The sequence below is a fragment of the Onychostruthus taczanowskii genome, unplaced genomic scaffold, assembly GCF_017590055.1.
Source record: "Onychostruthus taczanowskii isolate IOZ18803 unplaced genomic scaffold, ASM1759005v1 scaffold117, whole genome shotgun sequence".
Lineage (NCBI taxonomy): Eukaryota > Metazoa > Chordata > Aves > Passeriformes > Passeridae > Onychostruthus > Onychostruthus taczanowskii.
In genome coordinates, this window is record NW_024498318.1 from 75,087 (window position 1) to 142,690 (window position 67,604).

Sequence of the window (67,604 nt, forward strand, 5' to 3'; positions counted from 1 at the left end):
GATTTCCATGTCTCCATTTAGGGAATTCGTTTAGGATTTCCAGTTCCCGTTTCGAGGATTTTTTAAGGATTTCCAGTCCCCATTTAGGGGATTTTTTAGGATTTCCAGTCCACATTTAGGGGAATTTTTAGGATTTCCAGGTCATGTTTAGGGAATTTTTTTAGGATTTCCAGTCCCCATTTAGGGGATTTTTTAGGATTTCCAGTCCACATTTAGGGGAATTTTTAGGATTTCCAGGTCATGTTTAGGGAATTTTTTTAGGATTTCCAGTCCCCATTTAGGGGATTTTTTAGGATTTCCATGTCTCCATGTATGGTATTTTTTTAGGATTTCCAGTTCCCTTAAGGGATTTTTTTTAGGTTTTCCAGTCCCCATTTAGGGAATTTGTTTAGGATTCCCGGTCCCCATTTAAAGGATTTTTTTAGGATTTCCAGTTCCCGTTTCGAGGATTTTTTAAGGATTTCCAGTCCCCATTTAGGAGATTTTTAGGATTTCCAGTCCCCATTTAAAGGATTTTTTTTAGGATTTCCAGTCCCCATTTAAAGGATTTTTTTTAGGATTTTTTAGGCCCCACTCACTGTGGACGTCGAAGTCGGCGCTGGCCGTGGCGTTGCCCAGGGCGTTGGTGGCCACGCAGACGTAGCGTCCCCCGGCCCCTGTCCCCACGGCCGCCAGCTCCACGCGCAGGGCGTTGTGCGAGGGGGTGGCCCGGACCCCCGGGGTGGCAGCAGGGGACAGGCTGGTGGCCAGGAGGTGGCCCTGGTGGTGCAGGGCCAGCGAGGCGGGCGGCTGGCTCTGGGCCGTGCACAGCACGATGGCCCCGCGCCCGTGCTGGTTCTCCAGGAAGGTGCTCACCGAGACGGCCCGAGGGGGGTCTGTGAGGGGACAGCGAGGGTGGCAGTGGCACACGGGGTGGGACAGCCCCCAGCCAGGCCTGGCTGGCCACCAGAAGCGGGTTGAAGTGGCCCTGGATCTGTCCCACCCCGCTCATCCCGGCGCTGGGGGATTGTTCAAACCCTCTCCAGTCCTTGGCTGGCCACCCCAAAGCTGGGGAATCTTCCTGACTTGGAGCTCCCGGGCTCCAAATCTGATTTTTGAGGGGGCAATCCTAAAAAAAAACCACCCCAAATCCCTTTCCCAAAAGCTTCCTAATGCATCCCTCCTCCTGGATGATCATCAGACCCTCTCCAGCCCTTTGCTCCCACCTCCTGCTGGAGAACCCCTCAGGTTGGAGCCTTTTGGCTCCAAATCCAACTTCTGAAGGACCAATCCTAAAAAAAAAACCCAAAATCCCCTTCCCAACACCACCAAGAGCTTCTTAACTCATCCCTTCTCCATCCTGGATCATCCCCACCCCATCCATCCCTGCCCTGGTGGCTTCCCGTGTTCCCCAGCCCGTCATTCCACACTCAACCAAAAAATTCCTCACTTCTGCAGCATTTTGGCCCCAAACCTGCCTTTTAAAAAACCCCCAAAATCCCCAAAGGGAGAAGAGCAGGGCAGGAAGAGGAAGAGGAAGAGGAAGAGGAAGAGGAAAGAGGAGGAAACTCCCCTTGCCCTTGCGGTGGTGACACCAGCGACAGGGGCTGGGGACATGCTTTGGAGCGTGCCTGGTGGCGCTGGGGACACTCACAGAGGACACTGAGGCTGAGGGGGACAGAGGTGGCCGTGCCCCATGTCCCGCTGGCCTGGCACTGGTAGGAGCCGGCGTCGGCGCTGGACACGCGGCTGAGGACGAAGGAGCCGGACGGTCCCTCCCAAAGCCACCGCCCGTCGCGGTACCACGTGTAGTTGACACCTTTGTCCCCCCAGGCGGTGGCCGAGCAGCTCATGGTGGCCCTGGTGCCCTCGGGGACTTCCTGCGAGGGCTCCACCGTCAGCGTGACCCCTGGGAGGGGGGGACAATGGGGACACCAGGAATGGCCGGGGAGCTCCCAGAGCGCTGGGACAGCCCCGCACCTTGGGGACTTGGGGACTTGGGGACGCCTCACCTGGCACCTGCAGCCGCAGGGACGCGGTGGCCGAGCCGCGGCTGTTGGTGGCCGAGCACAGGTAGAGCCCCGCGTCCCGGGGCTCCAGCCCCGCCATCCCCACCCGCAGCGACGTGGGGGTGGCCCGGACCTCGAAGCGGGGGTCGGAGGGGCCCTGGCTGGTGGCCAGGGGTGGGTGGCCCTGTCCCCTGCTCACGGCGATGTCCGGCGGGGGGACACCGTCGGCCGAGCAGAGCAGCACCGCCTGCCGCCCCCCGCGGGGCTCCACCAGCGCCGCGAAGCTGGGCTCCTGCGGGGCATCTGCGGCGACAAGGACAGCGGGTGTCCCCCCACACCCCTCCGGGCCGCAAGGGGCGGGGGGGATGTCACCCCCGAGCAGGGGCCGCGCTGTGGCCGCGTGTCGCGGGGTGGCGACACAGACCGGGCAGCCATGTCCCCGCGGGGGTGGCGTGTCCTGCTGTCCCCTCCCGCCCCCCGGGAGATGTCGCCCCCCACTCACAGAGCACGGAGAGGGTCACGGGGGGGGCGCGGGGCCCCCGGCCCGCCCGGCAGCCGTAGAGCCCCGCGTCGGAGCGGTGGCCACGGAGCGCCAGCGAGGGCTCGGGTCCCTCTGTCACCCACCGCCCGTTCTTGAACCACGTGTAGAGTGTCCCCGGCTGCGCGTGAGGGGCCTGGCACGTCAGCGTCACCTCTGTCCCCTCCGCCACCTCGGCCGAGGGACGCACCAGCACCCTGGTGGCTGCGGGGAGCGGAGAGGATTTTGGTCACGCTTTCCCTTTGAAGCCCCAAATTGGCGTCCCCAACCTCCAGCTCCTCCAAAACTGGGTGCCCCCAATCCTGCACCCTTCAACGCCCCCCTGGCAGTGTCCCCAAGGCCTTGTCCCCCCTCCTCACCTTGCACCCGCAGCGTCAGGGACGCGTGGCTGTAGCCGAGGGCGCTCCGTGCCTGGCACTCGTATTCACCATCATCCTCCTCGGAGGCTTCCCGGAATTCCAAGCGCAGCGCGTTGGGAGAGGAGGACACGCGGATGCTCTGCCGGGGGCTGTCGCCTCCCCTGGGGGGGCTGGAGGCCACCGGGTGTCCCCCCCTGAGCAGGGTGAGCTGGGCCGGGGGGTGGCTGTCCACGGAGCACAGCAGGATGGTGGCCGTGCCCTGGCTGCTCTCCACGAAGGATTGCAGCCGCAGGTTCCTGGGGGGGTCTGCGAGGAGGGAAAAACGTGGAGAACGGGATAATCGTGGAATTGGTTGGGTTGGGAAAGACCTCTGAGCTCCTCGAGTCCAAGTGTCCCCCCAGAGCTGCCCCAGGCCACCGATGAGGGCGTCCCCAGGCGCCACATCCCGAGGATGGAACTGCACTGCTGCGCTTTCCAGGAGGGAAAATTCCAAAATTCCCAATATCCAACCAAAACCTCCCCTGGCACAGCTTTGGGCAGTGTCCCTTTGTCCTGTGCCTGTTCCTGACCCCCCCCGGCTGTCCCCTCCTGGCAGGAGCTGTGCAGAGCCACAGGGTCCCCCCTGATCCCCCTTTTCTCCAGGCTGAGCCCCTTCCCAGCTCCCTCAGCTTTTCCTTCTGCTCCAAGCCTTCATGCCAGGGATTCCCCATGCTCCAGAGCCTCTGTTCCACATTCACCAGGAAGATTTATAAATTAACACCATCTTTTTCTCATTAAAAAGGGGGGGGGAAACAATTCTCACGTTCTGACTCGCAACAACATTTTTTTCCTTTTTTTTTTTTTTTTTTTTTTTAAGCAAAATCTGGTTTTAATTTTCCCAGTCAGGGACAAAAAAAAGTCCTTAATCCAGCATTAAAGCCAAGGATTTTCCTGCTGGGCTTGGTGTGGAGCACAAGGAAATTTGGAGAAGGTTTCGGGGTCTTTGCGCAGGTCTGGGGTGTAAAGCTTGGCTTAATTATCCTCTGGAACATATTTTTTGAGCTCCCCTAATTAATTAATCCCTCCAGATTAAACCAGGCCTTACTGCCCCATCCCTCCATCCAGGGGGACCGACCGAGGGGTGACACCAAGTGACACGAAGCTGCCCTTGGGGACTCACAGAGGACGTTGAGGGTGGCAGGGGTGGCACTGTGGTTCCGGGCCGGGGTCCGTACGGAGCACTGGTAGGAGCCGGCGTCGGAGGCGGTGACCCCAGGGAAGGTGAGATTTTGGGAAGAGCCGGTGCCCAGCCACACCTGGTTCCGGTACCAGGTGTAGCTCAGCACGTCCTGGTCCCCTGCTGCCACCGCGCAGGTGAGGGTGGCAGTGTCCCCTTCCCGCACGTCTGGGGACGGCCAGATCCAGACCCGGGCGGCTGCACGGGAAGGGAGGAAAAATGGTGATCCCTCAATTTCCAGGAAAAAGTGGGGATCCCTCGCTTTCCAGGAAAAAGTGGTGGTCCCTCACTTTCCAGGAAAAAGTGGTGTTCCCTCACTTTCCAGGAAAAAGTGGGGATCCCTCACTTTCCAGGAAAAATGGTGATCCCTCACTTTCCAGGAAAAAGTGGTGGTCCCTCACTTTCCAGGAAAAAGTGTGGTCCCTCACTTTCCAGGAAAAAGTGGTGGTCCCTCACTTTCCATGATCCCTCGCTTTCCAGGAAAAATGGTGATCCCTCGCTTTCCAGGTAAAAGTGGTGATCCCTCGCTTTCCAGGAAAAATGGTGATCCCTCACTTTCCAGGAAAAAGTGGTGATCCCTCGCTTTCCAGGAAAAAGTGGTGATCCCTCGCTTTCCAGGAAAAATGGTGATCCCTCGCTTTCCAGGTAAAAGTGGTGATCCCTCACTTTCCAGGAAAAAGTGGTGATCCTTCAATTTCAAGGAAAAAGTGGGGATCCCTCGCTTTCCAGAGTGGGAAAAGTCAGGGATTTGCAGGGCAGTAAAAAGAGGGAACGGCCACCACAACCCACAGGTGACACCATTCCCGTAGTGTTCCCATGGATTTGTTTGGTATGCTCCATCCCTGGCAGTGTCCAAGGTCAGGTTGGATGGGGTTTGGAGCAGCCTGGGATAGTGGAAGGTGTCCCTGCCCCATGGCAGGGGTGGGATGAGAGGGGATTTAAGATCTCTCCCAACCCAAACCATTCCATGATTCCCTGATTCCATGGTTCCTGGGGTGATGCCACCAGGGCAGTGCCATGGATGGACGCCAGCCCTTGGAATCACATCCAAGCAGAGCCCTGTCCCTTTGCCACACTCCCGGGACACCTGCAGCTCTCTGGGAATACCTCCATCCCCATAAACATGGATTCTCCCCATTTTTTTTCCCATTTTCATCCTGTCCATCTTATTCCAGTTGCTTTCCACACTCACTCCTCCATTCCCATCCCTTCACCTCACCACCATAACCCCAATCCCATCACTCTGTCTGCTGCGTGCAGCTCTCCATCCCCTTCCCACCCTATTCCCATTCCCATCCCATCCCGTGGATCCCATCCCATGGATCCCATCCCATCGATCCCATCCCATGGATCCCATCCCCTTCCATCCCCTCTCATGGATCTGATCCCATGGATCCCATAGATCCCATGGATCCCATCCCATCCCATCCCATCCCATCCCATCCCATCCCATCCCATGCCATGCCATGTCCCATTCCATCCCATCCCATCCCATGCCATGGATCCCATGCCATGGATCCCATCCCATCCCATCCCATCCCATCCCATCCCATCCCATCCCATCCCATCCCATCCCATGGATCCTATGGATCCCATGCCATGGATCCCATGCCATGGATCCCATCCCATCCCATTCCATCCCATCCCATCCCATGCCATGGATCCCATGCCATGGATCCCATCCCATCCCATCCCATCCCATCCCATCCCATCCCATCCCATCCCATCCCATCCCATCCCATCCCATCCCATCCCCATGGATCCCATCCCATCCCATCCCATCCCATCCCATCCCATCCCATCCCATCGGATCCCATGGATCCCATCCCCAGTGACTCACCGCCTCCGGAGAAGTTCCCGGCGGCGCTGGTGTTGCCGTGGGCGTTGGTGGCCACGCACCGGTACTCGCCCTCGTCCTGCAGCAGCACGGGGTGCACGCGCACACGCAGCGCGTTGGTGGCCGAGGTGACGCTGAGCCGTGGCTGCGGGACAGGCGGTGACAGCACCGTGGAGGCCACCAGGGCCCCGTCCTTGAAGAGGGCCAGCTGTGCCGGCGGGGAGCTGTCCACGGAGCACTCCAGGATCCCGCGCTGGCCCGACGGAGGCTCCAGGAAGGTGCTGAGCACCGGCATCCGCGGGGGGTCTGCCCGGGAGGGTGGGAGAGACCCAAGGATGCACCCAGAGACCCCCAGGACCCAGAGAGGTGCCAGCGTCCAGGGAGGTGACATCCCATCAGTGCCGTCCCATCAGTGCCATCCCATCAGTGCCATTCCAGCGGCACCATTCCAGTGGCACCATTCCATGGTACCATCCCATCTCAGCATGATTCCAGAGGTGCCATTCCAGTGGCACCATTCCAGTGGTACCATCCCATTGGTGCCATTCCAGTGGCACCATCCCATCTCAGCACCATTCCAGTGGTGCCGTCCTGTTGGCACCATCCCAGTGTCATCGTTCCAGTGGTATAATCCCATCCCAATGGCACCATCCCATTGGTGCCATTCCACTGGTCCCATGCCATCCCCATCTCATTTTCTCTTATCCTGTCTCATCCCAGTTCCATCCCATCCATTCCATCCCATTGCATTTCCTTCTTATCTCATTTTATCCCACCCCATTTCATGCCAATTCCATTTCATCCCAAATCATGCCAATTCTTCTCATCTCAATTCTGTTCCATCCATCCCGTCCCATCCCATCCCATCCCATCCCATCCCATCCCATCCCATCCCATCCCATCCCATCCAATCCCCCCAGTCCCCTGGCGGGTCCCACTCACAGCAGACGTGCAGGGTGACAGCGGGGGACGCGCTGGTCCCCGGGGAGCCCCGGGCCCGGCAGTGATAGAACCCGGTGGCAGCGCTGGTGACACGGGACAGCACGAGGACACTGTCAGGACCCTCCTGGAGCCACTTGCTGTCCTTGTACCAGGAGTAGACGGTGTCACCCTGTGGCTCTCCGGCCACCTGGCACATCAGGGACACGTTGTCACCTTCCAGCACCTCCGAGGACGGTGAGATCAGGACTCGGGTGGCTGGAGCAGGGACAGTGCCAGCTCAGAGGGGACAGGGCAGAGCTCAGCACTGCCGGTGTCCCCTTGTCACTTCCAAAGCTTGTGGGGTGTGATATTCCCACTCTGTCCAAGGATTTGGAACAGCTCTGATGTGATATTGGTGCTCCCTGTCCCTTTAGGGTGTCCCCAGCTCCTCCTGGAGATGCCAAGGGCTGAGGTGTTGGGATATGTGTAGGGCGTGGCACTGGGGGGGATCTGGTGGCACTGGGAGGGATCTGGTGGCATTTGGAGGGTAGACATGAGGTCATTCCCATGGGATGGACCCCTCTGATGCCTGAGTGGGACCTGGTGGCACTGGGAGAGATCTGGTGGCACTGGGAGCACAGACACGTGGTTATTCCCTTGGGATGGGCCGCTCTGATCCCTGGGAAGGATCTGGTGACACTGGGAGGGATCTGGTGGCATTTGGAGGGTAGACATGAGGTCATTCCCATGGGATGGGCCACTCTGATCCCTGGGAAGGATCTGGTGACACTGGGAGCACAGACACGTGGTCATTCCCATGGGATGGGTTGCTCCGACGCCCGAATCCCAGGCTCCCCACCTTGCACACGCAGGTAGAGCCGTCGCTCCGCGGAGCCGTGCGCGTTGGTGGCCGTGCACCGGTAGCTGCCATCATCGGCCGGTGTCACCTCCCGGATCTCCACTCGCAGCGAGTTGGGGACAGCGGAGACGGTGACCCGCGGGCTGCTCCCGCCGGCGCTGGTGGCCACCAGCTCCTGGTCACGGAGCAGGGCCAGCTGGGCCGGGGGGTTGCTGGCCACGGAGCACTGGAAGATGGCCAGGGAGCCCTGCCCGGCCTCCAGGAAAGCCGTCAGGAGAGGGTCCCGAGGGGGGTCTGCGAGGGGGAATGGGATGAGAGGCTGGGAACCCCATGGGGAGAGGGGTCCTGGGGAGGGTCACTGCTCTGGGGAAAGGGGAAAGGGAAAAGGGAAAAGGGAAAGGGGAAAGGGGAAAGGGAAAAGGGAAAAGGGAAAAGGGAAAGGGGAAAAGGGAAAAGGGAAAAGGGAAAAGGGAAAGGAAAAAGAGAAAAGGAAGGAGAAGGGGAAAGGGAAAAGGGGAAAGGGAAAAGGGGAAAGGGAAAAGGAAGGAGAAGGGGAGAGGAAAAAGCGAAAGAAGAAAAAGAAAAAAGGAAAAAGGAAAAAGAAAAAAAGGATAAAGGAAAAAGGAAACAGAAGGGGATGGTGAAGGGAAAGGGAATGGGAAAGGAAACACAAAAGGGAAAGGAAAAGGAAAAAGGGGAAATTGAAAGGAAAAGTGGAAAAGGGGAAGAGAATGGGAAGTGAAAGGGAAACAGAAGGGAAGGGAGAAGGGAAAAGGGGAAATTGAAAGGAAAAGTGAAAAGGGAAGAAGGGGAAGAGAAGGGAAAGGGACGCACACAGCACATCCAGGAGGACGTCGGGAGAGCTCCGGCTGCCACCGGCGGTGCTGGCCCGGCACCGGTAGAGCCCGGTGTCCCTGCTGACCACCGGCTGCAGCACCAGCGAGGTGGCCGAGCCCGTGGAGATCTGCTGCCCGTCGTGGTACCAGGTGATGTTGGGGACAGCCGTGGAGCCGCTGCTCAGGTGGCAGGTGAGGGTGGCATTGTCACCCTCCAGCACGCGGGGGGATGGGGACACTGTGACATTGGCAGCTGTGGGCAGGAGGAAAGATGGTCTGGTGTCAATGGTGGGGTGACAACCCCCCAAAGCCACCCAAAGGACAGCGTGGCTACCCCAGAGGGCAAATTCCTGCTGATCCCACAGTGCCATGGTGGGGACAGCTCTGAGCCTGGCAGTGCCACCAGCCCAGGGACATCCCTTGGTCACATTTACTCGGTGTTCCTGTCACACAGAGCCAGGGAATCCCCTCCAGGGGCTGGAATGTCATGGGGGAGCCACCATGTCTGAATATCATGGACATGTGAAATTTCCACGTGACTTTTCCATGTGGAGTTTCCACGTCTGGATTTCATGGACACGTGGCGTTTCCATGTCTGGATTTCATGGACATGTGACATTTCCATGTGGCGTTTCCATGTCTGGATTTCATGGACATGTGGCATTTCCACGTGGCATTTCCATGTGGCATTTCCATGTCTGGATTTCATGGACATGTGACATTTCCATGTGGCGTTTCCATGTCTGGATTTCATGGACATGTGGCATTTCCACGTGGCATTTCCATGTGGCATTTCCATGTCTGGATTTCATGGACATGTGACATTTCCATGTGGCATTTCCATGTGACATTTCCATGTCTGGTTTTCATAGACACGTGGCATTTCCATGTGACACTTCTGCCCCTCCTGCCACCATCTCCCGAGCTTGCTTCCTTCCCCAGCATTCCCTTCCCACGCTCCCCTCTCTCAGAACATTCCCAGATGCCACAATCCTGTTCCCTGTCCCCTGTCCCCACTCACTGTCAGCCTTGAAATCCACAGTGGCGCTGGCGCTTCCTTGGGAATTCCCAGCCTGGCACATATAAATCCCCTCATCCTCCACCACCACATCCTGGATTTCCACCTTCAGGCTGTTGTAGGACCTGGTGACGTGGACCCTGGGGCTGGTGGCTTGGGGACAGCCCTGGGTGCAGGCGATGGCCTCGTCCCCTCTCCGGAGGGTGAGGCTGGACTCGGGATCGCTCTCTACGGAGCACTGGATGATGCCCAGGCGCCCGCCCTGGCTCTGCAGGAACGAGCTCAGCACCGGCTGCCTCGGGGGGTCTGTGGGGGAAAACTGGATCCATGAGGTCGGGAAAACTCCTGGAATCCAAGGGGTTGATACTTCCAGCACTGCCTGATCATCCAGGTTGGATGGGGTTTGGAATAATCTGGGGCAGTGGGAGGTGTCCCTGCCAAGGGGAGAGGGGTTGGAATGAGAAGGGCTTTGAGGTCCCTCCCAACCCAATCCAGGGACAAAACACCACTGGATGCATTGGGAAAACCCTCAGAATCCAAGGGATTGATGCTCCCAGGGCTGCCTGAGGAACTCTTGGACATCCAGGTTGGGCCTGGTCTAGGAGTGCCCATGGCAGAGGGGTCAGAACGAAATGGGTTTTGAGGACCCCCAAGCCCAAACCATTCGTGGTTCTACGACCATTTACTGTTCTTAAAATTCTTGGGAAGGTAGGAATTCTCCAAATTCCTCCTCCCCAAAACTCCCAGATTTACCCGCCAAAGGGAATTTTTCATCCTCCCCACATTCCCGCCCAAGAGCTCCTTGGCCATGGCTGGTGGGGATGGGGGAAACCTCAGGGTGGGACCACCCCCCGCTCGGCCCCAGGACCCTTTGGAATTCCCACGGGACACTCACAGAGCACTCGGAGTAGGACAGCCTCTGACGTGTCGCTGCCGTTCCTGCTCTGGACCTGGCACTGGAAGGCGCCGGCGTCGTCCCCGCGGATGGACGGGAATTCCAAGGTCGGGAACGAGCTCTCCTGGAGCCTCCGGCCGTTCCTGTACCAGGTGTAGAGCGGCTCCCCCGCCGTGTCCCCTGTCCCCACGCAGGTCAGGGTGACCGCGGTCCCCTCTGTCACCTCCGCCGAGGGCTGGATCAGGAGCCCTGCAGCTGGAGGAGGGGTGGGAGAGGAATTTCAGGGAAGGAGGGAAATCCTTCCCATGGATCCATCCAGCTACAATTCCCTGTTGGGCTTCCCGGAATCCCCTCCCTCATCGTGGGTCTTTGGGGGGTGACATTCTCTGGGGACACCGCACAGGCCAATGGGGCCTTTCCTGACCCTTTCCCTCTTTTTCCAAGTGCCAAGTTCATCCAGGTGACTTTTTCCCAGGACAGACCCTGTCCCCTCTTCCTGCTGGCTGGGCCTTGCCTGACTTCCAGCTCCCCACTGGGACACCCAAATCCGGGTTTGTTTTCTCTGGAATTGGGCCTTGAAGTCTCTTTTGGGCTTTTTTGGGATCCTAAAGGGTATTCCTCTTGGACACGGGTTTGGGGGACTTTTCTCTCCTTCTGCTGCCTCTGTCACCCCAAATTATCCAGACTTGGGGGCCAGGGGACAGTGACTGGTGGGGATAGATGAGGCAGAAAAATGTGGATAAATTTACTAACTTTTGGTATTTTGTGAAACAAAACCCGGGAGCCTCTCCAGCTCCAGAAGCAGCTCTGACCCTGCTGAGGAGGGGGCCCCCAGGACACCGATGTCCCCCAGTGCCACCACAGGGGCTCCCCAGCTCTGTGGGCTGCGTGTCCCCCCAATTTTGGGGGTTCATCCTCACTCCAAGCCCAGGAGCGTCACCCCGGGACTCACCGCGGGTCACCAGGACCTTGGTGGCACTGGCGTTGCCGTGGACGTTTCTGGCGGTGCAGCGGTACTTCCCGCTGTCCCGAGGTCCTGCATCCCGGATTTCCAGCCGCAGGGAATTGTGGGTGGCGGTGACACCGAGCCGCTGGCCCAGGGCCACCTGCGCCCCGCTGGTGGCCAGCACGGTGCCGTCGCGGTCGATGGCCAGGGTGGCTGGAGGGTGGCTGTCCACAGTGCAGCGGACGATGACCAGCCGGCCACCCTGGGTCTCCTGGAAGAGCGTGAGGGTGGGAATTCGGGGTGGATCTGTGGGATGGGAGAGGATGCTGAGGTCGGGATGTCCTTGTGGTGTGGTCACAGGGAAAATCCCGGAGTGGTTTGAGTTGGAGGGGACATTAAATCCCAGCTGGTCCCATGGGCAGGGACACCTTCTACTAGCCCAGGTGGCTCCAAGCTCCATCCAACCTGGCTTTGGGCACTTCCAGGGATGGGAAATATCCCCTACCCAACCTGGATGTCACCATCTGCTTGTCCTGTGTGTCACCGGGTCAGATTTACCCCAAAATTGTCACAACCAACCCATGGCTGAGTTATTTTCCCGCTGAAAACCTCCTGAGCTGTTCTCATCCCGCTGGATTCTCCATGAAAAACCTCCCCAAATCTTACAGAATGGAGGGGATTAGTGGGAGATGCTGCGATGGACATGTCCCAAATGTCACTTAATGTCACCTTCACACCTGCCTCACGGCCAAAATTTGTTGTATTCCCATAAAATCCAGCCCCCTCACCTACCCCCGGGGCGCTCAGGAAGAGGCTTTGCCATGAACCTTTTGGGGGGATTTCCTGGATTTTGTGGGGTTTGCACAGCCCCCTGTGGCAGGAGCTGGTGGCACTCACATGTCACGCTGAGGCTGATGGCCTGGGCCGTGTCACTGCCCTGGCTGTTGGTCACTTGGCAGGAGTAGTAGCCGGCGTCACCGGCGGCCACCGCGGGGAAGAGGAGGGTGTGGGCCGGGCCCTCCTTGAGCCACGCGCTGTTCTTGTACCAGGTGTAGGTCAGCTCGTCGGGATGTCCCTCCCGCCCGGGGACGTCGCAGGACAAGGTGGTGGCCGTCCCCTCGCGCACCTCGGCGGCGGGGCTGGCCGAGATCTCTGCGGCTGAGGGAGAAGGGACACGTTCAGGATGGCCCTGGGGACAGGAGAACTGAATGCCCACCCAAATCCCCCATTCCAGAGCCTGGGAGAAGATGGAAGCCCCAACAACAGAGCTGGGGGACATGTGTCCCCTGCCACCACTTGGGGACAGCTGGCTTTAGAGCAAAGCCCCGGGGGCCAGACTCATAGTGGGTGGGGAAGGGTCTGTCACCTCTCAGGGGGGGTTTTGGGGGAGCACAGGGACCCATCTTGGGGAGATTCTCCCTGTGGGATTCCAGCTCAGGCAGGGAAGGCTGGGATTTGTCTTTGCTGTGGGATCTGGTGGGAAGAGGAACCTCCCCCCTTCCTGTGGGGGTGAGGAGGGGCTGGGCTGGAAATCCTGGAGAAGCTGGGATCCCTGGATCCCTGGAAGTGCCCCAGGCCAGGCTGGACATGGCCTGGATCCACCTGGGATAGCGGGAAGTGCCCTGCACCCACAGGGATGGGAATGACCCCAAAGGTCCCTTTCCACCACAGCTCTGGATCTCCACAAGCTCCCAACCCCTCCCAGCTCTGCTCCCTGTCCTTGGCTGGAAATCTCTCCCTGTTTTCTGGGCTCACCGAGACAAGGGACACAGGTGTGGCACAACGGGGCCACCACCCTCCTCCTGCACAGACACCCCAATTCCCGGACCTCCAGCAGCACGGGCCACCTCCATCCCGGTCCGTGCCACCGCAATGCGGGACACTCAGCCGTGTCCTGCCCCGTGGCACTTACAGAACACGCGGAGGGTGACAGGAGGTGACACCCCGGTGCCGAGGGCGTTCTGGGCCTCGCAGTGGTACCGCCCGTGGTCCTCACGGCGCACTGCCCGCAGAGCCAGCACCCGCTCGGTGCCCACGGCCACCCCGTCCTTGTACCAGTGGTACCCCGAGACCGGGGGGTGGCTGCTGCCAACCTCACAGCTCAGGGTCACCGTGTCACCCACGCCGATGTTCCCCGAGGAAGGGCTCAGCGACACCTGTGCGTCCTTGGGGGAGTCTGTGGGGGACACAGAGGGACGTGGTGGGCACAGGGGGCTGTCACCACCCTGGGGCACGGAAAAGGGGAGGTGCGTGACAGGAGGTGGCACCCAAGGGACAGATGTGGCCAGGGAGCAGGAAAGGGAGGGAGAAGCAGGAGGAAAACGCTGCAGGGAAGGAGAGGATGGCAGGAGGGGGACGTGGCCGTGGTGGCCGCGACAGAGGTGTCCCCTGTCCCCGCCCCACGTACGCCTGACCCGCAGCACCACCTCCGTGCTCGCCCTCTTGGATCCGTCGGAAACCACGCAGAGCAACTTCTTGGAATGGTCCTTCCAGGTGAAGGAGCTGGCCAGGGTCACCTGGTGGCTGACCCCGCTGGTGTCCAGCTGGACGTGGCTGGACACGTTGGACACCCGGGGGTCGTAGCCCTCCCAGCGCAGGACGGTGTCGCCCCCGGGACAAAAGTAGGGCGTGGAGCACTCCAAGGTAGACCTTTGTCCCTCGGTCTGCTCCTCGCTGCCGGTGACACTGGGACGCTCCAGATCCTCTGGGATGGAGAGCAGAGGGCAGGATGACCTCATGGAATGGGCAGGAAGGGAATTTTTTGGCAATGTTGGTGTTTTACCCACCCGAAATGCTCAGGGTCACATCCCGCGACGCCGACCAGCGGTCGCCGTTGATGATCTCGAAGCGGAACCTGTAGAGGCCACTGTCCCCCGGTGTCACCCCCTGCAGCAGCAGGGTGCAATTCTGGGCCTTGGGGTCCCCCAGGAGCTGGGCGCGACTCCCAAAATGGGGATCCACATCCTGGGGGGTGGTGGAGTGGAACACAAGCGTCCTCTGGCCGTCGTAGTCCTTGTACCAGATGGCCACGATGCCGTCGGCGGTTGTCACATCCGCGGGGTAGCTGAAGGTGCAGGGGACAACCAGGCAGGACCCCCCGCTGGCCTTCAGGGACTCGGGGTAGGAGACCCCCCAGGAGCTGAGGGCTGTGCCAGGGAAAATCGGGATCAGGGAGCCAGAAGTGTCCCCACTTCCCCCAGGACACATTGGGGACACGTCACCTGTGCTTGATGGGGAAGGTGGGAGAGGAGATGGGATTTGGGATAAACCCCCGCCAAGAGGAGGTTTTGGGGTGGAGAAGGGAGGAAAAAGCAGGAAAAGCTGGATCTTTTGGGCCTAAATAATGGGGAAAAAGGGGAAAAAGACATCCTGGGGTTCCAAATTTATTTCTTTACCCCAGTGCCTTATCCTTGCTCCCACGGCCTGGTTGTCCCTTTGTCACCCTATCCCTGCCCGTCAGGAGTGTGGGATCATGATAAATCCCCCCAGGAGCAGCCTTGGGATGCCCCAAATTCCTTCCTGGCTCTACTCCCACCCACCGGGGCCAATCCCGGCCTGCAGTCCCGCAGGGGACAATCCCAAGGATGTCACTGTCCCCATACCTGGCGGGACGAGGCTGGCCAGGAGCACGAGGCAGCGGGGCAGGCGCATGGTGGCACTGCCCGGGGACATGGGGGACACGGGGTCACGCCGGCACAGGGGACCCTGGGGACAAGGGGAGGCGGCTGAGGACCTTGGAATGGGTGGGATGGATCCCTGTGGGATAAATCCTGCTGGAATCAGAACAGTCATCAACACGGGGGGAAACAAAAGGGAAGGAAGGAAGGAAGGAAGGAAGGAAGGAAGGAAGGAAGGAAGGAAGGAAGGAAGAAGGGAAAGAAAAAGAAAAATAAAGAAAAAATGAATAAAGGAATAAAACAGGAAGAGGGGAAGAGGGGAAGAGGAAAAGAGGAAAAGAGGAAGAAAAAGAAGAAGAAAAAGAAGAAGAAAAAGAAGAAGAAAAAGAAACCAAGAGGAAAACAAACCCAGAGAATTATTTAAAACATTTTACGGTTTTTTGCAGCTCCAGACAGACTCGTGACATTCCTTTCAGTTTCGCCCCTCATCGTTCCGTGACAAACCAGAATAATTCCACCCTGAACTTTTCCCCAATATCCCGGAAATCAGCGATCAGATTGCCGTGCTCTCCGATCCTCCTCTGAGCACTCCTGGGTCTGTCCCTGAGGAACGAGGCCTCTCCCAGCCCCCCGCTCCAGCCTTTCCCTCTCCACCATTCCCTCCTTCTCCGATACCTCCTCTTCCCACATCTGTATCCAATTTCCTCGCCGCTCCTTGGATTTCGGGCTGGATTTCCCGCTCCGGAGAGCTTTACTTGGGATTTTTTTCCAGACTATGAGCACAGAGAATGGCTGGGGTGGCCCCTGGGTGTCGATGCTTGGAGGGGGGGACGATGTGAGGCCACAAATTGTCACGGGATTCGTGCCGGAAGAGGAAGGAAGAGCCGGGATCCAGCCCCCAGCTCGTGCTGGTGCCAAGTTTCGTTTCTTCTCCGGGTTTTCTCCCAGTTTCGATTCCTGAGGGCCCCTGGGGGATCCCTCGGGATGGGGACCCAGCGGGGACAGTGGCCCGTGGTGGGGCCCTGCTGCTCAGAATTCCAAGGGTTGTAAAGATTTCTAGGAAAACGCTTTTGGTGTGGGGCTGGATGGGGCCTGGGGGGGGACCTGGGGAGGGGAAGGTGTCCCTGGTGTCCCTAAATGGGATTTAAGGAATGGGTTGGGATGGGAGGGGTGGAAATCTCATCTCATTCCCATGGGCAGAGGCATCTCCTGATGTCCCATGGCTCCAAACCCAGTCCAACCTGGCCTTGGACATTTCCAGGAATGGGGCAGCCACAGCAAATCTGGGAATTCCATTCCAGAACCTTCCCACCCTCGGAGGGAGGAATTTTTTCCCAATCTCCCCCCTATCCCTGCAGTTCAAAAGTCACCTTTTGGCACAGGAATGAGAACGGAGAGGGGGCATTCAGCTCCATCACATCCCAAAAAACAGAGAAACAGGGACCACGGCGTGGTGGGACACCATTCCTTGGGATAAGGGTTGGATGTGACCCCCTCCAAGCCTGGATCTGATTCCTGGAGTTCCAAGCACTTCCCTGGCTCCAGGCAGGAGATGGACAAGGCTCATCCCAAAGGGATCCTCCACGAGCCACCCTCACCCCTCATCCCTGTCCCCGGAATTCCCGTCCTTTCCCATCCCTGGAGAACCACGGCGTTACCTGGAAGTGGCGGTGGCTCTGGCAGTGCCACCTCCGGAGCGGTGGCATGGGGAAGCCGCCTGTCCCCGCGCTCAGGGGCGTCCCTTTATGGGCTGGGGGAGGAGGGCGAGGAGCCCCAAACCGCAGCACTTCCCCCTTCAGTGTCCCTGCTCGGATTTTGGGAAGTGGCAACAGCGGCAGCTTTTCCCTAATTCCGTGTTTTTGGGGCCGGGGTGGGTTTGGAGTGCTCCGAGGTCTCTGGGTTTGGGGTCCTGCTGCTGGGGCTGGGGCAGGGTTGGTGTTGCTCCCTGTGGGAACAGTTTGGGATTTGTGCTGATAGTTCGGGAATGTTTTTGTTGTGTCTTGGATGGAATCGAGGGTGGCTCTGCCCTCACCCTGCGGGGAAGGGTTTGGGATTGCGTCGGGAATTGGGGGGACACGGCCGGGAAAACTGATCCCAGCCCACCCCCGGGATATCCTGGATCGTGTGGCTCCAGGATAAACTGGGAAAGAAGGAAAGGGAATGTTGGGAGGGATGGTGTTTTTCCTCCTGGGTCACCAAGATGGATCCTGGCTGTCCTGGGAATGCTGAATGCTCTGAGGGCTGGAGCCCCTCTGCTCTGGGAGAGCTGGGAATGTTCCCCTGGCTAAGGGAATATTCCAGGGAATGCTCAGAGTCCCTGAAGGGGCTCCAGGAGAGCGGCAGAGGGACTGGGGACAAGGCCTGCAGGGACAGGACACAGGGAATGGCTCCCACTGGCAAAGGGCAGATTGGGCTGGGATCTTGGCAAGGAATTCCTGGCTGGGAGGGTGGGCAGGGGCTGGGCTGGAATTCCCAGAGCAGCTGTGGCTGCCCCTGGATCCCTGGCAGTGCCCAAGGCCAGGTTGGACACTGGGGCTCGGATCCACCTGGCATGGTGGGAGGTGCCCCCCAAGGCAGGAGAGGGCTCTGCTGGAGGAAATTCCCAAAGGAATTCTCAGCTGGCACCGTGGCTGTGAGGATGTAGAGGCTGATCCGGATCCAACCTCGGCCACCTGCACCAAAGACACCGGGGGTGGTGGCACTGGTGGCCCGTGGTGACCACTCGGGGTCAACGCCCGACCTTGTGTCCCGGCAGCGTGGGAACGTGCCCCGGCCGTGCCAGCGGGGCGCTGAGTCAGCAGGGAGATGCCCACGGCCCCCGGAGCCACCCCGGCCGTGCCGCCCACCGGGAATGGTGCCAGAGCCCTCTGGGGGTCACTGGGGTGGGGGTGTGCCAGCGGGGATCCTGGATTTGGGAGCTGTGCCAGGCCTGGTGGGCTCCTGGATTTGGGATCTGTGCCAGCCTGGTGGGCTCATGGATTTGGGAGCTGTGCCAATCCCAGTGGGCTCCTGGATTTGGGAGCTGTGCCAGGCCTGGTGGGCTCCTGGATCTGGGATCTGTGCCAGGCCTGGTGGGCTCCTGGATCTGGGAGCTGTGCCAGGCCTGGTGGGCTCCTGGATCTGGGAGCTGTGCCAGGCCTGGTGGGCTGATGGATTTGAGAGCTGTGCCAGGCCTGGGGGGATCCTGGATTTGGGAGCTGCGTCAGGCCTGGGGGATCGTGTATTTGGGAGCTGTGCCTGGTCTGGTGGACTCATGGATTTGGGATCTGTGCCAGGCCTGGGGGGATCATGGATTTGGGAGCTGTGCCAGGTCTGGTGGGCTCCTGGATTTGGGAGCTGTGCCAGGCCTGGTGGGCTCATGGATTTGGGAGCTGTGCCAACCCCAGGGGGCTCCTGGATTTGGGAGCTGTGCCAATCCCAGTGGGCTCCTGGATTTGAGAGCTGTGCCAGGCCTGGTGGGCTCCTGGATTTGGGAGCTGTGCCAATCCCAGTGGGCTCCTGGATTTGAGAGCTGTGCCAGGCCTGGTGGGCTCCTGGATTTGGGAGCTGTGCCAATCCCAGTGGGCTCCTGGATTTGAGAGCTGTGCCAGGCCTGGTGGGCTCCTGGATTTGGGAGCTGTGCCAATCCCAGTGGGCTCCTGGATTTGAGAGCTGTGCCAGGCCTGGTGGGCTCCTGGATTTGGGAGCTGTGCCAATCCCAGTGGGCTCCTGGATTTGAGAGCTGTGCCAGGCCTGGTGGGCTCCTGGATTTGGGAGCTGTGCCAATCCCAGTGGGCTCCTGGATTTGAGAGCTGTGCCAGGCCTGGTGGGCTCCTGGATTTGGGAGCTGTGCCAATCCCAGTGGGCTCCTGGATTTGAGAGCTGTGCCAGGCCTGGTGGGCTCCTGGATTTGGGAGCTGTGCCAATCCCAGTGGGCTCCTGGATTTGAGAGCTGTGCCAGGCCTGGTGGGCTCCTGGATTTGGGAGCTGTGCCAATCCCAGTGGGCTCCTGGATTTGAGAGCTGTGCCAGGCCTGGTGGGCTCCTGGATTTGGGAGCTGTGCCAATCCCAGTGGGCTCCTGGATTTGAGAGCTGTGCCAGGCCTGGTGGGCTCCTGGATTTGGGAGCTGTGCCAATCCCAGTGGGCTCCTGGATTTGAGAGCTGTGCCAGGCCTGGTGGGCTCCTGGATTTGGGAGCTGTGCCAATCCCAGTGGGCTCCTGGATTTGAGAGCTGTGCCAGGCCTGGTGGGCTCCTGGATTTGGGAGCTGTGCCAATCCCAGTGGGCTCCTGGATTTGGGATCGGTGCCAGGCCTGGTGGGCTCCCAGAGCTGGGAGCTGCGCCAGCCCTGTGCCAGGAGCACCACACCCTGTCCTGGCACGGGAGAGCTCCGTGTGACCCGTGCCAGGGCCGTGCCCAGCGCCGGCCAGGAAAGGCTGGGGCAGCCTGACCCAGCTCCAGCCACGCTCTGCTCCTGCTTCCGGAGCCTCCGCTTCCCCTCCCCTTGCCCCGGCAGCGCCGTGCCTGCGGTGCCCTGGCACAGCCGGGGGCTGGGGCTGCCCTCCCTCGAGCTCTGGGTGCTGCCAGCTCCGGATGGGATCCTGGATCTCCTGGCATTCCCGTGGTGGGCAGCGGTGGGATCCAGAAGGAGAAAGGCTCATCCTAGTCCCTTTCCTGGGATACCTGCAGCCTTTTCCAGGACATCCAGGAGCCTCTGGAGCCTCATCCCATGCCAGGGTTGCCAGCCCACGTTGTCCCAGCTCCACAGAAGCTTGGGAGCTTCCGGAGCTCTCCAGCCCCGGGCCGTGCACGGCCCAGTCCAGTTCCTCTTTCCAGGCCCAGGGTGGGACCAGCAGGAAAAGGGGAGAGAAAATTCATGGAATATCAGGGGAATCAGGGAAAAGTTGCAAAGGGATGGAAAACCCTCTGGGTGTGTCCTGGGGAGGGAGGGATGGCTGTGCCAAAGCCTGGGAGTGGGAATCCTCCTGGGAATGAGCATCCTCCTGGGGGCCAACATTGTCCTGGGGACCAGGATCCTCCTGGGAATGTGAACTTTCCAGGGATCTGGATCCTCCTGGGAATGAGTAAATTCCTGGGGACGAACATCCTTCTGGGATGAGAACCATCCTGGGGACCAGCATCCTCCTGGGAATAAGAACCTTCCTGGTGAGGAAGGTTTTCCTGGGAATGAGAACCTTCCTGGGGACCAGCATCCATCTGGGAATGAGAACCTTCCTGAGGACCAACAGCCTCCTGGTTCCAGCTTTTCCTGGGAATGAGAACCTTCCTGGGAACGAGAACTTTCCTGGAAACCACCATTCTCCTGGGACCAGCATCCACCTGGGAATGAGAACCTTGCTGGGAATGAGAACTTGCCTGAGGACCAACATCTTCCTGGGACCAGCATTTTCCTGGGAATGAGAACCTTCCCGGGAAGGACCACCTTCCTGGGGACCAACATCCTCATGGGGCCAGCATTTTCCTGGGACCAGCATTTTCCTGGGAGTGAGAACTTTCCTGGAGACCAGCATCCTCATGGGGCCAGCATTTTCCTGGGACCAGCATTTTCCTGGGAGTGAGAACTTTCCTGGAGACCAGCATCCTCATGGGGCCAGCATTTTCCTGGGACCAGCACCTTCCAGGGACAAAGCCCCCTGCCCCGGGCCCAGGGGTCCCCGCCGTGGCTCGGGGCACCCCCCGCGTGTCCCGCGGTGGTTCCCAGGGCGGGCGGAGCGAGGTCCGCGGGGGCTGCGGCTCATTCCATGCCCGCCAGGAATGTGGGATGGGCGGCGCGCCGGAGAGATAACCGGGAATTCGGGTGTGGGAGAGGAAAACAGTGATGGGAAGAGTGGGAATAAATCACTCGTCCTGTGGGGCGGGTGAGGGCCGTGCCAGGGACCCCAAATCCAGGGCAAAATTCCCTATTCCCAAGAAAAGCCTTCCTTTCCGTTTCCCAGCAGGGAGCAGCGGCCGTGCAGGGAGCGGGAGGAAGAGGAGGCAGCGCTGTGGGACGGGGCCGATTTCCCTCCAGCCCCTCCCGCATTCCTCCCTTCCCTTTCCTGGCGTGAAAAGTTGAAGGAAAACGACAAACCAAATAAATCTGGGCTGGGCGGGGACACCGCGGTGACACCCGCGTCACCGTCCCGGCGCTGACACCTGAGTCAACACAGGCTGGTTTTCTTTGGCTGGGGGGACTGGGAAGCGCCCTGGGCTTCCAAACCGAGGGGGAAAACTTGGGAATCCCGGCTGCTGGGACGCTCCGGGAGCAGCGCGACATTCCCGAGGTCCCCACTGCCGCTTCTCAGCCCCGCACAGGTGCTGGGGACGCCCTACCCCGAGCACATCTGGATTCCCTCCGGCTGGAATGCGCCGGGGGTTCCAAGGCGGGGTGGCAGGTATGGAATTGTCCCGTCGCCGCCCTGCCGGTCCCCGCGGCCAAGGGTCACCCAGGCCTGGGAACGCGGCTCCAGGCAGCGCCAGGGAAATGTTTGCTTTGGCACGGGGCTGGCAACCAGGCCCCCGCTGAGGCTGGGAGGCTCCCGGCTCCCCTCGGCTCCTCCCGGATCCCTCCAGCTCCTCCCGGCTCCCCCGGCTGCCCCAAACCCCCCCAATCCCCTCCCAGCTCACCCATCGCCCCCCGGCTCTCCCAGCTCCGCCCAGTTCCCCCCTCCCAGTGCTCCCAGTTCACCCTGGTTGTGCCGGTCGTGCTCTCCCCCCCCCCAGCTCGCCCTGACCCCAATCCCTCCCAGTTCTCCCAGTTTCCCCGTCTCCTCCTGCTCTCTCTGGTTCCCACCGCTCACCTCAATCCCACTCCAGTACTCCCAGTTAACCCCGGCTCCCCCGGTTCCTCCCCCAGTCCCCACCAGTTATCCCAGTTTGCCCTGGTCCTGATGCCTCCCCCGGCTCTCCCCGGCTCTCCCAGTTCCTCCCAGTCCCTCCCAGTGCTCCCAGTTCCCTGTGGTTGCTGCTCTCCCTGTCTCTCCCCAGTCCTGCTCAGCTCCCCCGCAGTTCCCCCCAAATTTCCCCCAAATTTCCCAAATTTCCCAAACCCCCCGACCCACCCACAGCTCCCCTCAATCCTCCCAGTCTTCCCAGTTTCCCCTGGCCCTGCTGCCTCCTCCTGCTCTTCCTGGCTCCCCCAGCTCCCCCTGCTTTTTCCCAGATCGCCCCAATTCCCTCCAGCTCCCCCCAATCCCTCCCAGTTCTCCTCAGCTTCCCCCAGCTCCCATCTCCCCCTGGATCCCCCAATCCCTCCCAGTTCCCCCCAGTTTGGGCCCCGCAGATCCAGAGGGGGATCCCGTGGGAGGGGGTGGGAGCCCGCGGTGTGACCCCTCCCCATCCCAGGGCTGTCCCAGCCCCCCCGGTGTCACCCCGTGTCCCCAAATCTGGCCGGGGGGGGGGGGCACTCTCAGCCCCACAGTGTGGGAAGAGAGGAGGGAACGTGGAGGGGGGGAGCCCCAGCCAGGGGGGTTTTGGGGTCCCTGGGATGGGATCCATGGGATGGGAAGGGGGAAGGAGCTCCCTCAAGTCTGGGAGAGCACAAGTCCAACCCAGTGTCCTGGGGGTGTTTGGGACCTCCAAAATCTGGGGTTTCACAACTTCCAGCTCGTATTTCCACCCTGGGAGTGTTCAGAACCTTTCAAATTTGGGGGTTCACAGCCCCCAGCTCCATATTCCACCCTGGGAGTGTTTGGGATTTTTCAAGTCCGAGGATTCACAATGTCCCAGTTACCATTTTCACCCTGGAGATGTTTGGGACCCCCAAAATTTGGGGGTTTACCACCTCCAGCTCTAATTTCCACCCTAGGAGTGCTTGGGATCTTTCAAGTCCAGGGATTCACAACCCCCAGCTCCATATTCCACCCTGGGAGTGTTTGGAATCTTTCAAATCCAAGGATTCACAATGTCCCAGCTCCAATTTCCACCCTGGGGATGTTTGGGACCCCCAAAATCCAGGGATTCACAACCCCCCCGCCCCAATTTCCACCCCAGTTCCTGGGCTTATTCCAGCAGGAATTTCAGGCTGAGATGGTGCCTGACTCCAAGGAAACATTTTGGGTCGGATTCCTCTCATCCCGGAGCCTTGTCCATTCCCACGTGTGCAAGCTTCCAAGTGGAAAATCAATTCCTAATGCACAAACCTGACTTTTACATTTCGGGAATGCCAGGATGGAGCGGTCTCGAGCCACTGATCCCAAACGCCTCATTAGCTCCGGAGCGAGCCGGGCTCCCCGAGGAGGAGCGGGATGTGAATTATTCCTGTGACATCAGGAGCAATAATGGTCCGAGGTAATGGGATATGACACGGCCCCGCTCCTGCCGCACTAATTCCCGATTCCCTAAATCTGCCGCAGTGCCCAGGCCAGGCAGGGACACTCTGGGGACTGCAAGGGACTGGTGGCATCACTCCCAATCCAGAATCCCAGGGTTTGCTTTTCCTGATCAGTGTCTACCTGGACGGAGGTCCCTGTCCAAGAGGGGATCCCAAATCCAGCTGTCACAGCCCCATCCTGGCTTGGGATGGTGTTCCATCATCCCAGAACCATGACAGCTCCATCCTGGCTTGGGATGGTGTTCCAGCTTCCCAGGCCTGGATCCATGACAACTCCATCCTCCTTTAGGGTGAATCTCCATCCTCTCAGAACTGGAATTATGGCAGCCCTTTCCTGATGCTCCATCCTCCTGGAGTCACAACATTCCCATCCTTCCTCAGGAGAATTCTCCATCTTCCCACACCCAGAGACACAATGTCCCCATCCTGACTTAGGATGACATTCCAATGTCCCAGATCCAGAGCCATGACAGCTCCATCCTGGCATAGGATGGTGTTCCAGCTTCCCAGGCCTGGATCCAAGACAGCTCCATTCTCCCTCAGGGTGAATCTCCGTCCTCCCAGAACTGGAATTATGGCAGCCCTTTCCTGGCTTGGAGTGATGCTCCATCCTCCTGGAGCCACGACATTCCCATCCTTCCTCAGGAGGATTCTCCATCCTCCCACACCCAGATACACAATATCCCTATTCTGGCTTGGGATGATGTTCCAACTTCCCAGACCTGGATCCAGGACAACTCCATGCTGGCTTGGGATGATGTTCCATTGTGCCAGACCTGGAACCATGACATTCCCATCCTCCCTTAGCATGATGATCCATCCTCCCACCCCTGGAGCTACGACATTCCCATTTTCCTCAGAATGATGCTCCAATCTCCCTAACCTGGAGCCAGAATGTCCCTGTACTTCCTTGGGATGACATTCCAACTTCCCAGACCTGGATCCAGGACAGCCCCATCCTCCCTCAGGGTGATGCTCCATCCTCCCACTCCTGGAGCTGTGACATTCCCATCTCCCTTGGAATGATGCTCCAATCTCCCAAACCTGGAGCCAGGATGTCCTATTCTTCCTTGGGATGATTCTCCATCTTCCCATACCCAGAGCCACAATGTCCCCATCCTGACTTGGGACGATGTTCCATCTTCCCAGATCCAGAACCATGACAGCTCCTTCCTGGCTTGGGATCATGTTCCATCATCCCAGGCCTGGATCCAGGACAGCTCCATCCTTCCTCAGGGTGATGTTCCATCTTCCTGCCCCTGCAGCCACAAAATTCCCACCTCCCTCAGGATGATCCAGCCTCCCAAACCTGGAACCAGGATGTGCCTGTACTTCCTTGGGATGTTGTTCCAACTTCCCAGACCCAGAGCCATGGCATTCCCAACCTCCCTTGGGATGATGCTCCATCCTTCCACACCCAGAGCTGCAACATTCCCATCCTGGTTTGGAACGATGCTTCATCATCCCAGCCCTGCAGCCATGAAATTCCCTCGGGATAATGCTCCATCCTTCCCGGTGTGGCTCCATCAGGGACCACCCCACGGCAGCGGAGCTGTTCCAAGAGCATCCCGAGGAGCATTCCAGGAGCTCCAAACACCCTCCAAGTTCCGTGCGGGGTCACAAAGGCACTTGGGAATGTTTTGCTCCGAGGCCTGGCGTCGGATGTGGCCTCTCTCCATCCTCACAGGCAGGATCCGGCTTTTCCCAGCTCCAGGATGGGACCTGGGTCTGGAATGTGGAGATCCCAACCACTCCAGCATCCCCCCAGTGCCGGTTTTCGGCTTCTTTTTTCTACCTCTGTTGAGATTGGGACTGAGAACACTTGTGAGACGATCCTTCACGCTCAGGCTCAGAAGTTTATTATTTATTGTTTTTATCAATTTACGGCCCCACAGCAGTGAGTTCTGCAGCACTTCACCAGCCAGGCACAAAGCGGATAATTATCTCTTGCCTGGTAGGGCTAAACTCTCCAGTTCAGAAGTGGCACCTAAATTATTTTCACTTTTAACCCAATAACTAAGCACTTGAAGTCCGCAGTGAGGACTTTTTTATCCAGTTACGAAATGCCACCAAACCCATGGAGAAGAAGGAGCCTCCCCCCAAAACCTCCATCTTGCTTTACAAATATATCACTATATTCTAAAATATTAAACTCTGAGTTTCACACCCTGTGATATCACACACTTCTAATCAAACTCCACACCCACAATCCCAGCTCTATCATTCCATTTTGGAAGCCTTCTCCATGGCCCCAGGTCAGTGCAGTGTTCTCCTGGGGGTCAGGGCCTGGCAGCACAGAAAGTCTGGAATTCTCAGCATCCAGGACTCCAACACCGCAGCCCATGGAATGCTGGAGCACAGGGATGCAGAGCTGCCCCAATCCTCAGGGATCAAACCCTCCGCTCCCAGCTCAGCTCCACGGGGCCATTCCCAGCCTCTGGAGCTGCCTGGCACCGCCAAAATCCCCCCTCACTCCCACCCGTGGTGCTGCTGGGATGGGATTTTCCCAGTGGAAAATCATCCCACAGACCCAAGGACTCATTTCCCCCCCCAGGCTTGTGGCTGTGTCCCTTTTTCCCACCCACCGGACCCCCGGGATCCGCCTGGGATCTTTGGGATGAGCCTCTTGGTGCTGGGAGATCCCATTGCGGCGATTCCAGAGGCCAAGGGATGGAGTGTGGGATGAGAAACGGCTTTTCCCATCCGCGGGAGGTTTGGTGAGGAACAACAACGGCAGCTTTGGGTTGGAAACGTCCCCGTTTGGCAGGAAAAGGCCATTCCTGCCAAAACTCCTGGCAGGAAAACCGCGGCTTGGAGCTCGCGGGGGCGTTCAGGGAAAGCAGCTTGGCTGGGAATGTTTGAGGCATCCTCCCCCATCCCGGTGATCCCTGAGGGATTCCCAGCTCCAGGGGGACACCCCAGGGCTGTCACCAAGTGGGACACGGAGACATTTTTCCCTCCCAAACCCCTCTCCAGCACTCGGAGTCAAAATTTTGGGAATCATTGGCTGCTGGGGGAGTCCAGGATGCTCCTGACCGCTCCTGCCCCCTCCCGAACATTCCCGGGGTAGGGATGAGGATCCCAAAGTGCAGGATGTGTTTAACATCGCTCAGGGATGGCTGCTGTCACATCAATGTCCCCAACACCGCTCTCACTTCCAGCACTGCCGGGAACTCGGGAATTGCGGCGGCTGATCCGCGCCGGATCCGTGTTCCCAATCCGTGTTCCCGCTTTGTGACAACGTTTTGCATTTTGCTCCTCATTTTTGCACTTTTCACGCTTTTCAAGACCTGAACCATCAGTCCTGGCAGCTGGAGGCGGCGGGAGCCCCCCTTTTCCTGCCGCAGGGATGCGGGGGAATGGAAGAGCTCTTTTCTTCCCAAATCCTCAGTTTTCCTCCCCAAGGAGTGGCTGGGGCCGGGGGCTGAGGGGGGCTGAGAGATCCTGGGGAATTCCCGGCTCCCCAAATCCCTCTGGCCACATCCAGCTGGAGGGATCCCAGAGTTTGGAGTGCTCCAGAGGGTGGGAGAAGCAGGGGGACAGGGAACGCTTGGGATAGTGGGATATGTGGGGAACGGGAACGCTGCCGTGGGGTGGCAATGCCACAGTGGGACAATGGGGACAGATCCCAGACAGGGTGGGAGTCGCTTTTCCCTCCCTCATCTCCAGGACGGGAATTTCTGGATTTAACCCCTCACAAGAAGTCACAAAAATCCCTGTGGAAAATAATTTCCAGGACGCAGCCCCCGTTCCGAGCTGTCCTGGCTCCTCCGTTCCCAAATCCCAGCTCCTGGTGGAGGGAAGGGTCCCAGGGGTGGCTTTGGTGACTCAGGGCCAGCGGGGTGGTGACTGTCACCGTGGAGACACACCTGGGCACAGCTGGGCACGGCGAGGGGGCCCTGGGGACCCCAATTCCCCCCGCTGGGGACCCCACCGAGGCAGCGCCGCTGCAGCCCCCCCGTTCCGTGCCCCTCGCGGTTTGTTTTCCTTTCCCGGAGAACTCCGGCTGACCCGGGGCTGGGAAGGGCCTCTGGAGCGGGGGGAGCCCGGCGGGACCCCCGGAGCAGCCCCCGGAGCAGCCCCCGCCGCTCGGTAATGGTTCGCAGCTGCCTCCTCCTCACCCTCACCCTCCTCTTCCTCAGGAGGGGAATGGCATGGTCAGGGACACCCGAGGGGGGACACGGGGACAGGGGGAACCATGGCATTGCTAGGGACAGCCGGGAGGGGACAGGGGGACAGGGGGACACCATGGCACAGCCAGGGACACCCGGGAGGGGACACGGGGACAGAGGGACACCATGGCACAGCCAGGGACAGCCGGGAGGGGACACGGGGACAGGGGGACACCATGGCATGGCTAGGGACAGCCGGGAGGGGGCAGGGGGACAGGGGGTGCTGGGGGACACCATGGCATGGCTAGGGACAGCCGGGAGGGGGCAGGGGGACAGAGGGACACCATGGCACAGCCAGGGACACCCCGAGAGGGGACATGGGATGGAGGGACACCATGGCACAGCCAGGGACACCCGGGAGGGGACACGGGGACAGGGGGACACCATGGCACAGCCAGGGACACCCCGAGAGGGGACACGGGGACAGGGGGACACCATGGCACAGCCAGCGACATGCCGGAGGGGACGGGGGGGCACCATGAGGGGAAGGGTGGAGGTGTGTGTGCACGTGGGTGTGAACGTGGTGGGTGTGCTCATGGGTGCACACGTGTGTGTGTGTGATGCGTGCGATGCGTGTCTGTGGGTGTGTGCACATGTGTGTGTGTGTGTGTGATGCATGTCTGTGGGTGTATGTACATGTGTGTGTGTGTGTGTGTGTGTGTGCATGTGTGTTTGCTCATGGCGTTCATGTGAACACATGTGTGCACATGTGTGTGTGCATATGGCTGGGGTGTCCATGTGTGTGTGTGCGCACTGTGTGTGCACACGGGGTGTATGTACACGTGTGTGCATGTGTGTGTGTGTGCACATGGCTGTGGTGTCCGTGTGTGTGCGTGCACTGTGTGCACATGGGGTGTATGTACACCTGTGTGCACACGTGTGTGTGTGTGTGAGCTCACGGTGTTCATGTGAACACATACGTGTGCACAGTGTGTGTGTGCACAAACGGGGGGGGTGTGCACATGATGGATTGTGTGAGTGGGTGTGCACACGGGGGTGTGTGTGTGCATGTGTGTGTGAATAGGTGTGTGTGTATTTGTATGTGTGTGTGTGAACGAGTGTGCATGTGTGTGTATTTGTGTGCGTGGGAATGGGTGTGCACATGTGTGTGTGTATTTGTGTGTGTGTGAATGGGTGTGCACATGTGTGTTTTTATTTGTGTGTGTGTGCACATGGAGTGTGTGAGTGAGTGTGCACATTGGGGTGTGTGTGTGCATGTGTGTGTGAATAGGTGTGTGTATATTTGTGTGTGTGTGTGTGAACGGGTGTGCATGTGTGTGTGTGTATTTGTGTGCGTGTGAATGGGTGTGCACATGTGTGTGTGTATTTGTGTGTGTGTGCACATGGAGTTTGTGAGTGGGTGTGCACACGGGTGTGTGTGTGCATGTGTGTGTGAATAGGTGTGTGTGTATTTGTGTGCGTGTGAATGGGTGTGCACATGTGTGTGTGTATTTGTGTGTGTGTGTGTGAACGGGTGTGCACATGTGTGTGTGTATTTGTGTGTGTGTGCACATGGAGTGTGTGAGTGAGTGTGCACATTGGGGTGTGTGTGTGCATGTGTGTGTGAATAGGTGTGTGTATATTTGTGTGTGTGTGTGTGAACGGGTGTGCATGTGTGTGTGTGTATTTGTGTGCGTGTGAATGGGTGTGCACATGTGTGTGTATTTGTGTGTGTGTGCACAAGGAGTGTGTGAGTGGGTGTGCACACGGGTGTGTGTGTGCACGTGTGTGTATTTGTGTGTGTGTATTTGTGTGTGTGTGTGCACGTGTTTGTATTTGTGTGTGTGTGCACACAGAGTGTGAGTGGGTGTGCACACGTGGGTGTGTGTGTGCATGCATGTGTGCACACACGAAATGTGTGAACGGGAGTGTGTGCGCACGGAGTGTGTGTGAAAGGCTGTGTGTGCATGTGTGCAGGCGTGTGTGTGCACATGGAGTGTGTGCACACATGTGTGTGTGTGCGAGGTCATGGGCTGTTTCTGCAGGAGCACGCGTGTGCAAGAGCTCCCTGGGCTGTTCTGAGCGTGCAGGTCCTCACGCGTGTGCAGGAACACGCGTGTGCTCTCCAGAGCTGGTGCGCCCTGAAGGGAAACTGAGGCACGGTGCCCGCGGGTGCCCCCGAGCTCGGGGCTTTCCGGGGGCTCCCGGGGCTTTCCGACCCCAAAATCCCCCAAATCCCCCTGCGAGGTGTGGAGGGGACAGCGGAGGGACCCCGGGGGTGTGGCAGTCGCAGCTTTGGGATGGGATGGCCGCCGGGAATTTGGGAATTCGGGTGGCACCGCTTCGTCCCCCACCCCCGGCTGGCACCGCGTCCCCGCGGGCGCCGTGCCCTTGGCGGGGCGGGGGAAGGAAGCGATCCAGCCCTTCCCAGGCTGGGTGGGATCCAGCCCTGATCCCGCAGCTCCGGGAGAGGGGAGGGGCGGGGGGCTGCGCCCCCTCCCCGCGGGGTCCCCTCGGCCTTGGGGTCACCTCGGTGTGGTGGGGACAATGTCCCTCATCCCGGTTTATCCGTGCGGGACACCCGGGATGGGGGTGAAGCTGACGGTGGGGGGATGATGATGATGACGATGATGATGATGATGAAGATTCCCCTCAACCCGCTGCAGGTCCCTGCCCAGGAAGGCCCAGTTTGTCCCCAGAAAAGCCGGGAAGGAGCAAGCTGGGAGCACTGGGCAGGAGGAGAGGGGCTGTCCTCATCCTGTCCCCAGCTCCCCGCTTGGGGACGTGATGCCACCGCCATGCCCTGCTGGGGGACATCGCTGTCCCCACCGGCTGTGGCTCCGGGCTGGGCTCCGGCCTCGCTTCCAGCCCCGGTTCTCCGTCCTCATCCCGGGTTTCCTGTCCCCGCGGCATTTCCATGGGCCGGGCCTCAATTCCCGGAAAGCGCTACCTCATCCCTGTCGGGGCGCCAGGGACGCAAACACGGGCGGAGCCCCCGCTCTTGTCCCTGTCCCCCCCCACTCCAGAACCTTCCCCGGCTCCGGGGCAGCGGTGCCAGGCAGGGCTGGGGGGGCTGGACCCCCAGAAATTCCCGTACGGCCCCAGGATAATCCCAAATGCCGCTCCGACATCCCCCGCCTGTCCCCTTCGGGGTTTGGAGGTCCCCTGGCTCAGGAGGTGACCCTTTGTCCCCTCCCCAGTGTCCCCCACCGGTGTCACCCCCGTGGTCACAGCTGGCACATCCCGCTCCAGGCCACTGCATTCCCAGCCAGGGCCTTCCTGACCTTGATCCCAATGATCCCGGTGATCCCAACAAACAAAATGATCCCAGCCCCGAATGATCCCAAACCCCCAATGATCTCAATGAGCCAAATGATCCCAACAATCTCAGTGACCCAAATTATCCCAATTTTCCCAACGTTCCCAAAGGTCTCACGGATCCCAGTGTCGGTCAGTGACCCCAATTATCTCAGTCATCCTAATAATTTAAACAATCCAAATTATCTCAGCGATCCCAACAATCTCAGTGACCCTAATGATCCAAATGATCCCAATTATCTCAACCATCCCAATTATCTCAGCGTTCCCGACTACCTCAACTCCGTGATCCCAGATATCTCCATTATGGGAACAATCCCAATGTTGTGCCCGTGCTTTTGAGGCTCCCACGGGGGGATTCTTCCCATTGTGGAAGTTTTTGGGAACGACAGGACACACCCTTTGTGTGCGTCCTTCCCTTGGGATCTCACAGATCTGATCCCAAATCTGGATCCCAAATCTGGGATCTCCCAGCTCTGATCCCAAATCTGGGATTCCCGGATCAGATCCCACACCTGGGACACCCCGAATCTGCTTCCCGGACCCAGGATCCCCCTTTGGGAATGGGAACGACCCCGGGGAGGAGAATCCCGGGATAACCCCGCGCTCTGGAGCCGGGATGGGGCTGGATGTGGGGACAGAGCCGATGTGACCCGGGACACGCGCAGTGACAAACCCGGCAGGGCGATTTACACAAATTCAGGGGACACTGGGGGGGTCTGGGGGTGGCGTGTCCTCTTTGGGACCCTTGTCCCCCCTCGGTGGCCGTGGCCGGGCGGGGAGCGGAGGTTCCGCTGCCGGCGGGACTGGGGCTGGCCCTGCCTCCTCCTCCTCCTCCTCCTCCTCCTCCCGCCGCTCCCGCTCCCACATCTGCAGCTGGAATTGCAATTTGAGGCGCTGCCTGGGCCGGGACAGGGAGTGGGAGGAAGCCGGAGCGCGGGGGGCTGCGCGGGGCCCCGACGGGGACAGAGCCGCGGGGACAGAGCCGCGGGCAGGACGGGGACAGAGCCGCGGGCACCGCGGGGGCGGCCGGAGCCACCAGCCCGGGGGACACAGCCCGGGTGACAAAGCGGGGGCTGCACCGAGGGGTCCCCAGCCCGTGTCCCCCCCCACAGCGGTGAGTGGCCGGCGGGGGTGGCGGGAGAGGGGCGACATCAAGGCGTGGCGACGTGGGGGACAGCCCTGTCCCCTGGCCGAGGTGAGGGTGGCACTGCCCCTGGGGTCCCTGCCCGGTTTGGGGACACCGGGGGGTGCCAGGACTCCACGACCTCGTCCCAGTGGGAATGGGGGGGCTGTGGGCACGGGGGGAGGGGGGATGGACGCTCGGACACTGTCCCCGTGTGCCCTGTCCTGGGGGACACCGCTGGGACCACTGGGGACATCACAGGGACAGTGCCACAAAGTGTCAGCACCGTGCAGGGGACAACCCTGGGTGGCTCCTGTGTCCCAACCATGGCCGAGGGGACAGGGAAAGGCTCCAGGGAACCCCAACAGCTCCTCGGGAGGATTTTTGGGGTGTCCCCAACGCCACAGCCACGCTCAGCCCTGGCACAGTGGGGATGTGGGGACAAACAGCTGCTTCTGTCCCAGCACATCTGGATCAGAGCCCCACAGCTGCCCTGAGCCTCCCAGGTGTCCCTGGGGTCACCCCGAGTTGTGGGGCCACCCCGAGTTGTGGGGACACCATGCCCGGCCAAGGCGGTGTCCCCGTGTCACTCTTGGCCGTGCCACAGCCCCGGTGTCGCTCCTGGCTGCTCCACCCTGATCCCGTCCCAAACTTTGTTTCCTTTCCCCGTTTCCGTGAGCCCCCGCAGAGACGGAAATGGTGGAAAATCCTCAAAATCGCTGCTCCGGCCGGAGGGAGCCCGGGAGCCACCGGGATCCTGCCCCGGGAGGGACCCCCAGGGTCGGGGGCTTTGTCCCTGTGCCCTAGGTGACAACGGCGTGGTCACTGCCCGGGGCTGGGGGACACTCGGGGGCTTGAGGCCGCCCACCCTCCTCGCCTGGGAGGGGAATGGCACCTTGGGGACAAAGGTGGCTGTCGGCCACCCCCTGCCAGCCCTGGAGAAGGAGGATTTTGGAGCCTGAGGGTCAGCACAGACCCCAGAGTGACCCCCTGGACCCCGCATGGCCAAGGAGGGACAGGGAACGAAGGCACGGAGCCACCAAGGGCTGGCGTGTCCCTCTGGTTCCTCAGGCCGTGGGGTTGGGGACACTGGGGACATCCCTGCACATCCAAAGCCATGAGCTGAGCCCCAGGCAGCTGGAAAAGGACACAAATCCCAGAGCTGGGGACTGATTTCCTGCAGGAAAATCTCCTGGAAAGCCCCATTTTGGTGGAAAAGCCCCATTTTGGTAGAAAAACCCCAGGACCACCCACAGGACCCCCCCGTGTGACACCCCAGGGCCACCAGCATGGCCTTCCCTGCCCACAGCTCCGGGGTGGCCAGAGCAGGACCCCCCATTCCAGGGAAAGCCTCCCCACCTGCCGCTGGAATCCCGAGGGGATTTTTTTGGGAAGAGGGGAGGCTGCGGGGCCGGCAGCTCGTGGGTGGGTTTGGCTGGCGGTGAGGCCTCTCCCGATGAGCTCAGCCCTATCCCGAGCCTCTGGATTTGTGGGATGAGAGCGGCCGGGGCGGGCTGGGGGGCTCGGGGGTGGCGGGAGGCTGTGGCCTCGGGAAGGGAGCCAGGAGCTGGGGTGTTATCCCGGGAAGCAGATTTGGAGCTGGTCCAGGCCGGGTTGTAATCCCTGGGAAGAGCCAGGATCCCTTTGGCCACCACACTTTGATCAGAAAATAAATTGGGATTTTTCCCAAACGAGCCCCCCCAAAAAAGGGCTTTGGTTGAGGGTAAAAATGTGCAGGAACAGCGAATTCCACCCTGCACATCTGTGTCCTGCGCATCTGTCCGGCCTGCTCGGTGACAGGAACTCGGGTCCCTGTCCCCGCAGTGGCTGTGACAGCAGGTGACACCGTGGATGGTGACAATCACGTGTGCCCCAAACTGGGACGGCCACACCCCATTGTGAGCTGGGATTTGGGGTCCCCTCCTGCCAACCCTACAAATCCCAGCCTCATCCCTGGTGTGGTTTTTGGGGGGGTCAAGGCTGGGGTGACACCGAGGGGACACAGGGATGGATTTTGTCCCTTCCTTTTCCAGGCGGGCAGCGAGGCCATGGCGATGCTGCTGGAGCCCGGGATGCAGAGCCTGCGGATGGGTAAGGATGTCCCCAGGGGGTGGCACTGGCTGCGATGTCCCCTGACCCTCCAGACGATCATTCTGTGTCCGGGTCCCTTGCTGTTCCCCCTGTGTCCCCTCCACAGCTCCTGCGCCAGGGGAACCAGAACCAGCTGTGGGAGGAAACCTGATCCCGCCATCCCAAACCTGATCCCGCCATCCCAAACCCAATCCTGCCATCCCAAACCTGATCCCGCCATCCCAAACCCAATCCTGCCATCCCAAACCTGATCCCGCCATCCCAAACCCAATCCTGCCATCCCAAACCTGATCCCGCCATCCCAAACCCAATTCTGCCATCCCAAACCTGATCCCGCCATCCCAAACCTGATCCCGCCATCCCAAACCCAATCCTGCCATCCCAAACCTGATCCTGCCATCCCAAACCCAATCCTGCCATCCCAAACCTGATCCTGCCATCCCAAACTCAATCCTGCTATCCCAAACCCAATCCTGCCATCCCAAACTCAATCCCGCCATCCCAAACCTGATCCTGCCATCCCAAACCTGATCCTCCCATCCCAAACCCGATCCCGCCATCCCAAACCCAATCCTGCCATCCCAAACCTGATCCCGCCATCCCAAACTCCATCCTGCCATCCCAAACCTGATCCTGCCATCCCAAACCCGATCCTGCCACCTCAAACCTGAGCCTGCCATCCCAAACCTCATCCTACTATCCCAAACCCGCTTCTTCAATCCCACACCTCATCCTTCCATCCCAAACCTGATCCCACCATCCCATCCTTCCATCCCAAACCTGATCCCGCCATCCCAAACTCCATCCTGCCATCCCAAACCTGATCCCACCATCCCACACCTGATCCTGCCATCCCAAACACAGGAATGCGGAGGCCACGGCAGGAATTCCCCCCCCCAACCCCGATCCTTCTCCGCAGGAATGAGGTTTCATGTCCAAGGCTCTCCAGAGCCCCCGGGGGGGTCACCGTTCCCCCCGGCTCTGTCGCACGCGGAGGCGGCGCAGAGACCATTCCCATTTGTCTGGGATCAAATATTTATGGGACAGACACGGATACAGGGAAAGGCACTTAGGGAGCGGGTGGAGGGGACAGCAGACGTGTCACCAGCACAGCCCCGGGGTGGGGGGACACGGCAATCGCTGTCCCCAACTCTGTGATGTGGCTCTTGCCCAGACACAAAGTTGGGATCAAACCAATCCCAATCCCAATCCCAATCCCATGGCTGCCGCTGTTGGGGGATCCCAGAGCATTCCTTAGGGCTCCTGAGCTTCCCAAGGGTGTCCCAGTGGCTGTTCCAGGGCAAACTGGTGGCACTGGGAGCCAGGGTGGGTTTGTCCGGACACCAGCGAAGGGGAGAAGGAGTTTTGTTCTTCCCGGAGGTTCCTTTGCTGCTCCCAAATCTCTCCAATCATGGAGCCTCCTCTGTTCCCGAATCTCTCCAACCACGGAGCCTCCTCTGTTCCCGAATCTCTCCAACCACGGAGCCTCCTCCGTTCCCAAATCTCTCCAGAGCCCGGCTGGGGATGGGCACTGCTCATCCCTGCTCCCACGGCTCTGATTCCGGCAGGAACGGCCCCGATCCCAGCAGGATCTCAGCTGGATCCCAGCAGGATCCCGGCAGGATCGGCAATCCCAAAGCACAGGTTTTAGGGCCGACAGTCCCTTCACCTCGCCTGTGTCACTGCCCGGACCTCACACCCCATTCCCAACACTTTATCCCGTCCCAATCCCTTGGGAAAGCCGCTCTGTCAGCTCCCCTTCCAGCTGGAGCTGCTCCAGCGGCTCTTTCGTGGGCGGTGATTAATTAATACCGGCTGCTAATTGGAGCCAGGCGCCCGGGGCAGCGTGGGCGGGACAGCCCCGTGTCCCCGGTGTGGGGCTCACCACATCCCGGTTCTGGGATCATCGGGGGTCCCCGGGGCTGGAATTCTGCTGCTGGAGGGGATAGAGATGGGTGGTGGCTCAAGGAGGAGGAAGAGGAGGAGGGAAAATCTGCTGTGCTCATGATCCCCACCCCCAGATTTTGGGATTATGGGCTCGTGCAGGAGCTTCCAGGGTCTCCAGAAAACCGGGATGTTCTGGAGCGTGGCTGAGGGTCTGAGCTGGACCCACCCTCCCTCACTGGTTCTCCATGGATTTGAACCACAGACACTTCCTTTCCTTCTTTCCAAGTTTTCCCCCATTCCTACTGAATCCAAACCTTCCAGCTGCTGGCTGGAGCAGCTTCTCCTGGAAGTGTCCTCTTGGATACATCCCTGGAATTGTCCAAGGCCGTGTTGGATCCACCTGGGATAACGGAAGGTGTCTCTGCCCATGGGTGGAGTGGCACTGGATGGGATTTAGGGACCTTCCCAATTCCAACCATCCCACAATTCCATGATTTTATGAACTCCACTTCTGGAGACCTCACAGTGACTCTGTCCCCTCCAACATCACATCCACCCCAGATCCATCTCCATCGGGATGTCCCAGGTGGTCTCTCCTTGGGGAAGAATTTGGGGAGGTCTGGGATCCTTTCCTACCCAGATCCATCTCCATCTGGGTGTCTTGGGTGGTCTTTCCTTGAGGGAAGGATTTGGAAAGGCCTGGGATCCCTTCCCACGTGGATCTGTCTCCATCGGGATGTCCCGGGTGGTCTCCCCTTTGGGGAAGGATTTGGGAAGGGCTGGGATCCCTTCCCACGTGGATCCGTCTCCATCGGGATGTCCCGGGTGGTCTCTCCTTGGGGAGGGGACGTTGGGGTCCCCCAGACTCTCCTGTCCGTGTCCCCAGGTGCCAACGGCGAGCGGTGCCCGACACCGTCCCCGCCCGGCTCCCCGGGGACACCCCACGACAGCTGCAGCATCGCCCCCCTGACGCCGTCCCAGTCACCGGTGAGTGCGGGACCAGTGGGATCATGGCGGGACCAGTAAGGCAGTTTGGGGGCCCAGTAAGGCCATTCTGGGGTTCCCAGTAAGGCCATTATGGGGTCCCAGTAAGGCCATTCTGGGGTTCCCAGTAAGGCCATTATGGGGTCCCAGTAAGGCCATTCTGGGGTTCCCAGTAAGGCCATTATGGGGTTCCCAGTAAGGCAGTTTGGGGTCCCGGGAAGGCCATTATGGGCCCCAGTGTGTGGTCCCAGTAAGGCCGTTCTGGGGTTCCCAGTAAGGCAGTTTTGGGGTTCCCAGTGTGGCCAATATGGGGTTCCCAGTAAGGCAGTTTTGGGGTTCCCAGTATGGTCAATATGGAGTTCCCACTAAGACCATTATGGGGTTCCCAGTAAGGCAGATTTGGTGTCCCAGTAAGGCCATTATGGAGTCCCCAGTAAGGCAGTTTAGGGTCCTAGTAAGGCCATTATGGGGTTCCCAGTAAGGCGATTTGGGGTCTCCCAGTAAGGCCATTATGGGGTCCCAGTAAGGTCATAATAGGGTTCCCAGTAAGGCAGATTTGGGGCCTCCCAGTAAGGCCATTATGGGGTCCCAGTAAGGCCATTATGGCATTCCCAGTAAGGCAGTTTGGTGTCCCAGTAAGGCCATTATGGGGTTCCCAGTGAGGCCATTATGGGGCCCCAGTAAGGCCATTATGGGGTTCCCAGTGAGGCCATTATGGGGCCCCAGTAAGGCCATTATGGGGTTCCCAGAAAGGCCATTATGGGGTCCCAGTAAGGCCATTACGGGGTTCCCAGTAAGGCAGATATGGGGTCCCAGTAAGGCCATTCTGGGGTTCCCAGTAAGGCCATTATGGGGTTCCCAGTAAGGCCATTATGGGGTTCCCAGTAAGGTAATTATGGGTTCCCAGTAAGGCCATTATGGGGTTCCCAGTAAGGTCATTATGGGGTCCCAGTAAGGTCATTATGGGGTCCCAGTAAGGCCATTACGGGGTTCCCAGTAAGGCAGATATGGGGTCCCAGTAAGGCCATTCTGGGGTTCCCAGTAAGGCAGATTTGGGGTCTCCCAGTAAGGCCATTATGGGGTTCCCAGTAAGGCCATTGTGGGCTTCCCAGTAAGGCAATTTGGGGACTCAGTAAGGTGATTATGGGGCTCCCAGTAAGGCCATTATGGGGTTCCCAGTAGGGTTGTTATGAAATCGCTGTATGGCCATTGTAGGGTTCCCAGTAAGGTCATTGTGGGGTCCCAGCAAGGCCACAGTGGGGTTCCCAGTAAGGCAGTTTGGGGTCTCAGTAAGGCCACAGTGGGGTCCCCAGTAAGACCATTATGAAGTTCCCAGTAAGGCCATAGTGGGGTCACAGTAAGACCAGTGAGTGGTCCCAGTAAGGCAGTTTTGGGGTCCCGGTAACACCACTATGAGGTCCCAGTAAGGCAGTTTTGGGATCACCAGTGAGGCCCTTTTGGGCTCCCCAATAAGACCACGGTGGGGTCCTGGTAAGACAATTTTGGGGTCCCCAGTAAGGCCAATGTGAGATCCCAGTAAGGGAACTTTGGGATCCCCAGTAAAGCCTTTGTGGGGTCCTCAGTGAGGCAGTTTTGGGGTCTCAGTAAGGTAGTTTTGGGATCCCCAGTCAGGTAGTTCTGCGGTTTCAATAAGGCAGTTTTGGGGTTCCCACTGAGGCTGTTGTGGGGTCTCCAACAAGGTCATTGAGGGTTTCACAGCAGGGCCAGTGTGGGGTCCACACTAAAGCAGTTTTGGGGTCCCAAATAAAGCCTTTGTGGGATTTTCAGTAAGGCCTTTATGGGGTTCCCAGTGAGGTCACTATGGGGTCTGCAGCAAAGCAGTTGTGGGGTCTCCAGTAAGGCAATTGTGGTTTTCCCAGTTAGGCCATTATGGCATTCCCAGTAAGGCAGTTGTGGAGTCCCGTATGGCCATTGTGCCATTTCCAGTAAGGCTGTTGGGAGATCCCAGTAAGGCTGTTATGGAGTTCCCAGTAAGACCACTGTGGGGTCTCAGTAAGACCACTGGGATCTGTCCCCCTATCCTTTCCTCTGATCCTTCCCCAGCTCCCCCTCCCCTCCCAGTCCAGCCTCCACCCCCCAGTCCCACAGGATGGGTCAGTCTATCCCCAGGACCTCTACCCATGGGATTTTTGGGATGGAGGGGTTTTCCAGCTCTGGAATGACCCACCAGGAAGAGTTTAACCCCACAAAACTCCTGCCCTCACCCGGGCCCACCGGGTGTGGGAGGCCGCGTTCCAGAGCCAGATCCTCCCTGGAGTTCCTTGTCCCTGCACATTCCTGCGCCAGCTGCCTCTTCCCTGCTGATCCCGGCATTTTTCCCGGCCAGTTCGTGTCCTCACTTATCAAATCTGGGCACATTACAAGTTAACGAGGCTTTCAGCTTCCCGTGGTGACATGGGGACAGGGCCTTGTCACATCCTTACGGCTTCTTTGGCTCGGGGACAGCCCTGGAGGGAAGGGACACGGAGTGGGGACAGGAAAAGTGTGGGAGCAGCAGTGGGAACGTCCCAAAATGCGTGGGCCAGGGGGATTTTCAGCTGGATGACACCTGGGGACACCTGGGACAATGTGAGATTGGACACAGGGAAGGTTTTCAGCTGGGTGACCCTGGGGTCACCTGGGATGATGTCACCTCATCCAAGATGGAAAGCAGGGAATGGTTTGGGTTTAGTGACCCTTGGGGACACCGGGGACAAGGTCCCTTGGACTGAGCCCAGACACAGGGAAAGTTTTTGGGAATCTTGGCTCCTGTGGGCCAGGGGGATTTTCAGCTGGGTGACACCTGGGGACACCTGGGATGATGTCACCTCATCCAAGATGGAAAGCAGGGAATGGTTTGGGTTTAGTGACCCTTGGGGACACCGGGGACAAGGTCCCTTGGACTGAGCCCAGACACAGGGAAAGTTTTTGGGAATCTTGGCTCCAATTTCAGGGTCCAGGTGAGCGGGGCTCAGCACAATAAAAACAGGAGCCCCCAACAACCCTGGCTGCTCCCATGGGCATCCATCCCTCTCCAGGGCTGCCCAAATCCCTGTGTCCCATGGGAACTGCCTTTGGGAATGACCTCAGCCACCCCATGGAATATGGGAGACACTTTTCCCAATGAGTGAATATGTGTAAGAAGAAGAATCACCCATCAGGAAATCACCAAATTGGGTGAAAATCCAGGAAAAATCCTGGGAAAATGAACGAGTTCCTGGGTTTTTTACTGCTTTTCTGGAATCCCCCAGTCCCAACTGAGTGCCTGATCGCATTCCTTGCCTTCCAGCGGAGCGAGGCGCGTTCCCAGCAGGCCCCGTCCTTCTCCGTGGTGGTGGCCATCGACTTCGGCACCACGTCCAGCGGTTACGCCTTCAGCTTCACCAGCGATCCCGAGGCCATCCACATGATGAGGTGAGGAGCTGCCAGAGCCTCCGGAGCTGGGAAAGGACTTTTATGGCCCCAAAATGCTCAGAAGTTGGGTTGGTGAGAGATGGTTCCTGGCAGCAGTGTTTGGAAGGTGTGGGGTGAGGATACTCCAAGGGCTGGAGAACCTTTGCTCTGGAGTCAGGCTGGGAGAGCTGGGAATGTTCCCCTGGAGAAGGGAAAATTCCAGGGAATGCTCAGAGTCCCTGAAGGGGCTCCAGGAGAGCTGCAGAGGGACTGGGGACAAGGGATGGGGGATCAGGACACAGGGAATGGCTCCCACTGGCAAAGGGGCTGGGATCTTGGCAAGGAATTCCTGGCTGGGCTGGAATTCCCAGATTTGCTGTGGCTGCCCCTGGATCCCTGGTAGTGTCCAAGGCCAGGCTGGATGGACTTGGAGCCGCCTGGAATAGTGGAACGATCCCTGCCATGGCAGGGGGTGGCACTCAGTGGTCTTCCAGGTCCCTCCCAACCCAAACTAGTCTGGAACTCCACTAAATTCCTTGGAGGATGGAGCGGGATCACCCCTCCTCCTTTGTCCCCCTTTAAGGTCCTTCAGACCACGCCCACAGAAACAAACCAGACCTGGCAGGACCCATTCCCTGGAAGTTCATCTACTCCGGCTCCTCTTTGCAGGAAATGGGAGGGGGGGGACCCGGGCGTGGCCAACCAGAAGACCCCCACCAGCCTCCTGCTGACCCCGGAGGGGATATTCCACAGCTTCGGCTACACCGCCCGCGATTACTACCACGACCTGGACCCCGAGGAGGCCCGCGAGTGGTTTTACTTCGAGAAGTTTAAGATGAAGATCCACAGCACCAGCGTGAGTCCCTGCTCTCATCCTGGTGTTCCTGGTGTTCTCAGGGGGATCCTGGGCAGACTGGGAATTGAAATGTTGGGGAAAAACCCATTTTAGCCCATGTTAGGGGGTGAATTTGAGGTTCTCCCATCTGAGCTGCTCCAGGGTGGGTGGATGTGGCTGCACAAAGCTTCAGGTGCCTGAGCAAATTTCTGAGGTTTGGTGATGGATCTGGCCACCTCCCAGTCCCCAGTGTGATCCATTTGCTGTTCCTGGCAGGATCTGACCATGAAAACCGAGCTGGAAGCTGTCAATGGGAAGAAGATGCCGGCGCTGGAGGTGTTCGCCCACTCGCTGCGCTTCTTCAAGCAGCACGCGGTGCAGGTGGGGCCACCTCCACCCTCCTCCTCCTTCCCAAATGGAATCCTCTGTGTCCTCTCCGTGCATTCCGTGTGAGGGTGGGGAGGCCCTGGAATGGAATTCCCAGATTTGCTGTGGCTGCCCTATCCCTTGAAGTGTCAAAACCCGGGTTGGACATTGGTGTTTGGAGTGACCTGGGATAGTGGGAGGTGTCCCTGGGTGGGACAGGATGGGATTTAAGGTCCCTCCCAACCCAAACCATTCCATGATTCACTGGGAGCCCCCAAGTGTCACCTCCTGCTTGTCCCCTGGCAGGAGCTGAAGGACCAGTGCCCATCACTGCCCGAGAACGATGCCATCCGCTGGGTCCTCACCGTGCCGGCCATCTGGAAGCAGCCGGCCAAGCAGTTCATGCGGGAAGCAGCCTACAAGGTGTGGGAGACTCTGGAGGGTGACCATGTGGTGACCCTCACAGGGGTTGTGGTCTATGGGGTATCCCCTTCCTCCCTCAAACTGAATTCCCACTGCCAGAGGGTAGCGTTAGGTGGGATATTTGGAGGGAATTCCTGGCTGGGAGGGTGTGGAGGGGCTGGGCTGGAATTCCCAGAGCAGCTGTGGCTGCCCCTGGATTCCTGGCAGTGTCCAAGGCCAGGTTATTGGGGTTAGATCCACCTGGGATAATGGGAGGTGTCCTTGCCATGGATGGGGTGGGAGTGGGATCAGATTTAAGGTCCTTCTAACCAAAACCAACCAAAAGCTGTTGGGTGAGCGGGTGGATAATTTGCCAGGTAGGTGTTTAAGTGGATGGCTGGGTGGTTGGTTGAATTGTTCAGTGGTTGGGTGGTTGGTTTGGTGCTCAGGTCATTGGTTGAGCAGTTGTCTGGTTGAGTGGTTGGGTTGTTGGTCAGTGTGTTGGTTGAGCAGTTGCTTGGTTGAATGAGTGGGTCATTGGTTGGGAGGTTGGTTGGGTGGCTGGCTGAGCAGTTTGACCATTGGTTGCGTGACTGGTTTGGTGATTGGGTCATTGGTTGAGCTGTTGGTTGGTCGGTTGAGTGCTTGGTTTGGTGTTCAGGACATTGGTTGTTTCATTGGTTTCTGGGTCATTGATTGAGTGGTTGGAGGATTGAGCAGTTGATTGGTTGGGTGGTTGCTTGGGTGATTGGTTGGGTGGTCAGGTCATTGGTTGGGTGATCAGGTGGTTGGATGGTTGGTTGTGCGGTTGGTTTGGTGGTCAGGCTGTTGGTTCTGTGGTTGGTTGGTTGGTTGGTTGGTTGGTTGGTTGGTTGGTGAGTGGTTGGGTTTGGTGGTCAGGTCATTGGTTGGGTGGTAGGTTAGGTGGTGAGGTTGTTGGTTGGTTGGGTGGTTGGTTGGATGGCTGGTTTGGTGGTCAAGTCATTGGTTGGGTGGTTGGCTGAATGGTTGGTTTGATGGTCAGGTAGTTGGTTTGGTGGCTGGTTTGGTAGCGAGGTCATTGGTTGTGTGGTTGGTTGGATGATTATTTGGGCAGAGAGGTCATTGGTTGGTTGGGTGAGTGGTTGGATGGTTGGTTGGTTAGTGTGGTCGTTGTTTGGTTGGTTGGATGGTTGGCTGGGTTGTGAGGTCATTGGTTGGTTGGGTGAGTGGTTGGATGGTTGGTTGGTTAGTGTGGTCGTTGTTTGGTTGGTTGGATGGTTGGCTGGGTGGTGAGGTCATTGGTTGGTTGGTTGGATGGTTGGTTGGGTGGTGAGGTCATTGGTTGGTCAGGTGGTTGGTTACATGGTTGGTTTGGTGGTCAGGTCATTGGCTGGGCGGTTGGTTGGAGGGTTGGTTGGGTGGTGAGGTCATTGGCTGGGCGGTTGGTTGGAGGGTTGGTTGGGTGGTGAGGTCATTGGCTGGGCGGTTGGTTGGAGGGTTGGTTGGGTGGTGAGGTCATTGGCTGGGCGGTTGGTTGGAGGGTTGGTTGGGTGGTGAGGTCATTGGCTGGGCGGTTGGTTGGAGGGTTGGTTGGGTGGTGAGGTCATTGGCTGGGCGGTTGGTTGGAGGGTTGGTTGGGTGGTGAGGTCATTGGCTGGGCGGTTGGTTGGAGGGTTGGTTGGGTGGTGAGGTCATTGGTTGGTCGGGTGGTTGGTTGGATGGTTGGTTGGGCGGTTGGGTGGATTTATGGCAGGTTGAGTGCTCGGGTGGTCAGCTGCGTGCTTGGGCCGTTGGTTGAGCTGTTGGGTCACAGGCTGGGCGGTTGATTGGTCAGTTGAGTTTTTGGGTGAATATTCAGATACTGGCAAGTGTTGGGTCCTCCCGCATTCCACAATTCCAGATCCGTGTGAGCACCAAGGGGCTGGGGACACACCCGGGAACCCGCAGTCCCGTGTCCCCTCCCCGCCCTGTCACATTCCAGATCCGTGTGAGCACCAAGGGGCTGGGGACACACCCGGGAACCCGCAGTCCCGTCCCCTCCCCGCCCTGTCACCGCGTGTCCCCGCAGGCCGGGCTGGTGTCCCCGGAGACGCCGGAGCAGCTGCTGATCGCGCTGGAGCCCGAGGCCGCCTCCATTTACTGCCGGAAGCTGCGGCTGCACCAACTGATCGAGCTGAGCTGCCGGCCCCCGGCCAACGGGGCCGAGCCCCCCCACCCCATCGACTCCAGCTTCCGGCAGGGTGAGGGGCGCAGGGAAGGGGGTCGGGATAGGGCCGGGGGCTGGAGGAGCAGGGAATGGGGTCGGGATAGGGCCGGGGGCTGGAGGAGCAGGGAATGGGGTCGGGATAGGGCCGGGGGCTGGAGGAGCAGGGAATGGGATCCAGCCCTGCATGCCAGGTCTGGAATGTCCATCAGCTGCCATGGCTGGGGATGTCCCTGGAGACCCCATTCGCAGAGAGTTCCCTGTCCCCAGAGACACCCTGTCCCCATATGGGGTGTCCCCTGCCCCACTGGGGGATGTCCTGCTGCCCCGCAAGCTGAGGTTCACAGCAGAGAGTTCCCTGTCCCCAGAGATCCCCTCCATTGCCAGAAACCCCCTTCCCAGAGACCCTCCCATTCCCAGAAACTTCCCATTCCCAGAGATCCCCATCCCCAGAGACCACTCATTCCCAGACCCACTCACTCCCAGAGACCTCCCATTCCCAGAGACCCCATTCCCAGAAACCCCATTCCCAGATCCCCTCATTCCCAGAGACCTCCCATTCCCAGAAACCCCATTCCCAGATCCCCCCTGTCCCCAGAAATCCCATTCCCTGAGACCCCATTCCCCCCTCCCCAAACCCAGGGCATTTTTTCCTGCTTTCCTATAAGCCTCCAAGCTGTGTCCCCCTCCGGCCGCCTTGGCCACCACCCCATGTCCCTGGGCCACCTCCAGGGACAGTCCCCCCATGGGTGGGATCCTGGGCTTTACTGGGACAGCCCCAGTTTGCCCAGCAGGGACCAAACCCCGGAACTGGGAGGCGCTAGTGGCAATCCCAGATGGAGATTTGGGGTCCCATGGGGGATTTATAGGGTTGCTCAAGCTGACCCCAAGGAAGAGGAATTATCCCTGTGCCAAAAATATCCCGGGACAACCCCACCTTTCCCAACTCATCCCGGCCCTTCCGGGCAGCTTTGATGTCCCTGGGACGGGGGGAGCAGAGGAAACCCCACCCGGGCTGTGGGGTGCGGGCCGGAGGTGGCATCGCCCAGGGTGGGCACAGGGTGATCCCATGGGAGCTGGTGGGATCCTTTGGGATCGCAGCAGGGAGAGCTGGATCAGCCCATCCATGCTGGAGCTGGGCACATTGGGGTCCTGGCTGGAGGGGAGAGGTCACCAGTGCTCCCAGTACGGACCCCACCACGGGAATGTGGTGGATCCTGGGTAATGGGGTGGATCCCATTGAGGTGGGGTGGATCCCATGGATATGGGGGGGATCCTGACCCCGCTGCCGACCCCCGGCTCTGTCCCCCAGCCCGGGAGCAGCTCCGGCGATCCCGGCACAGCCGCACCTTCCTGGTGGAGTCGGGAGTGGGCGAGCTCTGGTCGGAGATGCAGGCAGGTACGAGGTGGGGGACACGGGTGGGGGTCCCCACTGGAGATTCCCAGATCCCGGGGTCCCTCTGGATGTCCCCTTCGTGGCAGAGCCACCCCCAAGAACCCAAGGGTGCTCCTGCCATGGGGGTGACACTCTTGGGGTCTGTCCCTTGACCGCACGGAAGGGGCGGGGTCTCCCTGCCACCACCCCATCCCTTCCTCTCTCCACCCACCCCAATTCCCAATATTTTGGTTAAAATTTCCTTTTCCCCGGGAAAACGCAGCGCTGTGTCCCCGCGGCTGCTGCGACCCCGCGCGTGGGTGTGGCGGGGGGGTCACACAGGACCGCCACCCTGTCGCTGTCCCCCCCGCAGGTGACAGGTACATCGTGGCCGATTGCGGCGGGGGCACGGTGGATTTGACCGTGCACCAGATCGAGAAGCCGCAGGGGACGCTGAAGGAGCTCTACAAAGCCTCGGGTGGGATGAAAATCCCTGTTCATCCTTTCTTCCCGCGCTCCGGGATCCTCCCGGGACCCCAAAACTAGGCTGTGACCCCAAACCCGGACTGGGACCCCAAATCCCACGACCAAAGGGTCGTGGGTGAGGCTGTGGCGCCACCTGGTGGCGGCGGGGGGAAGTGCAGGGGGACCGCGGGGGGACAGAGGGAAGGGATGGACTGGGGGGACAAGGAGGGACAGGGGTGGATTAGGGGGGCAAGGTGGGGCAGGGAGGATGGCGAGGGTGGGTGAGGGGGGACAGAGGGACAAGGGGCTGGGATGGAGGGACAGGGGTGTGTGGGGGACATGGGGACATGGATGTCACCAGGACACTGGGATAGGGCACATGGGGACATGGTGATAGGGGTGCCACAGGGATGTGTGGGGACCTCGGGATATGGGGAATGGGACATGGAGATGTGGGTGATACAGGGACGTGGGGATGAAGGACATGGAGGATATGGAGGACATGGGGACATGGAGGATATGGGGGACATGGTGAAGGGGGACATGAGGACATGAGGATGGGGGACATAGGAGACACGGAGACATGGGGATGGGGGATGTGGGGGTGTGTGTGCCACAGGGACATGGGGATGGCGGACATGGGGACATGGGAGTCTACGGGACATACGGACACGGAGATGTGGGAGAACATGGTGATGGGGGGCATGGCTGCCGTGGGGACACGGCAACCACGGGGCCACGTCCTGATCCCACCCTTGTCCCTCAGGAGGTCCCTATGGGGCTGTGGGCGTGGACCTGGCCTTTGAGAAGCTTCTGTGCCACATCTTCGGGGACGATTTCATTGCCACCTTCAAGGCCAAGCGTCCGGCGGCCTGGGTGGACCTGACCATCGCCTTCGAGGCGCGGAAGCGCGCGGCCGCCCCGAGCCGCTCCAGCCCCCTCAACATCTCCCTGCCCTTCTCCTTCATCGACTTCTACCGCAAACACCGCGGCCACAACGTGGAGACCGCGCTCCGCAAGAGCAAGTGAGGGGTGACGCGGGTTGGGGACGTCTCGGGATCATGGGGACGTGGTGGGAGTGACACTGTGGTGGGAGAGGGCACAAGAGGGAGGAAAGGCAGGAGAGGGTGGGAGGGGAGAGGACAGGGAAGGACCAGGTGGGAGTTCCCAGTCACCCCCGGGTCCCCTGTCTGTCCCCAGTGTCAACCTGGTGAAGTGGTCATCCCAAGGGATGCTGCGGATGTCCCCCGAGGCCATGAACGAGCTGTTCCAGCCAACCATCACCCACATCATCCAGCACATCGGTGGGTACTGGGGACATGCCCATCCATGGGGAACCTGGATGGTTCCTGTCCCTGTCCCTGTCCCACCCCCTCTCCCTGGGATCACTCCCCATCCCTGGGATCTTCCCTGTTACTGGGAGCTCCCCATTCCTGGGATTATTCCCATCCCTGGGGGATGCCCCCCATTCCTGGGAGCCCCTTCATGCCTGGAATCATTCCTGTCCCTGGGACCATCCCTGTCCCTATGAGTCTCCCACCCTTGGGACCATCCCGTGCCTGAGAAATTCCCCCATCCTTGGGACAATCCCACACCCTGGGATCCCCTTTGTCCCTGTGACCCTGCTCCTGTCCCTGGGACCCTCCTGTGCCTGGGACCCCCCTTCATCCCTGGCACCTTCCCTGTCCCTGGAACCCCTTTTGTCCCTGGGACCACCTCTGTCTCTGGAAGCCCCTCCATCCCTGGAACCCACCTTGTCCCTAGGATCCCCCATTCCTGGTCCCTGGAATCCCCATTGTCCCTAGGACCAGCCCTTGTCCCTGAAACCCCCATTGTGCCTGGAAACCTTTTGTCCCTGTAACTCCCATTGTCCCTGGAAACCTCTTATCCCTAAAACCCTTCCTGTCCCTGGAACCCTCCTTGTCCCTGGGACCCTCCCTGTCCCTCAGCCCCATTCCATCCCTGGAACTGCTCCCATTCCTGGATTCCCCTCATCCCCGGCACCCCATCACCCCCACCCCTTCCCCACACCCCTTCTCCACCATCCCAACCCCAAACCTCCCCTTTTATCCCCGCTCCAGACACCCTCCTGAAGAAACCCGAGGTCCACGGCATCAAATTCCTGTTCCTGGTGGGCGGCTTCGCCGAGTCGGCCATGCTGCAGCGGGCGGTGCAGGCCGCCTTCGGCCACTGCTGCCGGGTCATCGTCCCGCAGGACGTGGGGCTGACCATCCTCAAAGGGGCCGTGCTCTTCGGCCTGGACCCCGGCGTGGTGCGGGTGCGCCGCTCCCCGCTCACCTACGGCGTGGGCGTCCTCAACAAGTTCGTGGAGGGCAAGCACCCGCGGGAGAAGCTGCTGGTCAAGGAGGGCAAGAACTGGTGCACCGACATCTTCGAGAAGTTCGTGACCGTGGACCAGTCGGTGGCGTTGGGCGAGGTGGTCCAGCGGAGCTACTGCCCGGCCCGGCCCGGCCAGCGCCGGACCATCATCAACATCTACTGCTGTGACACCGATGACGTGGTGTACATCACCGACCCCGGCGTCAGGAAGTGCGGCACCATCAGCCTGGAGCTGGGGGACACGGGGGACGCGGGCCCGGCGCGGGGCCGGCGTGAGATCCGCACCAGCATGCAGTTCGGGGACACCGAGATCAAGGTGACGGCGCTGGACACGCGCACGGCGCGCAGCGTGAGGGCCACCATCGACTTCCTGTCCAACTGAGGGGCCCCGGGATGTGCCACCATTGACTTCCTGTCCAACGGGGCTTACCCAGGATCTGCCACCATCGACTTCCTGTCCAACTGAGGGGCCCCGCGATGTGCCACCATTGACTTCCTGTCCAACGGGGCTTACCCAGGATCTGCCACCATCGACTTCCTGTCCAACTGAGGGGCCCCGCGATGTGCCACCATTGACTTCCTGTCCAACGGGGCTTACCCAGGATCTGCCACCATCGACTTCCTGTCCAACTGAGGGGCCCCGCGATGTGCCACCATTGACTTCCTGTCCAACTGGGATTACCCAGGATGTGCCACCATCGACTTCCCATCCAACTGAGAGGCCCCTGTGATGTGGCACCATCAACTTCCTGTCCAATGGAGGGGACCCTGGGACATGCCACCATTGTCTTCCTGTGCAACTGAGACTACCCAGGTCTGACTAACTGAGACCTTCCTGGTGACTCCATTATTGAATTAATCTCCAACTGAGACCCTCTGTCATCATGGGGACACCCCAGGACCTGCTACCATCAACTTCCTGTCCAACTCAGGGGCCCTGGAAATGCCACCTTGGACTTCCTGTCCAACTGAGACACAATGCCTTTGTTATTGTGGGGACACCCCCAGGACCTGCCACCCTGGCCGGGCTCTCTAACATTGGGACTGCCATTGTGGGGACCACTGGGAGATGCCACCACTGACTTCATCTTCAGCTGAGGCCATCCTGGGATCTGCCACCACTGAATCCTGTCCCACTGAGAGTCTCTGTCATTGTGGGGACACACCTGCCACCATCAACTTCCTGTCCAACTGAGGGGCCTTGGGAGATGCCACCATCAACTTCATCTCCAGCTGAGACCACACCAACATCATGGGGACCTCTGGGACCTGCCACCATAGACTTCCTGACCAACTGAGACCTTCCTGGAGATGCCACCATGGATTTCCACCCCAGCTGAGACCTCCTGTCACTGTGGGGACCATGCCAGGACCTGGCACCATCGATTCCCTCCCAGACTGAGACCCCCCCTTATCCTGGGCACCCCAGTCCTGTCCCCACCCTGTCCCAGCCCCGCTTTAACTGGAATTGGCCTCATGACCCCTCCCCATCCCCCATCCAGGACTCTTGGGGATTCTCCACCCAGGGGTGTCCATTGTCCCTCTGGGCAGGTTCATGGAGAGGATCTGGGCTCCCAGCCCATTCCCAGTGGGATTTTCATCCTTCCCAAGGTGGGATTTTGTACTTTAACCCCCCCACAGGCATGTAAGATATCTTTGTATTTATATATATATATATATATATATATTTGTAGGCACATAAAACCTCCTGAAACTGCTCCTGGTCCTTGTACCATGAGGGGGAAAAAAAAAAAAAGGAAAAGAGAGATAAAAACCAGGAAAAAATCTGATAAAAACAGAAAAAAAAAAAACCCCAAAAAGAGGTGCTGGCAGCAACACAAGGACACGGCCAGGGGACATGGCCCCAACCCTGAAGCCATGGGGGACCCCCAGTCCTGCCCCACATTCCACAGGCAAAATTCCTCCCCCACCCCAGAAAAGAGGAAAATTCCCACCCCAAGAGGCACAATTCCCCCAAAACCCCCCCGGGGCTGCGGGGTGAGGGCGAAGCAGCGGCAGCAGCAACAAGCGGGGTCCCCCCTGCCCTCTTTGGGGACCGTGCTGTGCTTTGGGGACTTTGGGGTCCCCCGGGGTGGGGTTTGGGGTCAGTCGAAGCCGTGCCACTCGCTCTGCTCCGAGTCGTATTCCAGCTCGGCTCCCACGCAGCGCACCCCGTCCAGGAGCATCGGAGTCCCGTGGTGACGGTCTGGGGACATCAGAGGACACGGCTCGGGGACAGCTCGCTGTCCCTTTGTGGGGGGTGGGAACGCCCCTTTTTAAGGGGTTTGGGGGGGTTTTAGGCCCAATGCTGGGGCTGGGTGGGTGGGGGATGTGTTGTCCTTTGTGTCACCGCTGTGGTCACTGCCCAGGGGTGGTGACAACCTCAGGGGGCTGGGGGTGGCTGGGATGTGGGGTGGGGGACACGGGGAGCAAGGGGGTGTTGAGGTTTATAGGGAGGGTCCCAGGGATTGGGGGGTCCCGATGACAAAGGGGTGCCAGGGACAGGGGGACATCCCAGGGACAAGAGGAGGGTCCCAGGGACAAAGGGGGGACGCAGCCAGGCACAAGGGCCCCGGGGACATTGGTGTCACCCCCCACCCCCTCCCCTCATCCCTACCCAGGGCTCTCTTCAACCCCCAGGCTGGAGAATTTTTGGGATGAAATCTCCCATTTTGGGCAATCCCTTAGCAGTGCCCCGGAGCTGGGACAGCGCCATGCCTGAACTGGGACAACTGGGAAGAGTGTGGCCTGGGGGGGTGGGGACGGGACAGGAAGGGACCCCAGAACCCCCCCAGAGCCGAGCCCCTTACCCATGACCCGGGCCTGGACGGTGACCTTGACTTGGCCACGGCTGTGTCCGGCCAGGAGCAGCTCCTCCTTCAGCACGCCCTCCTTGTGCGCCATGTACTCGCAGCGCACGCTGTGCCCTGGCAGCGGGACACCGAGAGCTGCCGAGAGCTGCCTGAGCCCTCCTCACCTTGCCTGAGCCCTCCTCACCTTGCCTGAGCCCTCCTCACCTTGCCTGAGCCCTCCTCACCTTGCCTGAGCCCTCCTCACCTTGCCTGAGCCCTCCTCACCTTGCCTGAGCCCTCCTCACCTTGCCTGAGCCCTCCTCACCTTGCCTGAGCCCTCCTCACCTTGCCTGAGCCCTCCTCACCTTGCCTGAGCCCTCCTCACCTTGCCTGAGCCCTCCTCACCTTGCCTGAGCCCTCCTCACCTTGCCTGAGCCCTCCTCACCTTGCCTGAGCCCTCCTCACCCTGCCTGTGCCTGCCTGTGCCCTCCTCACCCTGTCCGTGCCAGCCTGTGCCCTCCTCATCCTGCCTGTGCCCTCCTCACCCTGCCTGTGCCAGCCTGTGCCCTTCTCACCCTGCCCGTGACAATCTGTGCCCTCCTCACCCTGCCTGTGCCCTCCTCACCCTGCCTGTGCCAGCCTGAGCCCTCCTCACCCTGCCTGTGCCAGCCTGAGCCCTCCTCATCCTGCCTGTAACTTCCTCACCCTGCCTGTGCCCTTGTCACCCTGTCTGCACCTTCCTCACGCTGCCTGTGCCCTCCTTACCCCCTGTGCCCCTCCCTGCACCTTCCTGAACTCTCCCTGCCCTGCCTGTCCCTGTCCCCTCCCTGCCCTGCCTGTCCCTGTCCCCTCCCTGCCCTGCCTGTCCCCCTGCCACTCACGGGTTCCCCACGGCTCCTTTCCCTGCTCTGGAGAGGCCCTGGCCCTGATCCCAGCTCCTCCTCACCCTGCCTGTGCCAGCCTGTGCCCTTCTCACCCTGCCTGTGCCAGCCTGAGCCCTTCTCACCCTGCCTGTGCCAGCCTGTGCCCTCCTCATCCTGCCTGTGCCCTCCTCATCCTGCCTGCACCTTCCTCACCCTGCCTGCGCCCTCGTCACCCTGCCTGCACCTTCCAGAATTTTGCCTGCCCTCCCTAAACCCTTCCTGTCCTGCCTGTGCCCTCCTCACCCTGCCTGCACCTTCCAGAACTTTCCCTGCCCTCCCTAAACCCTTCCTGTCCTGCCTGTGCCCTCCTCACCCTGCCTGCACCTTCCTCACACTGCCTGTGCCCTCCTTACCCTCTGTGCCCCTCCCTGCACCTTCCGGTACCCTCCCTGCCCTGCCTGTCCCTGTCCCCTCCCTGCCCTGCCTGTCCCTGTCCCCTCCCTGCCCTGCCTGTCCCCCTGCCACTCACGAGTTCCCCACGGCTCCTTTCCCTGCTCCGGAGAGGCCCTGGCCCTGATCCCAGCTCCAATCCCAATCCTGGCTCCAATACCAATCCTGGCTCCAATCTCAATCCCAGCTCCAATCCCGATCCCAGCTCCAATCCCGATCCCAGCTCCAATCCCAATCCTGGCTCCAATACCAATCCTGGCTCCAATCTCAATCCCAATTCCAATCCTAGTCCCATTCCCGATCCTGGTCCTTGTCCCACTCCTGATTCCGGCCTTAATCCTGGTCCCAATCCCAGCTCCTGCCTCCAATCCCGGTCCTGATTCTGGCCTTGATCTCAGCCCCAATTGTCCCCAAAGTGGTGGGTGGCACCTCCTGGAGCAATCCTTGTCCCTGTCCCTTGTGTCTGGAGCCCCCTGACCCACAGACACCCCCGGGACAGGAAAATCCCAACAAACAAACAATCCCAACAAATCCCAACAACAACAAAATAACGGAGTTTGGGGACATCGGGGACGTCCCTGAGGACAAGGAATTGTCACCTCCCCGAGACACTGAGGGGACACCTGGGTGTGCCCCCTTTGGAAAAGGGCCGGGTACAGGATGGGGACGCTGGGGACAAGGAGGGGACACGGTACCTTCTGGCAGGGAGGTGACACTGATGATGCGCAGGTTGGGGTTGGGGACAGGGAGGGGACAAATGTCCTTCCCCAGGCTCGGCACGGGGGGCAGCAGGAAGGTGATCTCGTACTTGTGTAGGATCTTCAGGAATCCCACCTGGAAAAGCGGGATATGGGGTGACACCACGGCTGGGGTTGCCATTGTCACCCCCCTCCCTTGGGGACAAGGGACACTGGAGAGTCCCCAGGAAGGTGGGGACAGCACCTGGAGAGGGGGAATTGTAAAATCCTAAACATTCCCTCTGTAAAATCCCTGTGGGGGGAAGGGATTTGTGCCCTAAAAAATGCAGGAAATAACAAACAGGAGATAATTTAGGAACTAATAGGAACAATTCCAGAAATAAATCAGGAAAAGGTAACAAACAGGATGATTTTGCCCCCAAAAAAAAGGCAGGAAAAATATGGAATTTTGGGACAAAATGCTGGCAATAAGGACCCGTGTATGTCACAGGAGCAGGGAGAGGTTTTCCAGCTGTCCCTGGAAAAGGCAGGAGCGCCTCTTCCCATGGAATTTTTCCGCTGTCATGACAAAAAGCAGAGCCCTTCAGAGCCTTGGAAAAATCCATTTTGGGAAGGGAGCGAGCTGGGAACGATCCCTGAGGGAAAAAACATCCGGGGCCAGGATCCCAAAATCCCCCCAGGGGCTGGGATCATCCCAAAGAGCTGCAAAAGGATCCAGGGAGAACCTTCCAGAGCCTGAAGGGGCTCGAGGAGAGCTGGAGAGGGACTGGGGACAAGGACACACGGAATGGGGACATTTGAGGTGGGATTTTGGGAAGGAATTCCCGGCTGGGCTGAAATCCCCAAATTTTCTGTGGAGTGCCCAAGGAATCAGGATGAGCCCCAAGCTCTTTTTTTTCCCCCCCATTCTGGGATTTATCCCTTGAAAAACCCCGGAAAAACAACGAGGATCTTCTTTTCCCAGGCACATCCCAACCCCAGCGGGGACCCGTCCCCGTGTCCCCGTGGGTGGCACTGCCACCCCCTCATCATGTGGTGGGAAAACAGCAAGGGCCGCCCCCGGAGCCAGCGCCGCATTTGGGATGGAATTCCGGCCACGAGGCTCTGACTCAGCGCTGGTGGCAGCTGCAGGTGCCACACGTTGGTGGCACCGCGGGTGGCTCCTTGTCCCCACCCGGGAGCGGTGCCACCCACGGGAATGCAGCCGGGATCACCGGGAAAAGCTGGGAATGGCCCTGCTGGGATCCAGAATGGACCCAGCGGCCCCAAAACGGGGCAGAGGGGACAGTGCCACGTGTCCCCCGTGTCCCCAAAGCCACCTGAATGTGGCGCTGGATCTGAGGGATGATCCGGAGTTGGGAGCAGCCCTAGGGAATGACACGGAATTCTGGGGTGGCAATGCCTCAGAATCCGGGAATTTTTGGGAGTTGGGAGCCCCGGAGTCCCCAGGGGAGGGTGACATCCCCCCGCTGTCCCCCGTGTCCCCACCTTGACCAGGAAGTGGCCGTCCTTGTCCTGTGTCACCATCACGGCCGAGTCGTGCAGCTGCTCCTGGAAGTGGACGTGGCCCTGTGTCCCCTCCTGGTGGTGGCCCTGGGTCCCCTCGGGGGTGAAGCGCACTCCTGTGCCCTTCCCCTTGCTGCCTGCAGGTGACAAAGGCCCCGGTCACAGCCGTGTCCCCAGGGGAGGTGGCCTTGAGTTGGGGACACGGGGCGGAGCGTGGTGGCACCGGGAGAGGCTTCCCTGTCACCCCCTCCCTGTGTCACCTGGGACACAGGGGACCTGTGGGGACAGCCAGCTCCTCTCCGAGCAGGGACCTGCCAATGGACCATGCCAAGAGGGTCCCCAAGTGTCCCCAGGTGTCCCCAAGTGTCCCCAGGCTGTCCCCAGGCTCGGCAGACTCCGCTCCCTCCTGTGATGTCCTTAGGACAAGTGACACAGGCTGGGGACATGGGGACGCAGGTGACTGCTGGCAGGGGACAGGTCAGAAGGGAGGAAAGCGTGGAAGTGCCACCAGCCCATGCCCAGAGGGTCTCCAGGGGTCCCCAAGTGTCCCCAGGCTGTCCCCAGGCTCGGCAGACTCTGCTCCCTGATGTGATGTCCTCAGGACAAGTGACACAGGGACAGAGGGACACAGGTGACCGGTGAGCACAGCCAACTCCCCTCCGAGCAGGAAGCGGCCACCAGCTGGTGTCCAGAAGGTCCCTAAGTGTCCCCAAATGTCTCCAAGCATTCCCAAGTGTCCCCAAGCTCGGCAGACCCCGCTCCCTCCTGTGATGTCCTTAGGACAAGTGACACAGGCTGGGGACATGGGGACATGGGGCAGGGGACAGGTGAGAAGGGGGGAAAGCGTGGAAGTGCCACCAGCCCATGCCCAGAGGGTCTCCAGGTGTCCCCAAGTGTCCCCAGGCTGTCCCCAGGCTCGGCAGACTCTGCTCCCTGATGTGATGTCCTCAGGACAAGTGACACAGGGACAGAGGGACACAGGTGACCGGTGAGCACAGCCAACTCCCCTCCGAGCAGGAAGCGGCCACCAGCTGATGTCCAGAAGGTCCCTAAGTGTCCCCAAATGTCCCCAAGCATTCCCAAGTGTCCCCAAGCTCGGCAGACTCCGCTCCCTCCTGTGATGTCCTTAGGACAAGTGACACAGGCTGGGGACATGGGGACATGGGGCAGGGGACAGGTGAGAAGGGGGGAAAGCGTGGAAGTGCCACCAGCCGATGTCCAGAGGGTCCCTAAGTGTCCCCAAGCGTCCCCAGGTGTCCCCAAGTGTCCCCAGGTGTCCCCAAGTGTCCCCAGGTGTCCCCAGGCTCGGCACTCCCTCCTCGGGCCGAGCGGTGCCATGGCAAGGTGACACAGGCTCGGTGACACGGCTGTGACAAGGCCAGCAGGACAGGCCACCAGCTTGGGGACAGCGCTGTCCCCAGGGAGGCTCAAATCCCGTGGGATTTTCCACGTGCGCCGCTTCCATGCAAAATCCGCCCCTTCCTCCTCCTCCTCCTCCTCCTCCTCCTCCTCCTCCCGCCGAGCCCGCTCCCAGCTGGCAGCAGATTGTCACCGCCGCCAGCAGCAGATTGTCGCCTCCCTTGTCGCCTGAAGAAAAGGCTCTTTGTGCTGGCAGCGCCGGGAATCCCGGGATTTAATGAGCCGGGGTTTAATGAGCCGGGGTTTAATGAGCCGGGGTTTAACGAGCCCGGGTTTCAGGCCCCGCCATTGTTCGGTCCCAAAGTCCCTCCCGCGCTCCTGGGGGACAGCGAGGGACACGGTGACAGCGTGGGGACACACGTGGGGACACGCGGGGGACACTCCGGGGTGGCGCCGTGGCCATCCCGAGGGCGGATCCCAAATCCCAAATCCCGAGCCCAGCCCGGGAACCCCGATCCCAGCCCTGGACAATCCCAAATTTGTCACCCTGGTGGCACCTGGGGACATTGGGCCGCCCCCTCCCGGGCACGGGGCCTCTGGGAAGAGTGGGATTGGAGCGGGGGGAATTGGGGTGTGCCGGGATTTGGGGACTTGGGGTGGCCTCGGCAGGGGACAGCAGGGACCGGCAGGGGTGGCAGCCAGGGATCCGCTGGATCGGGGATTTGTGGGATCTGGGATGTGTGGGATCTGGGATTCCCTTGGATCTGGGATTGATGGGATCTGGGATTCCCTTGGATCTGGGATTTATGGGATCTGGGATGTGTGGGATCTGGGATTCCCTTGGATTTGGGATTGATGGGATCTGGGATTTGTGGGATCTGGGATTGATGGGATCTGGGATGTGTGGGATCGGGGATTCCCTTGGATTTGGGATTTATGGGATCTGGGATGTGTGGGATCTGGGATTCCCTTGGATTTGGGATTGATGGGATCTGGGATTTCTGAGATCACAGAATCACTTGGATCTGGGATTTATGGGATCTGGGATTCCCTTGGATTTAGGATTTCTGGGAGCAGGGAATCCCCTGGATCAGGGATTTGTGGGATCTGGAGTTTGTGGGATCTGGGATTTGTGGGATCAGGGAATCTGCTGGATCCAAGACTTTGGGGATCAGGGAATCTGCTGGATCTGGGATTTATGGGATCAGGGAATTCCCTGGATCTGGGATTTATGGAATTTGGGATTTGATGGATCTGGGATTTGTGGGATCAGAGAATCCCTTGGATCTGGGACTTATAGGATCTGGGATTTCTGGGATGAGGGAATTCCTTGGATCTGGGATTTCTGGAATCTGGGATTTGTGGGATCAGGGATATCTGGGAGTAGGGAATTCCTTGGATCTGGGATTTACAGGATCTGGGATTTCAGGAATCTGGGATTTCTGGGATCTGGGATTTGTGGGATATGGGAATCCCCTGGATCTGGGATTTCTGGGATCAGAACCTGCAGGACCCTCGGGGTCACCGCATCCCCCCAGGGGTCTCAGGGTCCCCTCCAAGATGTCCCCAACTCCTTTTTTTTTTTCCTGGGAATCTCCTGGGGCTCTCCCAGCCTCATTCCACAGGGAAATTCCCGGAGCAGAATCCCACAAAGATTCCCCAAAAGTGCTTTGGGGATTTGTCTCACCCCAGAGCGCTTTTGGGATCCCTCAAATCCCTGGAGAGAGACAGCGACAGAAGGGACCCCAAAATCTCCGGGAAAGCCCCAGATCCCGGGATCCGGGGACAGGGAGGGCACAGGGGACTCACCCTTGCCGGCTGTCGCCATCTGTCCCCGGCGCCGCGCGGCGATGTCGCTGTCCCCACTTTCAGCGGCCGGGGGGCATCGTCCGGGAATTCTGCGGGAATGGGGCGGGAATGGGAAGGCTCCAGTTCAGTCCCATATTCCCATCCCATTGCGGGGACCGTGGTGGCCCCTTGGTGGCCCCGTGGTGGCCCCGAGGTGGCCCCGAGGTGGCCCCTTGGTGGCCCCGAGGTGGCCGCGACACTGGCGGGGAGGAGCCAGCGGCAGCGCCAGGGCCTGGAACGGGCATTCCCTCATCCCAAATCTCCGGGAAAAGCGGGGATTAGGGAATTCCCTCCGCCGCGCGTGCCTCAGTTTCCCCCTTTTTCCCCATCCCCAAAAAAAAACCCCCCCCGAGGTTTGGGATTTTTTTTTTTTTTTCCAGATTCCCGGCGCTGGAGCCTTTCCCAAATTGCTTTTCTTTTCCCGGGATAAACGGGAGATCAGATTCCAAACTTGGAGCCTTTCCCAAATCGTTTTTCCCGGGATGAACGGCGCGCGGAGACGCCACCGCCAGCCGGGAATTCGGGATGTGACATCCCAAAAAAACCCAAAAAACAAAAAAATCCCCGGGATGGAATTGGAGGGTCAAACCTCCTCCTCCTCCTCCTTCTTGGGATCGCCCCATGGGAGCGGGAATGCCGGCGGGGATTGGGAAGTGCAGACCCCAAAACGCCGGGAAAAACCCCAAAATTTCGGGAAAAAAAAAAAAAAAAAAAAAAAAAGATCCGGGGACAGGGAGGGCACAGGGGACTCACCCTTGCCGGCTGTCGCCATCTGTCCCCGGCGCCGCGCGGCGATGTCGCTGTCCCCACTTTCAGCGGCCGGGGGGCATCGTCCGGGAATTCTGCGGGAATGGGGCGGGAATGGGAAGGCTCCAGTTCAGTCCCATATTCCCATCCCATTGCGGGGACCGTGGTGGCCCCTTGGTGGCCCCGTGGTGGCCCCGAGGTGGCCCCGAGGTGGCCCCTTGGTGGCCCCGAGGTGGCCGCGACACTGGCGGGGAGGAGCCAGCGGCAGCTCCAGGGCCTGGAACGGGCATTCCCTCATCCCAAATCTCCGGGAAAAGCGGGGATTAGGGAATTCCCTCCGCCGCGCGTGCCTCAGTTTCCCCCTTTTTCCCCATCCCCAAAAAAAAACCGCCCCCGAGGTTTGGGATTTTTTTTTTTTTTTCCAGATTCCCGGCGCTGGAGCCTTTCCCAAATTGCTTTTCTTTTCCCGGGATAAACGGGAGATCAGATTCCAAACTTGGAGCCTTTCCCAAATCGTTTTTCCCGGGATGAACGGCGCGCGGAGACGCCACCGCCAGCCGGGAATTCGGGATGTGACATCCCAAAAAAACCCAAAAAACAAAAAAATCCCCGGGATGGAATTGGAGGGTCAAACCTCCTCCTCCTCCTCCTTCTTGGGATCGCCCCATGGGAGCGGGAATGCCGGCGGGGATTGGGAAGTGCAAACCCCAAAACGCCAAAACCCCAAAAATTTCGGGGGAAAAAAACCCCAAAAAAACAAAAAAAAACCGGGATAAAAGAAAACCGAGAGGGAATGGAAGGGGGGAACCTCTCCCGGAGGGGGGGAAAAAATCCAGGGGTTTGGGATGGGGGTGACAGGTGACACCGCGAGGGGACAGCGCGGCCGCGATTGTCCCCACCCCCCCTTTCCCGAGCCCGCTTCACCTCCGCCATCGCCCGCGGCCCGCCCGCCGCTCCGCGGGGCTGCCCCGGCCCCTCTGCCACCCCCCGGCTGTCCCCCGGTGTCCCCCCGGTGTCCCCCGTGTCCCCCCGGTGTCGCCGTGCCCCGCTCACCCCGCCGCTCCCGCTGCGCGCTTCCCCGCTGTGGGGACACGCCCCCTCGCTCCCATTGGCTGGCGCGCCCCCACCTCGCTCTCCCATTGGTGAGCGCGCACGCCGGTCACGCCTCCAGGCCACGCCCAGGGTGGTGCTTAACGGGAGTTGCTAAGGGGCGGGATTGTTGCTAAGGGGCGGGGTTTGTGGGCGGGGCTAAGGGGCGGGCAGCCAATGAAGAAGGACGCGCGCGCCACGGGGCGCCCCCTTGTGGGCCGTGGGGAGGTGCGGGGGGCGTTGCCATGGAAACGGGGAGGGGGGGGGGAGGGGCCTTTCCTTTCCTTTCCTTTCCTTTCCTTTTCCCTTTCCCTTTCCCTTTCCCTTTCCCTTTCCCTTCCCTTTCATCTCATCCCAATTCCATCAGATCCACCCAATCCCGAATTATCCCAGTTCCTTCCCGTCCCATCCCACTGCACCCCAATTCCTTCCCATCCCATTTCAGTTCTCTCCTATCACAATTTCCTCCCTATTTAATTTCTTCTCATCCCGTCTGATCCCAGATCCTCCCATCCCATCTGATCCCATCTCATCTCAGCTCCATCCCATCCCAATTCCAGCCATCCATCCCATCGCAAATCATCCCAATTCCTTCCCATCCCAATCCTGTTCCATCCATCTCTCTCATCCTATTTTATCCCAATCTGATCCCATCTCAGCTCCATCCCATCCATCTCATCCCAAACAATCCCAATTCCTTCCCATCCAATCTCATCCTATCCCCATCTCATTTTCTGTCATCCTGTCTCATCCCAATCCCAATCCCATCCCAATCCCAATCCCAATCCCAATCCCAATCCCAATCCCAATCCCAATCCCAATCCAATCCCAATCCTAATCCCAATCCCAATCCCAATCCCAATCCCAATCCCAATCCAATCCCAATCCTTATCCCATCCCAATCCCAATCCCAATCCCATCCCCATCCCAATCCCATTCCAATCCCAATCCCAATCCCAATCCCAATCCAATCCCACTCCCACCCCATTCCCTGCTCCCGCCCATCCTGGGAACACCCACCCCTGTCCCTCCTGTCCCCATCCCGAGCTCCATGTCCCTTCCCACGGGGACAGGGGACAGGGAATGGCGCCAGTTCCCATCCGGAGCGTGCCGGGATTGTCCCCCGGGAATGCCGGGGGGACAGCGGGGTCAGGGGACACGTGAGGGACAGAGGGGACAATGTCACCCCCGGGGGCTGCTCCAGCTGCTGGAACGCTTAAAAACCCGGGATCCACATTCCCAGAAACTCGGGATCCACATTCCCAGCGGTCCCCGGAGCCCCGGCTGTGTCCTTGTCACCGGCACGGTGACATCACACCCGGCTTGTCCCCAAGGGAGGGGACACCAGGGCCCGGATTGTCCCCCCATTCCCACATGGGCCGGAAATTCCAGGTTTTCCTTAAAAAGCCACTCTGGCACAGGGACGGTCCCCAGAGCCACGCCTGGGCGTGTCCCCGTGGCTGGGGATGTCACCTGGGGGGGGGACACGGGGGATGTCGCTGTCACCTCCCAGCGCCGGGCGCGGATTTGCTCCGGGATTACAAAAACAACGGGATTTGGGAAGGGATTAAATCCCGGCGGCCACCGGGCGGGAGGAGCGGCCACCGAGTCCCCAGGGTGTCCCCACGGCGTCCCCACAGTGTCCCCACAGTGTCCCCACAGTGTCCCCACGGTGTCCCCACTCTGCTGTCCTCCCCGATGTCCCCTCCCCCCCATTCTGATGTCCCCCCGATGTCCCCACAGTGTCCCCACCCTGATGTCCCCACAATGTTTTCCCCACGGTGTCCCCTCCTTGCTGTCCCCAGTGTTGTCCCCAAAGTGTCCCCATGGTGTCCCTACACTGCCATGCCCACCCTGCTGTCCCCTCTCTGCTGTCCTCACCCTGATGTCCCCATGCAATGTCCCCCCTCCCACACTGCTGTCCCCACAGTGTCCCCATGGTGTCCCCATGGTGTCCCCACAATGTCCCCACGCTGCTGTCCCTTCCTTGATGTCCCCACTGTGTCCCCACCCTGATGTCCCTGCCCTGATGTCCTTGCTCTAATGTCCCCCACACTGTCCCCATTGTGTCCCCACACTGCCACCTCCACGCTGCTGTCCCCACAACCATGTCCCCGTAGTGCCACCTCCACGATAATGTCCCCATATGCCACCTCTACCCTGCTGTCCCCACAATGATGTCCCCATAGTTCCACCCCTTCCCTGCTGTCCCCACAGTGCCCCCCCAGTGTCCCCAGTGCTGTCCCCATGGTGTTCCCATTGTCCCCACAGTGTCCCCCACAGTGACCCCACCACTGTCCCCACAGTGTCCCCAGTGTCCCCTCGGTGTTCCCCCTGCTGTCCCCACAGTGTCCCAGCAGTGTCCCCAGTGCTGTCCCCTCCCTTCTACCCCCACTGCTGTCCCCACAGTGTCCCTGCTGTCCCCACTGTCCCCACAGTGTCCCCATGGTGTCCCCATGGTGTCCCCACAATGTTCCCACTCTGCTGTCCTTCCTTGATGTCCCCACTGTGTCCCCACCCTGATGTCCCTGCCCTGATGTCCCTGCTCTAATGTCCCCCACACTGTCCCCATTGCGTCCCCACACTGCCACCTCCACGCTGATGTCCACACGCTGCTGTCCCCACAACCATGTCCCCGTAGTGCCACCTCCACGATAATGTCCCCATATGCCACCCTCTACCCTCTATGTCCCCATAGTTCCATCCCCTCCCTGATGTCCCCACAGTGCCCCTCCAGTGGCCCCAGTGCTGTCCCCGTGGTGTTCCCATTGTCCCCACAGTGTCCCCACAGTGACCCCACCGCTGTCCCCACAGTGTCCCAGCAGTGTCCCCAGTGCTGTCCCCTTCCTGCTACCCCCACTGCTGTCCCCAGTGTCCCCACTGCTGTCCCCACAGTGTCCCTGCTGTCCCCACAGTGTCCCCACTGCTGTCCCCAGTGTCCCCACTGCTGTCCCCCCAGTGTCCCCACAGTGTCTCCACAGTGTCCCCGCTGTCCCCACAGTGTCCCCCCAGTGTCCCCATTGTCCCCAGTGTCCCCTCACGCCGCTCTGGCCCCGCCAGGATCCAACTCTTTAATGCCCAGCGCCGCAGCCGCGCCGGGCTTTGGGCGAACGGGGCCACCGGGCTGTCCCCGGGCTGTCCCCTGGCTGTCCCCAGGCTGTCCCCAGGCCGTCCCCGGGCTGTCCCCGCGGTGCCAGCCGTGTCGCTGTCGCCTGTCAGCGGCGCTGGCCCTGGAGCTGCTGCAGCCGCCGGCTCAGCTCGTCGATGCGGAGGTTCTTGAGGAGCAGGAGCTGCTCCAGCCGCCCCACCTTGGCCTGCAGGATCTGCCGTTCCCCAGGGATTTGGGAGCCAAATCCCAAATCCCCGAGCCCCAAAATCCCAAATCCCCAAAACCCCCAAATCCCAAACCCGTTCCAGGGGGTCTTCCCAGAGCAGGGAATGTGGGAAAACGGATTTTTTTTGGGTTTTCTCCCAGAGGAATTTTGGTTTTTTTTTTTTTTTTTCCCCACTGAGAAGAAGTGATGCATTTGGCGTTCCGATCCCTTTCCCATAAAAAATAAAATGGGAATTCCAGGTATCCCTCTGTTCCCATTCCCGGATATCCCTCAGAATCCCGGCCCTTCCCGAAATTTCCATCTGCGCCGGGATAAAGCCGGATTTCAGGGGAAATTTAAAGGACGGGGAAAAGTGGAAAGGGGGGGATCGGGAAAAATAGGGAAAAACCGGGAAAGGCGGCACAGAAAAAAGCCGGAAAAATTCGCGAAAATTCGGGAAAAGCCGGGAAGGAGGACATGGAAAATTTTAAGGAAGAAGGGACTGAGAAAAGCCAGGATAGGGGGACAGGGAAAAGATGGGAATAGGGAACACAGAAAAACCGGGAAAGGGGGACAGAGAAAATCTGGGAAGGTGGGACATGGAAAATTTTAGGGAAGAAGGGACAGGGAACAACCTGGAGAAACCGGGAAAAGCCGGGAAGGAAGGACAGGGAAAATTTTAGAGAAGGAACCGGGAAAATCTGGGAAAGGGGGAAGAGGGAAAAACCGGGAAATGGGGACAGGGAGAATTTTAGGAAAGAAGGGACAGGGAAAGCCGGGAAGGAAGGATCGGGAAAAGCCCGGAAAAGCTGGGAAGGAGGGACAAGGAAAATTTTAGGGAAGGAGGAACCGGGAAAAGCCGGAAAAGGAGGACAGGGAAAAGCCGGGAAGGAGGGACACGGAAAATTTTAGAGAAGAAGGGACAGGGAAAAACCAGGAAAAACCCGGGAAAAAGCCGGGAAAGAGGGACAGGAGAAATTTTACGTAAGGATGGACGAGAGAGGGGAACAGGGAAAATTTTATGGAAGAAGGGACAGGGAAAAGCTGAAAAAGGGGGACAGGGAAAAGCCGGGAAGAAGGGCGCGGGGACAGGACAGTGTCGCGCGTGTCACCCGGGATGTCCCCGCGCATCCAGGATCGTTCCTGCTCCGGGATTTGGGATGGGCTCACCTGGATCGTGTCCCGCGCCAGCTGCAGCGCCTGCTCGCGCTCCGCCAGCTGCTGTCGCATGTCGCCAGGGCCAGCCCCGGGCTGCGCTGGCACTGTCACCACCCTGGCGCGGGGACACGGCCGTGGGGACAGCACTGAGCCCTGCCGTGACCCCCGGAGGGGAGGTGCCCAAATCCTGTCCCCCGATCCCACGGGAATGTCCTGGTCTCCCGCGGGGACACGCAGGGGACACTCGGGGACAGCCAGAGCCACCGCAGTGACCCCCAAACCCCACGGTGAAGCCCTGACCCACAAAATAACCCAAGAGCCATAGGGGGACACCCTGACCCCCGTGGGGACACCCCAAACCTCACAGAGACCCCAAACCCCCATGGGGACACCCCAAACCCCCATGGGGACACCCTGACCCCCATGGGGACACCCCAAACCCCCATGGGGACACCCCAAACTCCACAGTGACCCCAAACCCTCACAGTGACCCCAAACCACCACAGGGACCCCCAGACCTCCATGGGGACACCCCAAAGCCCACAAAAATCCACTGACGCCCCTCAATGATGCCCAAATCACCGCAGTGACCCCAAAACACCAAAGGGTCCCCTCCAAACCCACAGTGACCCCACAAGCCCTCACAGTGACCCCCAAACCCCACAGTGACCCCTTGACCCCACAGGGGACACTCAAACCCCACAGTGACCCCCAAACCCCACCCCAACACTGCTGTCCCCTCCAAGGGACCCCAAAAAAGTCCCAGAGGGGGATTTTGGGATCCTTTATCCCCCATCCCTTACCTGTGTCCAGGTACCCGTCCTCGTCCCGTGCTGCCGGCTCTGCTGGGGGCTGAGGAAAGGCAGGGAAACCCCTGGGACACCTGGGACACACCTGGGACACCCTCTGCCACCAGCCCAGGTGACTCCAGCCTGGTCTGGGACACTGTCAGGGATCCACAGCTGCTCTGGGAATTCCAGCCCAGCCCCTGCCCACCCTCCCAGCCAGGAATTCCTTGCCAAGATCCCAGCCGTCCCCTCCAAGGGACCCCAAAAAAGTCCCAGAGGGGGATTTTGGGATCCTTTATCCCCCATCCCTTACCTGTGTCCAGGTACCCGTCCTCGTCCCGTGCTGCCGGCTCTGCTGGGGGCTGAGGAAAGGCAGGGAAACCCCTGGGACACCTGGGACACACCTGGGACACCCCCTGCCACCAGCCCAGGTGACCCCAGCCTGGTCTGGGACACTGCCAGGGATCCACAGCTGCTCTGGGAATTCCAGCCCAGCCCCTGCCCACCCTCCCAGCCAGGAATTCCTTGCCAAGATCCCAGCCCAATCTCCCCTTTGCCAGTGGGAGCCATTCCCTGTGTGCTGTCCCTGCAGGCCTTGTCCCCAGTCCCTCTGCAGCTCTCCTGGAGCCGCTTCAGGGACTCTGAGCATTCCCTGGATTTTTCCCTTTTCCAGGGGAGCATTCCCAGCTCTCCCAGCCTGGCTCCAGAGCAGAACCCAGGAATGATTTCTGTTTGGAATGACCCTAAATCTCACCCGGGGATCATTCCCCTATCCCACCTTTCCCCAAACCCCAATATCCAACCTTTCCTGGGATTCCCATTCCCGGGAATTCCCCATTTTTGGGATTTCCTCCCCATTTTGGGGATCTCCTCACCTTCCCGCCCCCTCCCTTGCTGTTCCTCTGCCTCTGGAGGATTTTGTCCCTCAGGAGCTGCAGGAGCTGCTCGGCCGTTCCCGGCCGGCTCCGCACCAGCGCCTGGATCATCTCCTCGGGGAGCCGCAGGTTCAGCTTGCTCAGCACTTTCCTGGAATTTGGGATCGATGGAACGGCCAGGGAGGGGACAGAGGGACACAGGGGACACAGGGGGACACAGAGGGACACACGGACAGAGGGACAGAGAGGGATAGAGAGGAACACAGGGGGACACATGGGGACAGAGAGGGACACAGGGGGACAGAGAGGGACAATGGGGACACAGGGGGACACACAGGGACACAGGAGACACCGAGGGACATGGAGGGACACGGAGGGACATGGAGGGACCCAGACGGATCCAGGGGGACACTAGGGGACACCAATCCCCACCCGCAGCACGTCACGGTGTCTCTGTGGCCACACGGAGCTGTCAGGATGTGACAAACAGGGTGACACTGCCCGCAGGACAGGTGGGGACAATCTGGGGACACCCCAGACGGGGGGTGGGGGGGCAGGGGGTGTCACACGGAGCTGGTGGCACCTGTCCCTACCTGTTGAGGTGGCCCCAGTTGGCGGCCTTCTGCGCCGTGGAGCTGGTGGGGACAAAGCTGTGCAGCTCCACCAGGGAGGGGAAGAAGAACTTCACCACCTCGGCCGCCAGCACTGCGGGGACAGCGGGGACACGCTGCGGGTGGCACCACGGCGACAGCCCTCCCCGGCCACCCCGCCGTGTCCCCGCAAGGCCAACCCCCGTCGCTGAAGTCGCGGGCGATGTTCCTGCGCGGCCGCGACAGTGGCACCGTGTCCAGCCAGCGGTACAGGGACACCAGGGACGTGTCCCGGCCCGGCTCCGGCCCCTTGGCCGCCATCAGGGCCCGGCCTCAGCGTCTCGGTGCCATGGCAACGGGGGCGGGGCCTGCGCGGAGCGTCTCGGTGCCATAGCAACGGGGCGGGGCATGCGCGGAGCGTCTCGGTGCCATAGCAACGGGGGCGGGGCCTGCCGGAGCGTCGCGGTGCCATAGCAACGGAGGCGGGGCCTGCGCGGAGCGTCGCGGTGCCATAGCAACGGGGGCGGGGCATGCGCGGAGCGTTGCGGCGCCATGGCAACGGGGCGGAGCTTCAAGGAGCGTCCCATTGCCATGGCAACGGGGGCGTGGCTTCGAGGAAGCGGCTCTGCTGCCGTGGCAACGAGGGCGGGGCTCAATGGGAGCGTCGCGGTTGCCACGGCAACAGGGGCGGGGTTTAATGGGAGCGTTTCTGCTGCTGCAGCAACCGGGGCGGGGATTAATGGGAGCATCCCATTGCTATGGAAAGTGGGCGGGGCTTAAGGGTAGCGTCGGTGCTGCCGTGACAACGGGGGCAGGGCCTCATGGGAGAGTCCCGTTGCTATGGCAACAGAAGTGGGGCTTGGGGGTGCATCCTACTGCCGTGGAAATGGGGGTGGGATATGAACACCGGGATGGGATACGGACGTTGGGGTGGGATATGGACACTGAAGGTGGGATATGGACATCATGAATGGGATATAGACACTGGAGTGGGATTGGACACCGGAAATGGGATATGGACACTGGGATGGGATATGGACACAGGGATGGGATATGGATACCATGGATGGGATACGGACACCATGGGTGGGGTATGGACACCATGGATGAGATATGGACACTGGGATGGGATATTGGCACCATAAATGGGATGTGGACACCAGGATGGGATGTGGACACTGGGGTGGGATATGAACACCATGGAGGGGATATGGACACCATGGAGGGGATATCAACACCATGGATGGAATAAGGACACCAGGATAGGATACGGACACCATGGGTGGGATATGGACATCATGGAGGGG

The 67,604-nt window shown here is 59.9% G+C and overlaps 4 protein-coding genes across 6 annotated transcripts in view; 1 reads left to right on the forward strand and 3 right to left on the reverse strand.

Annotated features, from left to right (window-relative positions):
* SIGLEC1 (sialic acid binding Ig like lectin 1) overlaps nt 1–16,046 on the reverse strand; it is an 18,814-nt gene extending 2,768 nt beyond the window's left edge. The window contains exons 1-19 of the mRNA XM_041427633.1: nt 15,706–16,046; nt 15,016–15,118; nt 14,200–14,559; nt 13,821–14,117; nt 13,326–13,589; nt 12,311–12,571; nt 11,420–11,719; nt 10,468–10,722; nt 9,576–9,878; nt 8,553–8,807; nt 7,719–8,012; nt 6,881–7,135; nt 5,942–6,244; nt 4,045–4,299; nt 2,886–3,191; nt 2,491–2,730; nt 1,992–2,291; nt 1,634–1,888; nt 579–875 (exon numbers count right to left, since the gene is read on the reverse strand). Coding sequence (XP_041283567.1) covers nt 579–875; nt 1,634–1,888; nt 1,992–2,291; nt 2,491–2,730; nt 2,886–3,191; nt 4,045–4,299; nt 5,942–6,244; nt 6,881–7,135; nt 7,719–8,012; nt 8,553–8,807; nt 9,576–9,878; nt 10,468–10,722; nt 11,420–11,719; nt 12,311–12,571; nt 13,326–13,589; nt 13,821–14,117; nt 14,200–14,559; nt 15,016–15,118; nt 15,706–15,720 — 4,918 coding nt within the window. The 5' untranslated portion in view covers nt 15,721–16,046. The remainder of the gene's footprint in view (nt 1–578; nt 876–1,633; nt 1,889–1,991; nt 2,292–2,490; nt 2,731–2,885; nt 3,192–4,044; nt 4,300–5,941; nt 6,245–6,880; nt 7,136–7,718; nt 8,013–8,552; nt 8,808–9,575; nt 9,879–10,467; nt 10,723–11,419; nt 11,720–12,310; nt 12,572–13,325; nt 13,590–13,820; nt 14,118–14,199; nt 14,560–15,015; nt 15,119–15,705) is intronic.
* A 15,604-nt stretch (nt 16,047–31,650) lies between these two features.
* On the forward strand, nt 31,651–49,249 carry HSPA12B (heat shock protein family A (Hsp70) member 12B). The gene is made up of 13 exons (XM_041427584.1): nt 31,651–31,888; nt 33,931–33,988; nt 36,762–36,862; nt 40,149–40,273; nt 40,922–41,108; nt 41,364–41,468; nt 41,760–41,876; nt 43,906–44,077; nt 45,353–45,439; nt 45,789–45,893; nt 46,647–46,905; nt 47,081–47,184; nt 47,962–49,249. Exons 2-13 carry the CDS (start codon nt 33,946–33,948, stop codon nt 48,600–48,602), a joined length of 2,046 nt encoding a protein of 681 aa, XP_041283518.1. The 5' UTR covers nt 31,651–31,888; nt 33,931–33,945; the 3' UTR covers nt 48,603–49,249.
* A 634-nt stretch (nt 49,250–49,883) lies between these two features.
* CUNH20orf27 (chromosome unknown C20orf27 homolog) lies at nt 49,884–59,847 on the reverse strand. Of its 3 annotated transcripts, none has more exons than XM_041427586.1 (6): nt 59,537–59,847; nt 58,490–58,578; nt 54,512–54,666; nt 53,021–53,159; nt 51,031–51,147; nt 49,884–50,426 (listed from the first exon to the last, which is right to left on the reverse strand). In XM_041427586.1, exons 1-6 carry the CDS (start codon nt 59,590–59,592, stop codon nt 50,326–50,328), a joined length of 657 nt encoding a protein of 218 aa, XP_041283520.1. In that variant the 5' UTR covers nt 59,593–59,847; the 3' UTR covers nt 49,884–50,325. The 3 variants fall into 3 exon arrangements, with proteins under 3 accessions (XP_041283520.1, XP_041283522.1, XP_041283521.1); XM_041427588.1 differs by having other exon boundaries at nt 59,611–59,841; XM_041427587.1 differs by lacking the exons at nt 58,490–58,578; nt 59,537–59,847 and adding an exon at nt 57,698–58,001.
* Nucleotides 59,848–62,711: 2,864 nt separating this feature from the next.
* On the reverse strand, nt 62,712–66,618 carry SPEF1 (sperm flagellar 1). The gene is made up of 5 exons (XM_041427610.1): nt 66,498–66,618; nt 66,301–66,412; nt 65,708–65,858; nt 64,057–64,197; nt 62,712–62,895 (listed from the first exon to the last, which is right to left on the reverse strand). The coding sequence occupies exons 1-5, from the start codon at nt 66,616–66,618 to the stop codon at nt 62,788–62,790; spliced, it is 633 nt and encodes a 210-aa protein (XP_041283544.1). The 3' UTR covers nt 62,712–62,787.
* Nucleotides 66,619–67,604: the final 986 nt, after the last annotated feature.

Excerpts from the sequence above, each read along its gene's own strand:
- CUNH20orf27 (XM_041427586.1), bottom strand. The coding sequence starts at position 59,592 with ATGGGAGCGAGGGGGCGTGTCCCCACAGCGGGGAAGCGCGCAGCGGGA. Across the intron at positions 54,667-58,489 it reads GATGGCGACAGCCGGCAAGG|GCAGCAAGGGGAAGGGCACA; the intron begins GTGAGTCCCCTG and ends TGTCACCTGCAG. Across the intron at positions 53,160-54,511 it reads ACGGCCACTTCCTGGTCAAG|GTGGGATTCCTGAAGATCCT; the intron begins GTGGGGACACGG and ends CCGCTTTTCCAG.
- SPEF1 (XM_041427610.1), bottom strand. The coding sequence starts at position 66,618 with ATGGCGGCCAAGGGGCCGGAGCCGGGCCGGGACACGTCCCTGGTGTCC. Across the intron at positions 66,413-66,497 it reads CCGCGACTTCAGCGACGGGG|TGCTGGCGGCCGAGGTGGTG; the intron begins GTTGGCCTTGCG and ends CTGTCCCCGCAG. Across the intron at positions 62,896-64,056 it reads TGGCGCGGGACACGATCCAG|ATCCTGCAGGCCAAGGTGGG; the intron begins GTGAGCCCATCC and ends GGGGAACGGCAG.
- HSPA12B (XM_041427584.1), top strand. The coding sequence starts at position 33,946 with ATGGCGATGCTGCTGGAGCCCGGGATGCAGAGCCTGCGGATGG. Across the intron at positions 36,863-40,148 it reads TGACGCCGTCCCAGTCACCG|CGGAGCGAGGCGCGTTCCCA; the intron begins GTGAGTGCGGGA and ends CTTGCCTTCCAG. Across the intron at positions 41,469-41,759 it reads TCAAGCAGCACGCGGTGCAG|GAGCTGAAGGACCAGTGCCC; the intron begins GTGGGGCCACCT and ends GTCCCCTGGCAG.